Below are 72,089 nucleotides of genomic sequence, written 5' to 3'. Positions count from 1 at the left end.
CTTCCGTTTCTAGGAACGGGCGATTGGATGTGCTTTATAGATCTCAAGGATGCGTATTATCATATCAAAATGGCCAGACCATCCAGAGATCACCTGTGTTTCCATCTGGGAGCCACTCATTATCAGTTCTGAGCACTGCTCTTTGGTCTCACAACAGCCCCCAGAGTGTTTACCAAGTGCATGGCAGTGGCTGCAGCTCACTTGAGGCATCTAGGATTCCGTGTGTTTCTGTACCTGGACGACTGGCTCCTCACCGCCACCTCCAGGCATCAACTAGTTCAATCCAGGGATCACACTCTAAAACTGTGCTCTCAGTTAGGAATTACTATAATTGTTGACAAGTCTGCGTTGTCACCATTGCAGCGTATTTCCTTTATCGGAGCAGATTTAGACACCACCACTGCCATGGTAAAACTACCACTGGAAAGAATAGTCACACACTGGCAACAGGCATCAGACATTCTGACACACAAAGTACCAGCCTCTCAAGTTTTGAAACTACTAGGTACTATGGTAGCAACTCTCATAGCAGTTCCTCTAGGGCACATGCACATGAGAATACTTAAGTGGTTACTCTTCACCCACTGGTCTTACCAACAACTTCAATGTCATTCTTGATAATCATGACAGATTCATGCAAAAGGATCTTCAATGGTGGTTGACCAGCTACCATGTAACAGTAGGTCGTCCATTTGTTCTTTCCCCGCCATCAGCCACAGTGACCACGGACGCTTCTCTGATAGGGGGGGGGGGCTTTTTCAGAGAAGAACAACCAATGGCACCTGGTCAGAGACAGAGTCACAATTGCACATCAATGTTCTGGAGATGAGAGCAGTACTCTTGGCGCTGCAGTACTTCCAAGACACTCTTCCTCTGGGAACAATTGCAATTCAGACCGACAACATGTCAGTAGTCTGGTATATCAACAAAAAAGGGGGAACAAAATCTTATCTCCTGTGTCGGGATGCCTTAAGAGTCCGGCAGTGGGCTGTATCCACGGGGCACTTTCTGATAGTGCCGCACATCCCGGTGAAATCCAACATGATCGCAGACAAACTAAGCAGAACCATCCTGCTGCCGCATGAGTGGTCCCTCAAAGACAACTTGGCAGAGATGATTTTCAGCAGATGGGGCCAGCCTTGCTGTGACCTGTTTGCATCTCCCCATGAATGCCAAATGCAGAAGCTACTTTGCCCTGAATCCCCCACCAGGGGAAAACCCAAGGGATTCTCTCGTACATGTTTAGCCCCTGGGACTCCTATATGCATTTCCACCCATTCCCCTGATTTCAAAATTTCTGCAGAAAGCTAAAGCCTGGGGGATGGCTGTAATTCTGATAGCCCCGTATTGGCCTTGACAGATTTTGTTCCCCTTTCTTCGACTCTGCCAACTAGAGGAACCTTGGATTCTGGGCCCAGTTCCAGATCTGCTGACACATTCGTCAGGGGCTCCTCATCCTTCACTTCACTCCCTCAGATTGACAGCTTGGCTGCTTCGATTTCCAACATAGCCACGTCCCACAATCTTTCCTCAGAGGTGCAGCATATCCTTGTATCCTCACATAAAGCTTCAACCAGAAAGTTATATGCCAGCAAGTGGAAGCTTTTTGTTTTCTGGGCTTCTCAAAATGATATTGACCCATACGTCATCCCAATTGCTAGCATATTAGAGTTCTTGACTAAACTTTTTTAATGAAGGTGCTGCGGCAGCTACCATATGTGTTCAATTAGCTGCAATTTCAAATTTTCACCTCAGATTGGAAGGTTCTAATCTTATGTCTCACAGGTTATGTAGAGCCTTCTTAAAAGGAACCATACATCTCAGACCACCAGTTAGAACACGTTTCACTCCCTGGAACCTAAATTTTGTTCTAGCTAGGATTATTCTTCCTCTATATGAGCCTGCATCTTCCTGCCAACTAAAATTCCTGTCTTGGAAAACCATTTTCTTGGTGGCCATTACATCAGCACATCGGGTGTCCGACCTTCAGGCCTTATCTGTTAAACCCCCATATATGATTTTTCACCCTGACACAGTGTTGCTCCAGACTAACCCTTCCTTCCAAAGGTATGTTTGGATGCTAATCTAAATCGAACTATTGAGCTCCCAACTTTTTTCAGTAACCATTCCAACAAGTTGGAGTATATGTTGCATAAACTTGATATTCACAGACAACTCGGATTTTATTTGGATAGAACAAAAGAATTTAGAAAATCAGAACAACTTTTTCATCTCTCATTCTGATACCAAGAAAAGGCTACCGGTGTCAAAAGTCACTCTTTCCAAATGGTTGACTGATTGTATAAAATTCACATATTCTTCCGTGAATCAACTGTTAGAACGTAACATGGAGGCGCATTCCACAAGAGCTGTTTCTACTTCTTCAGCTTATATGGCTAGACTGCCATTAGACACGATGTGTGCAGCTGCCGCTTGGTCAAAGCCACATACCTTCATTATGCATTACAAAGTAGATGAGGGCTCCAGGGACAGGGCTTCCCTTTGGTTCCACTGTCCTCAGGAATATACTCCCGTGAGCCACCCAGGATGAATGGTGCTTGGGATGCTACCCATTTGTAAGAATGAACAGCGAGATTGAGCAACTTCACATAAAGAAGTTATGTACTTACAATAACAGTCCATGTGAGTTGTTCATCTCACATTCATTCTTACATTCCCTCCACGCCTACCCCCTCCAGGCTTCTCGAAGACCGAGTAAGAGATTTACAGTCTGGTGGGTCTTTGTGTAGGATTTCTTACTCCGCCTGGAATAATGTTCATGTTTTTCTTATATTGTATATGTTGGGATCAGAGGTGAGGCAGAGAGCATTATGGGATAGGGATTTGGCCTCGAGCTACTCAAAAACCTCGAGCTTGTGAAACACAGAGACTCACTACATGAAGGAAAATAATTAATGATGGGGATGCAAGACCAGATCCAGATAATTTCCGATGAGACAGAAGATTTTTAACAACTTTAATTATAGTTACCTGAGTATTAACAGATCCTTTCATAAATTATTTTAAAAAGTTAAATATTTATACCCAGTGGATGGGCAGATTTGGACAGTCTTAGATTTGAAAGTTTTGCTAGAAATTTAAATTTGAACATATTACATCAGAACAAGGTTACAGGTGGCATCTGTAATAACGCTAAGAGTTTGTTTACCCCCCCCCCATCCCTCTATGAGTTTATTTGAACATTTACCTGAGTGGGAGATTAGAAAGGTAGTGTAGGACAAGCCTCCTCATACAGTTTGAAAAAAAAAAATTTCTATAACTTGTCCCGAGAAGAGAAAGTTTTACTGATGGAAGTGATGGGAAACAAAAATGGTTTATGAAACCTGACTGGGTGGGGGAGCATTATCATGGATTCTGTGGACTGTGTTAGAAGAATGATAAATGTCAATGTCACTTTACAGATTTGATGCTCTGTTTCTTGGATTGAGATGTTTGTGATGTACAGGAAAATTTACTTGTTTCTAGAGAATTGTTTGTCGAAACCACATTATTTCAGTATTGTAAGGTAGAATTTCCATTTATACCATATTTTTTTTGGAGTACCTAAATTTCATTCCAACATTACAGATCCTTCATTGTAACCAATGGCCTTGACCAGGGGAATCAAAAACTGAACCATTGACATTGATAGTTTGGTTAAGAACATTTATGGAAGGGCTCAACATATTAAAAAAAGAATCATGGGACTTAGTATTAGACGAAAATTTCAAGTACAGATTTAGTGCCACTTGACTTGAAAAGCTGTATACAGCTATCCCATGAAATGGGCTTGGAATGATTTGAGGAAGTTACAAGAGATTTTGAGAACTTAGCTGTTGAATATAGAATAGTTCTTGGTTTTATGTGTATTGTTTTGTATGGTAATTTTTTTTTTTAATGGGAGTATTTTAAACAACTATGGAATAGCCATAAGTCCTGCGTTATGTCCCTATATACGCTGTGTTGTATAGTGGTGGGCGAAACATCGCGCATTTTAACTGTTTTTAGTTTTGCAAAATTTATTGTAGATTTTTGGATGATATTTTTATGATTTGGTCTGGATCTAAGGACCAATTTGATGAATTTATGGTGTTCTTGGAAAACACTACTAATTTTTTTTTTGAGATTTACTTACACCATTCATCAACAGTCCCTATGTTATGTTGTTATAAAAGCAGATACATTGAGAGTAAATTTCTCACTTGCTTATTTAGGAAATCAATGCACAGTAATACTTTTTAACAGTTTTCCAGTTGTCATCCCCCCCATCAAAAGAAGAGGATAACAAAGAGCCAGTTTATACGTCCGTCTAGAATTACTTCTGATAATGAATATCTGGCACAAGTTCAAAATCAAAATGTAATGGTTATGGAAAGGGGATATGGTGGAATGAAGTCATTAGCTGAAACAGTGTTTTAAGAGTGCTTTGACTTTAAAAAAATTAGATTGCTACTTACATGATGGTATAAATAAGCCGTATAGCTTCTTGTAGTAAAGTTTAGGATTAATTGTATTAGGAACATTTCTATTTATGTAAATGAAGTAATTTTTAGTTAAGTATTAGAGCTGACATTGCCTTTTCTGTCCAGTTTAACCTGTGGGTTATTAGATCCAACTCTGATTCAAGACCAGCCATTTCCAAAAGACTTCAGCTTCCCTAGCTCCTCCTCCTCCTCTCCCCACCCCACAATGCTTAGCACAGACAGACCATCAGATCTTGTTTGCTGCCTTCCAGGATAGCAGCTTGAATCTTGAGCTCCATTGGGGTTGTATCTTTTCCCTTGCTATTTAGAGTGTATTTTCATCTTGATGTTCATCGTGTTACCCTGCTGCAGTCATCACACTTGGGTTATCCTGTCGTCAGGCGGTCCCGCAGTCGGCCTGAATTCCAAAGTCTTGGTCCGGCATCGGTTGCTGTTGCTTCTTCCCCTGACGTCAGTGCGCCAGGGGTACATAAGAGGCATCCAACGCCATTTTCCCCAGTCTTTCTTGCCACATGGTGCCCAAAGCAGAAGCAGTTCGCAAGTGCCGGTCAGCCGACACCTGAGATTTTCGAATCTAATTTCAGTCCGAAGTCTTCAATGCTAAGTACGTTGTTGGGGAACCTTTTCTTGCCTCAGTCCGATGTCAGAAAAAGTTAACAATTGCATTTCTTGTGGGAAGCAAATACCTCATAAGGACTTTCATTCTTATTGTATACTTTGCCTAGGCCCAGACCATGATGTCACTGGTTGTTGGTTTTGTGCTAGGTTCAATAAGCAAACTATAAAGCGACGCTTTAATTTCACATGACACTACTTCGGTAGGAAATTTAATTACACTATGCCGTCGGAGCAACCGACTACCGGCGTGCATAAAAAACGCAAAGATAAAGACAGGCAGCCTAGATCCAAGCCAGACTCCGAGGCCTCGGCTGGGCTGGTCGCCGGTTTTCAGTGAGGCGCCTACACAGCCCCTGACGACTGCAGAATTGGAACCCCAGACCGCTTCGGATTCTCAAGCAGAGAGTTCTAGGCCGACGCAGCCATTATCTTTAGGCCCTACCGACAACATTGCAGAAGGAGAAGCTGGCGCTGCGGAAACACCTTCGGTTACAGAAGGTGTCTTCAGACCGACTACTCTCACCATAAAATCTTATGCTAAGCTTAAGACTCCTCTAAAACCAAAAAAGACTGTACATCAGTCTCCAGTTCAAGGCCCCCATGCCTAAGAAACAGATGCTTAAAATGGCTGAAGATTTGATTTCTTTAATCAGGGGTTCCCAAGCCCCCCTAGACAAAAGGCCTAGACAAGAGGAGGATTATGCCTTCTCTGATCAAGTGTCTATTTCCTCAGGCTCCTCTGAGGAACAGGATTACTCCTTTCCCCCTTATGAAGATTCTGATGCTGAAGATTCCATTCCCTCAGCTTCTCCCCCTGAAGACTATTCCTTTGGAGAAACCTTACATACCATGAGGGAACATTTCCACTGGGAAGGTCAGGACTACTCTGACTCAAAGAAAAGGCTCTGAGAGTTTCTTTTACTCCCCCAGCACAGACCACTTGCTATCCCTCCAGTTTTAGACATTGTGGATGATGTTTACTTATAATCTAGTCTAAATCCAGATACTCTGCCTCCTGCTCCAGCCAAACCAGATAGATATTATAGAGTGCCTGACTCAAACAAATTCCTTTACAAAAGCCCTGTTGCTGACCCAGAGACTATCTCCCAGGGTCCCAAAGGGGCTAAGGTTTCTATGGCTAAAAATCCTGTACCCTCTGAAAGGGACTCCAGAGCACTAGATAGGTGGGGGAAGAAGGTTTACACCTCAGCTACTCTAGCTATGAGAGCACTAAATTGTCAATTTCACATGCTGAAATACCAGCAATTTCCTAATGTCTCAAATAAAACAAAAGATGAGCACGCACCCTCAACAGTCTGAATTCAAAGAAATGCAATATCTGAGACGTACCTCCCTAGACTACATGAAAAGAGACATAGAGGAGCTCTCTGACCATGTAGCCCAGGCTGGTATGACCCTGACCTTGAGTAGCATCCTGCCCTCACCAAGAATGATGCCACAGTAAAAAGACAAAATGATCAGTTTCAACAATTGGCTAAAGTATTGGTGTCATTCAAAGGGGATCCAGTGTCTGTCAGCCTGGGATGACATGCTAGACAAGCCACGTTGCTTTGCTAGGGACGGCTTGCACCTGTCACCCTTAGGCTTTCGTATACTGGCCAAGGCTCTTGCCACCCCCATAATGCCTTTTTTAGGCAAAGCTCAAAGGACAAACCCACCTCCATAGACAACCCAAAGATAAAAAAAACTAAAGGTAATGCTACTCAATGCCAGAAGTCTAAACCTCAAGATGCACGCACTCAAGACTCTCAGTATGGATAAAATCGATGTCTGTGCAGTAACAGAAACCTGGTTTCAAGGCTCCTGAGAGCACCGCAGCACTACCAGGTTATAACTCATACCATGCGTTTCGGCTCCAAAACTCGGACCGAAGCACAAAAGGAGGGGGAGTATCTATATTTATCAAAGATACCTACACCTCCAGGTTAGTGGCACTGCACGAAGCATCTGAAACCATCCATGTGCAACTAACAGCAGGCAAAACTGCCTTTCAGTTTGTAGCCTGCTACAGAACACCTTCCCTATTACAGGAACCCCACTTGGCATTCCTGAGAACACTGGAGAATATGAAGGTCTCTCCAAACACTATGTTATTGGGTGACTTCAACTACCCAAACATTGACTGGGAAAACTACTCAAGCCCAAACACCCTCACCCAACGGTTCCTTGAATTTATAAACTCTAACGCAATGGAACAACTGGTCACCACTCCCACAAGAGGGAACAACATATTGGACCTGGTCATCACCAACATGGGGACTCTATGTTCCACACCAGAGGTAAACCTCTCATTGGCAAGATCAGACCATAAACAAATTTCCCTGGACATCCATATCCCGTCCCCACCCCCAGCCAAGGAAATCACTGTAAAGAATTTCTCAAAAGCCAACTTTGCACTTCTCAAGACTGAGGTGGAATCCTTCAAAGCCCCTGGGCCAGAGGATAATACAGCCCAATCCGCAGAATCCTTTACAAATGCATTCTATGAGCACCTGCAGGAATGCATGGATCGTGCTATCCCAAATAAAACAAAGACTCTCTCCTCCAAAAACAGGAGACCGGTCTGGTGGACCCCGGCCATAAATATGCTATACAACAGAAGGAGGGAGCTACTACATGACAGAGCAAAATCCCAAAAAGGGAAGGCATCTCTGATCAGTATTAGCAAGAAACTTCGATCCCTCATAAAATCATCAAAGGCCAGTTTTGAAAGAAAAATTGCCCTAGACACTAAAGATAATCACAAGGGCTTCTTTAGTTATGTCAGGAACATGGGCGGAAACTCCCAGATATGCTCTGAATTGTTGCATAACGGTACAAAATATACCGAACCTACAGACATAGCCAACATCCTGGCAGACAGATTCAGCACAAACTTCTCCCCCCCTTCCCCCCCAAAGGAGCAAATGCCTATCCCAACTGAATGTAACCTCCCTGACATCACAGATGCACAGGTGAAAGCTGCCCTCTGCAAAGCAAAAAACACAGCATCGATGAGACCGGACGGTGTCCCAGGCTGTGTCTTACACGAGCTCCAAGAAGAACTGAACCCTCACATTGTCACTGTTCAATCTTAGCCTTACTACAGGATATGTACCCAAAGAATGGCGTACAGCTACATTGGTCCCACTCCACAAAGGTGGTGCCACAACGGACCCCAGAAACTATTGCCCCATAAGCCTGACTAGTCTGGTCTGTAAAGCTATGGAGCGTATTATCATGGAACTCATAAACAAAGACATTGGGAGCCTCTAGACACTGGACCCTACCCAATTCGGCTTTGTTAAGGGCAGATCTTGCCTCTTAAACCTAGTTGATTTCTTTGAAACAGTTACCAAAGCCATAGATTAGGGCAAGGTAGTCCACACAGCCTACCTGGACCTCGCAAAAGCCTTCGACACAGTACCCCACTCGGGCATCATAAATAAGCTTACCAGCTTAAATATCAACCCCTATATCACAAGATGGGTTGCAAACTGGCTCAGAGATAGAACCCACATGGTCAGAATCGCAGGTGCCATGTCCGAATCCAAACCAGTTACAAGTGGCATCCCACAGGGCACAGTTCTGGGACCTCTCTTGTTCGGTATATACTTCTGTGAGGTTCAGGCTAACACGGGGGGATTATGGCTAACAATGTTCGCAGATGACTGCAAACTGGGGGCCATAATCGAATCTCCAGCTGACACAAGCATCCTCCAAAAGGGTCTCACAGAGACGGATGCTTGGTGCCAGAGCCACAGCCTGAAGCTAAATGCTAAAAAGTGCATAGTCATCCCCTTTGGGAAAAACAAGGTGCCCACAGATTACCACATAGGTGGTAATCCATTAAGTACGGAAGAAGTAATTAGAGATTTGGGGACCAACGTAGATAGTAATCTCTTCTATGATAATCACGTTGCCAAAGTGGTTAGAAAGACCTTCTATATAGCCCACCTTATCATGAAAGGGTTCGCATCTAGATCAAGAGAGGTCATTGTGCCCCTCTACTCGTCACTCATCAGGCCCATAACTGAATACAATGCCCCTTTTGGGATGTACCATACCCGACACCTGCAGCAACTGGAGAGACCCCAAAAGTACCTCACCAAGAGGATCATGGGCTACAAACAGATGTCCTATGCAGCTCGACTAAAGAAACTCCAGCTCTACTCAGTTGCTTACCGCCTACTCAGAGGCGATCTATGCCTGACGTACAAAGCCATGTCAAACCCAGAATTAATGGACATGCTCCACCTCAAAAAATCCAAGTCCCTTAGTGCTACACGCTCCAGGGACCTAAACCTCAGCACAAAAATAAATAGGACATGCTGGAGGGACAGATTCAATTTCCCAAAGGCTCCCCTCTCTCTGGAATATAATCCCAATTCATGTTAGACATAGCCCCTCGCTGACCCTCTTCAAGCAAAATTTGGACGCGTGGATGGGAAATCGCAAATTTACCCCTGGGATCTCTTCTGTGTCCCTGCTAGACAGTGGCACAGTAAACTAATCTTAAAAGGGTACCTTCTGTGACCTACTTTACAGAGGCACAGTAGGCTAATCTAATAGGGAGGCGGAAGCCAAATACACTCTGGCTAGGCTTATAAATGCCCTAGGGCAGATAGCCTAGTATCTACCTATGAACCTAAGAATCTAAATGGCAATGCTCAGATCTGCTCTGAGCTACAACAGAATGTCATTAAATATACTGATCCCAAGGATATTGCCAATATCCTGGCAGATCAATTCAGTGCCAACTTCACCCCCCTCTCACCCCCTAAACGGCCCACCTCAATACTGGAAGATTGCCAAATTCTGGTAATAACGACCACACAGGTAAAAAACACACTTTCCACAGCTAAGAATACAGCATCCATGGGACAGGATGACATCCCGGGCTGTGTATTACATGAACTACAAAATGAAGTGGCACCTCACCTAAGTGTCATGTCTAATCATAGCCTCACCTCAGGCTTCGTGCCCACTGAGTGGCGCAAAACTACAGTTATCCCACTCGACAAGGAGGGATCCACCTTGGATCCCGGGAACTACCGCCCCATCAGTCTGACGAGCCTGATCTGCAAGGCCATGGAACGTATTATCATGGAACTTATAAACAAAGACACTGGACCCCACCCAGTTTGAGTTCGTGAAGGGCTGATCTTGTCTTTTGAACCTGATTGACTTCTTCAAATAAGTCTCCAGATACGTGGACGAGGGTAAGGCAGTCCACACAGCCTATCTGGACCTTGCCAAGGCCTTCAGCACCATCCCCCACTCTGAAATCATAGATAGACTTACTAAGCTGGGCATTAATCCCTATGTCACTCGATGGGTTGCCAACTGGCTTACTGACAGAACCCACACTGTAAAAGCAGCCGACTCCAAATCCAGCTCCAGACAAGTGGAGTACCTCAGGGTTCAGTCCTGGGACCGCTCTTGTTTGGCATCTACTTCTCTGAAGTACAGGCCAACACTAAGGGACTCTGGTTAACAAAGTTCGCAGATGACTGCAAACTGGGAGCCATTACTGAATCCCCAAATTATGTGGATACTCTACAAAAGGGCCTTACAGAAACAGATACTTGGTGCCAGAGCCATGGGCTCAAGCTCAATGCCAAGAAAAAAGAAGTTATGTCCTTACCATAACGTTCCCTGTGGAGTGTTCATCTCGCCTTTGTTCTTACACACGGGTTCGGAGCTGATCCTCGGCTCCGAGTCGGCCGCATCGCAAAGCTCTGCATCTCAGAGAAGCTCGAGACCAGACTATATCCCACAATCCTCCCTGCCATTACTCAGATCTAGTTTGCAAACAAACCAGACCGATAACCTAATACCTCAGGTGCAAGAACTACACACTCTCTCAGGCATCCAGAGACACTCTCTCACCATAGCAAATAACTAAGGGTAATAGCATATACCCCATGAGACACAGGACCATATACCCCGGAAGGGGTTAAGACATTTCAATCAGAGTCTAGTCCTACCCGTTCTTCCAAAACACGTGGGGGGGGGGGATGTAAGAACAAAGGCGAGACGAATACTCCACATGGAACGTTATGGTAAGGACATAACTTCTTTATGTGAGAGTGTTCAATCTCGCCGTTTGTTCTTACACACGGGTAGTGTCCCTAGCTCCGTCACCCGGAGTGACTCATGGAAGAACGTTCCTAAGCACAGTGGAACCAAAAGATGTCCTGTCTTTGGAGGCTTTGTCAACTCTATAATGAGTGATGAAAGTATGTGGCTTAGGCCACGTGGCTGCTGCACAAATCGTGTCCAAAGGCAAGCGAGCTGCATGAGCCAAGGAGGTGGAAATGGATCTGGTAGAATGGGCCTTAGGTTTGGTAGGTAAGGACTGATTTGACTTAGAGTATACAAAGGCTATACAATCAGCAAGCCATTTAGATAATGTACATTTTGTAATTGCCATGCCCTTTTTATTGTCTGCAAACGCGACAAAGAGCTGATCTGTCTTCCTGTAACTTTTAGTCCTATCCAAATAAAATCTTAACTACCTGTGAACATCCAACTTGTGCAGCATATACTCCAACTTGTTAGTATGGTTCTTGAAGAAGGTAGGGAGTTCTATGGATTGGTTAATATTTGTGACGGAACATACCTTTGGAAGGAAAGATGGATTTGTACGTAAAGAGACTCTATCTGAATGGAAAATCAAGTAAGGTGGTCTGACCGATAATGCTTGCAGCTCTGAAACTCTTCGAGCTGAAGTAACAGCTACGAGGAAAAGCGTCTTCCATAAGAACTTTAGAAGGCAGGACGAAGCAGGTTCGAAGGGTGGCAACATGAGTTGTGACAGTAACAAATTTAAGCTCCATGGAAAGAAAGGCTTCCTGACGGGCGGCCAAAGATGGAAAGTTGCTTTCATAAAAGCCTTACAAAGTCTGTGCGACATAATGGGAGAACCGTCCTCACCAATATGGAAGTTCGATATGGCCGTCAACTGTACTCTTAGTGTGGAAGTAGAGGCTCCTTCGTGAAAGAGGATAGATAAAAATTCCAATACTTTATGTAGAGGAGCTACCAGGGGGTCTAAGTGTTGGCTAGACGCCCAGTATACAAAGCGTTTCCATTTACTCCTGTAGAGTTTTGTAGTGGAAGCTTTATGAGAAGCAACCAGAATGTGTTGAACTGCCGGAGAAAGTAGAACAGACCTGGCTAGGCAGGGAAGCGGAGCAGCCAAGCTGCTAGTTTGAGGGACTGAAGAGACGGGTGAGGAACTCCCGACGAATGGGTCAGTACATCTGGTACTGGGTCCAGAATCCACGGTTCCTCTGTTTGATGGGCTAGAAGAAAGGGGAACCATATCTGCCGAGGCCAGAATGGGGCTATGAGTATTATTGTCCTTTCCAGGTTCCTGGCTTTCTGTAGAAATCTGGGAATCAAGGGAGTAGGTGGGAATGCATATAGGAGACCCAGGAGCCAATCGTGTATCAGTGCGTCCCTAGGGACATCCCCCGGAGGGGGTAGAAGGGTAAAGTAGCTTCTGCATTTTTCATTCAACGGGGAAGCAAATAGATCGCAGCAAGGCTGGCCCCATCTGCGGCAGATCTTTTCCGCCATCTGTGGATTGAGGGACCACTTGTGAGGTAACAGGATGGCTCTGCTCAACCTGTCCGCAATGACGTTGGATGACCCCGGGATGTGCGTTGCTATCAGAAAACGACCCGTGGACTCTGGCCATTGCCAAATTCTCATGGCCTCTCTGCATAACGGGTAAGACCTGGTTCCCCCTTGCTTGTTTATGTACCAGACCACAGACATTTTGTCCGTCTGACCTGCCACTGTTCCTAGAGGTAAGAGGGCTTGGAAGTGTTGCAACGCCAGGAACACCGCCCTCAGCTCCAGAACATTTATGTGCAGGCTGTACTCCATGTTGGACCATTCCCCTTGGACTGTTCTTCCCTGAAATAGACCCCCCACCCTATCAGAGAAGTGTCCGTGGTTATTGTGGCCGTCGGACTGGGTAGAACAAACGGACGACCCATAGTGAGATCCTGACTGTACACCCACGAGAGGTCTCGTCTGCAAGAGTCTGTTATCAGAATCTCGTGCGCTAGGGGTAAGTGCTGGAATGATCACTGCGCGAAAAGCAGCCATTGGAGGATCCTCATGTGTAATCTTCCCATAGGAACTGCGATCAGGGACGCTGCCATTAGTCCCAAAACTTTCAACACCAGTTTGGCCAGGGATTTCTTGCTCTGTAGTAGAAGAACCACCTGTTGTTTGAGGGTTGACACCCTTACTGGAGGGAGCTTTAGCAGTGTTAATCATGTATCTAGGTCTGCTCCGATGAATGAAATATGCTGCGAGGGCGATAAGCAAGACTTTTCGAAGTTTATCGAAATCCCTAGGTGGGAACAAAGGTCAACTGTGTAGTCTCAGACTTGTATGAGGCGACGCTCGGTGGTAGCAGTGAGGCGCCAGTCGTCCAGATAGGGAAACACCTGGAATTCTTGTCGTCTCAAGTGAGACGCAACTACTGCCATGCATTTGGTGAATACCCTGGGGGCTGAGATGAGTCCAAAGGGCAGAGCTCGAAACTGAAAGTGACTGGCTCCCAGCCGGAAGCGCAGGTGATCTCTGGATGGTCTGGCCATCTTGATGTGGTAGTACGCGTCTTTGAGATCTATCGAGCACATCCAATTGTCCTTCTGTAAAAATTGAAGGATCGATTGAAGCATGACCATCCGGAACTTTTCCTTCTTCACGAAGGTGTTGAGATTGCTGAGAACTAAAATCGGTCTCCAGTCCCCTGTCTTTTTTTGGAACTAAAAAGAACCTTGAGGAAGTTCCGGATCCTCTTTGGTCCACCGGGACTGGTTGGATGACTCTGTTTTTGAGCAGCTTTGAAATTTCTATTGCTGCTGGGCTTCGCAGATGGGGTGGCACATCTGGAAACCTTCTTTGTTGAGGTGGAGTTGATATGAAGGGGATTTTGTATCCTCTGGTTATAATGCTTTTTACCCAGGAATCCGAAGTAATATTTAGCCAGGCCTGTGGGTATAAAGCCAAGCGACCCCCGACTGCCTCCAGAGCAGAACAGCCGGGCCTCCGTTCAGGAGTGCTGGAAAGGCTTCTCAGGGACGGTATCCCTGTCGCCTTGGTTATGCGGACCCCCTCTACCACCGGGGTGGCGTCTTCCATTTCTACCCCCCCCTCTGCCTCTGGAGGGGGCATCACTCTGTGTGGCTTGGAAAGATCCCGGAGTCTTACGGAACCACATTTTCCCGCCTCGTTGCCCTTTGGGGTACGGTCTAGTTGGAGCGGAAAAACAGACCCCGACAGCAGACAGGGTCTTTCCCTCTTGCTCACACCGAGTCAGAGTCTCCTACACCTTGGGCCCGAAGAGTGTGGCACCATCAAAGGGGGCTTTGGCAAAGGAAGACTTCTGCAAAGGAGCACAGCCGCATCCAGGATTGTCTTCGAAGAGCAATCGCTGAAGCTGCAGCTCTACTCGATCCTTCGGCCGCATACCAGATGAGCCTCAAGGATGAGTTTACTATGGAGGTAAGGGTATTAAGTTGTGCTGTTACCTTATCTGAGACAGCAGCATCTGTGTTACCCTGGAGGGTATCTGTCAGCTCCTTGATGAGATCCCTCTGCAGATGTGTGAAATGTGTCAAATAGTTTAGCGAACGCATGGTAAAAGTCGCTGAACTAAAAACGCGCTTCCCGTATCTGTCCATAGTCTTAGAATCCTTATTAGGAGGATGAACAGATGAGGAAGACTCAGACATCTCCTTTTTCGTGGCTGCCGCCACCACCATAGCGTCGACCGGAACTCCCTTGGTGAGATAAGTCTTGTCCTGGGGGGCGGTGATAAATTTGTTTGGTTTTCGAGGAACTGGTTCCACTGTGTCAGGTGTCTCCCATGCCCTTCGAGCAATCAATTCCATTAATTCATCGAAGGGCGGAGTCACCCAGGAGGTAGAAGGTTGAGCCCCAAAAGCCTTCAGCAGCACCGACTCGTCCTCAGTGGGGGCTAGGGACTGCCAATTACCCCTCTGTTTCAAGATCTCCAGGATGTCCGCAAATGACACATCCTCAGAGGGGGATTTTGGGGACCCCTCTGCCTCATCCAAGTCTGTGTCAGACGTTAGAGATTCCTGCGGGGAATCTATGTGCCTCCTCTTGCACAACCTTTTCCTCGGGACCTCATCAGAGGGGGCTTCCGGTGAGGCCTCCAAGGAACAGGGGGAACCCTCTGGGGGTGGCTGAGGCAATGGGGCTCTACGCTTTGGATGGGTCGTGGGGGCAGAAACAGAAAGCGGCCCTTTAGGGGAAGGAGAAGACGCCTCTGATGAAGTGGTTGTCTGTGCAGACAATACCTTCCTCATAAGGTCAAAAGCCCCTGAACCCCGGGCCGAGAATTCCTCCGGTTCCAAAGAACCTGGGAGCATCTCAGACACGGGGGCCGTGGGCTCCGATCCCGAGGATGGAGCTGAGCCAATCTGCGCCGAGGCCCCGAGAGGGAGAGTCGGCACCGAAAGGTCGGTACGACTCTCGGTTCCGGAACCGAGGAGAGACCGTCGGCTCCGCGACTCACCTACCGGTTCCGAAGGAGTCAAAGTCAATGGTGTCGATCGTGCAATGGACGGTTTCGGCACCGAGGGCTCCACTATCATCAGCTCATCCTCTCCCGGCTCCGAGAACTGGATGGGTCTCGAAGGAGGACCTGTTGGAGACATGGGGAGGCCTTCTAGTTTCGACACCAATTGGGAGGAAACTGCAATCAACTTGGACAGGGCCGTGTTTTCCATGAGTTTCTGCATGACACGATCCACATCTGTCTCAGATAACGGTCTGGAAGAACGGGTCGAAGGGGCCGAAGATGGCACCGACCGAAGAATGGGCGGTAGCAGCAGCTCTGACACCGGTTCCAAGATCTGGGGCTCAGTGAAAGATAAACGTTCGACGCTCGGCCCCGAGGTCTGTGGAACCGGCGAACGAACATTCGAAGATGAACTCGGAGCCGATGACATGGGCTCCGACATCTTCGACCCCTTCGAGGACTTAGAAGCCTGATCCGATTTGTCTAAAGCCTCTTGAAAGGCAGGCTTAAGCAACCCTCTATCTATAAGCTTCCTGCGTCTATCTGTCATGACCCTCCCGCTAAAGGAATGACATACACAGCAATCCTCTTGCAGGTGGAGAGGGCCAAGACAGTAAATGCAGGACGCGTGGTTGTCAGTGATAGACATTTTCTGCCCACACTGACATCTTTTAAAGCCGGATTTTGCTTTCTCCGACATGACTGTAGAAGTAATGACACTTTACTAAGTTTAATGACAAGAACAAAACTACCAATAACTAATTAACTAACTTATATATATATATATATATATATATATAAAGTGAATATCTATATGTGTAAAAGAACACTCAAAAAAGAAGCCACACCAAGAGAAAAAGGGTAGGCCACAAAAGGTGCCTTAAGAATAATATTGAGCAATATTATAATAATAATAACACACGCACACTTCTATACTACACTAACTATTAGAAACTTATTTTTACAAAAAAAGAAGTAGCTTATCTGAAAAAAGCAAAAAGTTAGCAAATTCTCCTCTGGTCCGAGCTCTCCTTGATCCAATCTGTTGCAGCGGCAAACTAGATCTGAGTAATGGCAGGGAGGATTGTGGGATATAGTCTGGTCTCAAGCTTCTCTGAGATGCAGAGCTTTGCGATGCGGCCGACTCGGAGCCGAGGATCAGCTCCGAACCCATGTGTAAGAATAAACGGCAAGATTGAACACTCTCACATTGTATAGTTATCCCCTTTGGGAAAAAACATGTACTTGTGAATTACCACATAGGTGGCAGTACACTAAACACCAAAAGTGTCATAAGGGACACAGGTGGACAGTGGTCTCACCTTCGATAACCACATCGCCACAACAGTCAGGCAATCCTTCTATGTGGCACACCTCATCACTAAGGGCTTTTCATCAAGGAAAAAGGAGGTCATTGTCCCACTGTACTCATCCCTCATTAGACCCATTATAGAATACAACGCCCCATTTGGTATGTATGTCTCAAGACATTTGCAGCAACTGGAAAGGCCGCAGAAATACCTCACTAAAAGAATCACAAGCCTAAAGCAGATGCTCTACACTGACCGCCTTAAAAAACTCCAGCTGTACTCTGTCGCATATAGTCTACTCAGAGGCAATCTCTGCTTAACATACAAGGCCATGTCAAACCCAGAGCAGTTGGACATGCTACACTTAAAGAAATCCCAATCCCTCAGAGCCACACACTCCAGGGATCTAAACCTTGTCATCACAATAAACAAAACATGCTGAAGGGACAGGTTCTTCACCCAGAGACTCCCAAAACTCTGGAATAGACTGCCCATACATGTCAAGCAGAGTGCCTCTTTGGCCTTCTTCAAATGATGATTGGATGGGAGAAAGGAAATTCACCCCGGGGATCACGTCAGTCGCCCTGCTAGACAGGGGTCTAGGGAAGTAAATAGTGTGAAAAGAAATAGCTAGGGAATTGTTATGGCTAAGCTTGTATAGGTCCTAGGGCCGGTAGCCTAGTACCAATCTATGAAAGGCAACAGATGTAAACTATGTACACACACAAATTAGTTCAGCAATACCCATATTTACTGGGACATGACAAAATGAAGTACTTAGGAGTATGGGTTATTATGGTAGCTAAGGATATGTGGAAAGCAACTAAACAAGATAATACAAAAACTGAGAAAATGGAAGTTCTGTGATATGGATAGCAAGACACAAGCAGTGAAAACTTTCTAGTCCCTTTAGTTTTACACACAGGTCAGACATTTTTATCAAGCAGAGGAGAAGTTGTACATAGCAATTAATAAAGAGTTGAAGGATTTTATATGGGAGGTGAAGAGTGGAAGAGTCAAGTGAGTTAAGCTGATCCTTTCACTAGAACAAGGTAGTTTACGATTAACCAATTTGAGGGGGTAATTCAGAGCTACACAGTAACAGCTCCTATACATAGCACAAACAGAAAGCTATAATTCAAAGTGTAAAAGGATGATGAAACGGGAATCTCAAGAAATGAGAGACTGGGATTCTGGATGCAGATCCTTAAGGAGAATAACAGTAGCCATACAGAAAGTACAGTTGTGCACACTTACCATAAATGTAGACATTAGTGTGTATTCACTGTTGCGGTCATCACACTTGGGTTATCTGCCTGCAGGTAGCCCTCAGTCGGCCAGAATATCAGACACTTGGTATTTCTGCGTCGGATGCTGTTGCTTCTTCCATGATGTCAGCGGTATAAAAACAGGCAGCCGACACCATTACATCAGTTTTTCTTGCCCCAAATGTCAGGGGCCCCCAAATAGGGAGCTAGGAAATGGTATGGAAAACATCACCAGTAAAAAGTAAACACCCATACCAGTAGGAATAGCTATAGAGAGGAGACAAGAGACAGAGAAAACCAGGGGGCTGGAGGGAGGGAAACCAGGACTGCAACAGTGAATACACTTGAACAACTACATTTATGGTAAGTGTACACAACTGTACTAAGTTCTTCGTGTTTCACTGCTGCAGTCATCACACTTGGGTTGATTCCCAAAGCTGAGGAAGAGTGGAGGCAGACAAGAAGAGTTAGGGTTCGCTAGTAGGCCTTGCAAGACTGCTGTAGCAAATACTACCCTGGATTTGGAAAAGATAGGCAGATGGTAATGCTTGGTGAAGGTGTGTACAGAACTCCAGGTAGCAGCTTCCAGTATGTCCCTGTCTGTTTTCCATGGTGCTAGTAACAGAAATGGATGTTAGTGTGCTATCCATTTGGAAATGGTTTGTTTTGAAATGGCCTTGCCCTCTACCCCTGTTGCAAAGCTGACTAGCAGCTGGTCAGATTTTATAAAAGGCTTAGTCCTATCAAGGCAGAACATGAGCTGTCTGTGCACGTCCAAAGAGTGCAGGATCCTTTCCCCTTTATTCTGAGGATTAGGGAAGAAGGTAGGCAAATATATGGATTGGTTGAGAGCCACACTGGACAGCACTTTCGGCATAAAGGAAGGGTTAGTCCTGAGTGAAACCCTGTCAGCATGGAAAATAATGAAGGGTTCCACAGCCATCAGCGCTTGTAACTCATAGGTTCATAGGTAGATACTAGGCTATCTGCCCTAGGGCATTTATAAGCCTAGCCAGAGTGTATTTGGCTTCCGCCTCCCTATTAGATTAGCCTACTGTGCCTCTGTAAAGTTGGTCACAGAAGGTACCCTTTTAAGATTAGTTTACTGTGCCTCTGTCTAGCAGGGACACAGAAGAGATCCCAGGGGTAAATTTGCGATTTCCCATCCACGCGTCCAGATTTCGCTTGAAGAGGGTCAGCGAGGAGCTATGTCTAACATGAATTGGGATTCTATTCCAGAGTGACGGGAGCCTCTGGGAAATTAATCTGTCTCTCCAGCATGTCCTATTTATTTTTGTGCTGAGGTTTAGGTCCCTGGAGCGTGTAGCTCTAAGGGACTTGGATTTTTTGAGGTGGAGCATGTCCTATAATTCTGGGTTTGACATGGCTTTGTACGTCAGGCATAGATCGCCTCTGAGTAGGCGGTAAGCAACTGAGTAGAGCTGGAGTTTCTTTAGTCGAGCTGCATAGGACATCTGTTTGTAGCCCACGATCCTCTTGGTGAGGTACTTTTGGGGTCTCTCCAGTTGCTGCAGGTGTTGGGTAAGGTGCATCCCAAAAGGGGCATCGTATTCAATTAAGGGCCTAATGAGTGACGAGTAGAGGGGCACATTGACCTCTCGATCTAGATGCGAACCCTTTCGTGATAAGGTGGGCTATATAGAAGGTCTTTCTAACCACTTTGGCAACGTGATTATCAAAGGAGAGATTACTATCTACGTTGGTCCCCAAATCTCTAATTACTTCTTCTGTACTTAATGGATTACCACCTATGTGGTAATTTGTGGGCACCTTGTTTTTCCCAAGGGGGATGACTATGCACTTTTTAGCATTTAGCTTGAGGCCGTGGCTCTGGCACCAAGCATCCATCTCTGTGAGACCCTTTTGGAGGAAGCTTGTGTCAGCTGGAGATTCGATTATGGCCCCCAGTTTGCAGTCATCTGCGAACTTCGTCAGCCATAATCCCCCCGTGTTAGCCTGAACCTCAGAGAAGTATATACCGAACAAGAGAGGTCCCAGAACTGAGCCCTGTGGGATGCCACTTGTAACTGGGTTGGATTCGGACATTGCACCTGCGATTCTGGCCATGTGGGTTCTATCTCTGAGCCAGTTTGCAACCCATCTTGTGATATAGGGGTTGATATTTAAGCTGGTAAGCTTATTTATGATGCCCGAGTGGGGTATTGTGTCGAAGGCTTTTGCGAGGTCCAGGTAGGCTGTGTGGACTAACTTGCCCTCATCTATGGCTTTGGTAACTGTTTCAAAGAAATCAACTAGGTTTAAGAGGCAAGATCTGCCCTTAACAAAGCCGAATTGGGTAGGGTCCAGTGTCTGGAGGCTCCCAATGTCTTTGTTTATGAATTCCATGATAATACGCTCCATAGCTTTACAGACCAGACTAGTCAGGCTTATGGGGCGATAGTTTCTGGGGTCCGTTGTGGCACCACCTTTGTGGAGTGGGACCACTGTAGCTGTATGCCATTCTTTGGGTACATATCCTGTAGTAAGGCTAAGTTTGAACAGTGACTTAATGTGAGGGTTCAGTTCTTCTTGGAGCTCATGTAAGACACAGCCTGGGACACCGTCCGGTCCCATAGATGCTGTGTTTTTTGCTTTGGAGAGGGCAGCTTTCACCTGTGCATCTGTGATGTCAGGGAGGTTACATTCAGTTGGGATAGGCATTTGCTCCTTTGGGGGGGAGAAGTTTGCGCTGAATCTGTCTGCCAGGATGTTGGCTATGTCTGTAGGTTCGGTATATTTTGTACCATTATGCAACAATTCAGAGCAGATCTGGGAGTTTCCGCCCATGTTCCTGACATAACTAAAGAAGGCCTTGTGATTATCTTTAGTGTCTAGGGCAATTTTTCTTTCGAAACTGGCCTTTGATGATTTTATGAGGGATCGAAGTTTCTTGCCAATACTGATCAGAGATGCCTTCCCTTTTTGGGATTTTGCTCTGTCATGTAGTAGCTTTCTCCTTCTGTTGTATAGTTTATTTATGCCTGGGGTCCACCAGACTGGTCTCCTGTTTTGGAGGAGTGAGTCTTGGTTTTATTTGGGATAGCACGATCCATGCATTCCTGCAGGTGCTCATAGAATGCATTTGTAAAGGATTCTGCGGATTGGGCTGTATTATCCTCTGGCCCAGGGGCTTTGAAGGATTCCACCTCAGTCTTGAGAAGTGCAAAGTTGGCTTTTGAGAAATTCTTTACAGTGATTTCCTTGGCTGGGGGTGGGGACGGGATTATGTATGTCCAGGGAAATTTGTTTATGGTCTGATCTTACCAATGAGGGGTTTACCTCTGGTGTGGAATATAGAGTCCCCATGTTGGTGATGACCAGGTCCAATATGTTGTTCCCTCTTGTGGGAGCGGTGACTAGTTGTTCCATTGCGTTAGAGTTTATAAATTCATGGAACCATTGGGCAAGGGAGTTTGGGCTTGAGTAGTTTTCCCAGTCAATGTTTGGGTAGTATAAGTCACCCAATAACATAGTGTTTGGAGAGACCTTCATTTTCTCCAGTGTTTTCAGGAATGCCAAGTGGGGTTCCTGTAATAGGGAGGGTGTTCTGTAGCAGGCTACAAACTGAAAGGCAGTTTTGCCCGCTGTTAGTTGCACATGGATGGTTTCTGATGCTTCGTGCAGTGCCACTAACCTGGAGGTATAGGTGTCTTTGATGAATATAGATACTCCCCTTCCTTTGTGCTTCGGTCCGAGTTTTGGGGCTGAAACGCATGGTATGAGTTATAACCTGGTAGTGCTGGGGTGCTCTCAGGAGCCTTGAACCAGGTTTCTGTTACTGCACAGACATCGATTTTCTCCATACTGAGGAGAGCCTCGAGTGCTTGCATCTTGAGGTTTAGACTTCTGGCATTAAGTAGCATTACCTTTAGTTTTTTTTATCCTTGGGTCGTCTATGGAGGTGGGTTTGTCCTTTGAGCCTTGCCTAAAAAAGGCACTATGGGGGTGGGTGGCAAGAGCCTTGGCCAGTATACAAAAGCCTAAGGGTGACAGGTGCAAGCCGTCCCTAGCGAAGCAACGTGGCTTGTCCAGCATGTCATCCCAAGCTGACAGACACTGGATCCCCTTTGAATGACACCAATACTTTAGCCAATTGTTGAAACTGATCATTTTGTCTTTATAATGTGGCATCATTCTTGGTGAGGGCAAGATGCTACTCAAGGTCAGGGTCATACCAGCCTGAGCTACATGGTCAGAGAGCTCCTCTATGTCTCTTTTCATGTAGTCCGGGGAGGTAGTCTCAGGTCTTTCACACCAGCATGGACAATGACGGAGTCGTACTTGCTTTGGAGTGACCTGAGTGCTTGCGTTATGTGGCGGATCCTGGCACCCGACAGGTAGCTTACAGTGACCTTCTCCTTGTTCAGTCTGGTGAGCGGGACATCAGTGTGCCAGACAATAGAGTCCCCTATAACAAGTGTATTTGGTGTGTTGTTTGGCCTTAAAGGCTGTGACTGTGAGGCACACTGATTTTGTGAGATATGTGATTCGTGGGTATTGTTGAGGGGTGGCTGTTGCTTGGATATCTGCTTAGGAGGTCTTTGCTGTTTAGGCAAATTTTTATTTAGAGCCTCCGCGTATTTTTTTTGTGTTTATGTGTTGGTTATGCAGATGCAATAGGTCTGTGTGAGACTGGATTTGTGGTGTGGGTGGTTACCTTTTCCTCCTGACTGACTGTGCCAGTCTTGGGTTGAGAGAGCTCTGCCTCCAGTTTGGCTGTGTAACTGCATCTCTCACATGTATTGGAGTTTGTTGGAAGGAGGAGAGGGTTGTCTGTGTACATAAGGCAATTGTAACATTGCCTCAAAATTCCCAGATTCACCAGCTGGACTAGAGAGTAACCTTGAAACTGACCCTTGGACATACCAGATTAGTATAGTGAACTGTTTTTTTACTGATCAGATTAGGGAAGGGAACTGATTTTTCACTTGATTAGGAAGGACCAATCGGGAGCCTAATACTTATGAGAATTCAAGGAGGGTGTAGTGCTTTAGTTAGTTAGCGTTTCCTTATAAGAGCTGAGCAAGTGCAGGGCTTTAGAAAGAGAATAGAGTGATTACTTTGAGAGTTTGAACAGGCATTGAGTAGCATTACCTTTAGTTTTTTTATCCTTGGGTTGTCTATGGAGGTGGGTTTGTCCTTTGAGGCTTGCCTAAAAAAGGCACCATGGGGGTGGCAAGAGCCTTGACCAGTATACGAAAGCCTAAGGGTGACAGGTGCAAGCAGTCCCTAGCGAAGCAACGTGGCTTGTCGAGCATGTCATCCCAGGCTGACAGACACTGGATCCCCTTTGAATGACACCAATACTTAACCAATTGTTGAAACTGATCATTTTGTCTTTATACTGTGGTATTATTCTTGGTGAGGGCAAGATGCTACTCAAGGTCAGGGTGTAGTGAAGAGCAGACTTTGTGGAGCCTGAAATAGTTTAAACCTGTTTAGACGGCGCTGCCCGACACTGCTCAGTGCATAAAAAGAGAGTTGTAGGGTTTTAAGAGAGAGAGATCAAGGAGTTTAGAAATGACCCAAAATGGCCAATAAAAACTACAGCTTCTAGGTAGTAACCACTCCTCCAGGGACAGGCAGGCTGTTCAGTGTTAACCACTCCCACTGGTGAACACAGAGACTTCCCTTTAGCCCAAGCAAGCACTGGCCTTCTAGAAACTTCCAAACAGTTCAGAATAGCAAATCTGTAACTGAACTTTCTTAACTTTCAGAAAGTGGGAAAAAAGCTAAATTTTTTTTTTTTTTTTTTTTTTGTAGTTTAAAGGTAGCAGAGATACACAAGCAGCAAAATAATCACAACAGTGCAATAAATGACCCCACACTTGAGTGCTAGGCCAAAATCAGGTAAAATGCAGTTTTTAGAGAAAAAAACAATTTTAAATTAAGTGCAACACAGGAAATGCAGTAAACAGGCTCTAGATGTGTTCCAAGTACTGTTACTGTTACAGATATAAACTTTAGCAAGCCGGAAAATGCCAAAAAGTAGGCGGCAAAGCAGTAAAACTTAACAAAAAATCAGAAGAAAATACTTAAAATCACAAAAGTGGCTACTTTTCTTCTCTCAGAGTTTTCTCCCCTTGGTAGGTGCTTCAGCAACAACTAGCAAGCCTGAAAAGACTCAGACACTCTTTTAGCTGAAGTGATGGCTAGAAACAATGCTGTTTTCCAAGAGAGGAATTTTAACTCTGCTGAAGCAGCAGGTTCAAAAGGGGGGAGCGTGAGCTTATCCAGTACAAAGTAAAGGTCCCAAGCAGGAGTGGGTGCTCTCCTTAGTGGCCTTAAGTTGTTTGCCCCTCTCAGGAACTGTTTGATGAGAGGGTGAGAGAAAAGAGGTGGCTCAGCATTGTAATGAGCCGAGATGGCAGAGGCATGGATCATAATGGAGGAGAAGGATAGGCCTCTGTGGAGTAGATGTGCTAGGTAATCCAGGATTAGAGCTAAGGAGGGCAGTGCTGTGTCCTTTCCTTTAGACTGAATCCAAGAACAATATCTTTTCCACTTTTCAGCATAGGATTTCCTAGTACAGGGCCTTCTAGCTTCAAGGATGACATCCAGCACCTGTTTGCTTTGGGTTGCTGGTGGAGTATCTAAGGAATAGCCAGGCTGCAAGATTTAGGGTTTGCAATTGTGGATGCAAAAATCTGTCCCTCCTGCTGGAAAAGCAGGGTTGTGGTCTGGTGTAGGTGCCAGGGTGGCACCGCTGTCAGGCTGCACTGGAGTGGGTACCAGTGCTGGCGTGGCCAGTCTGGGACAATCAGAATTGTCCTTGGCCTTTCTTGTCTTATCTTGAGTAAAACTCTTGAGAGAAGGGGCAGAAGGGGAAAGGCATAGATTGAGATGTTTTCCCATTGAAATTATAGTGCATCCACCTTCCAGGCCCTGCTGTGAAGGTTCCTGTTGCAGAATTTGCTTAACTGGTGGTTGCTGGGGGAGGCAGAGATCCACCTCTGGGGTTCCCCATTTCTGGATCAGAAGGTTGAAGGTGCAGGCCTCCAATTTCCACTCGTGTGGTTCTAAGAGATTTCTGCTTAAGTCGTCTGCCAGTGAGTTTTGTTTGCCTGGCAGAAATTGAGCTTGTAGATGGATTTGGTTGTCCAAGGCCGTGTTCCACAGAGCCATGGCTAACCGGCAGAGTGGGTAAGAATGGGTTCCCCCCTGCTTGTTTATGTATCACATAACTGTGGTGTTGTCTGTTTTTATCAGTAGTTGTCCTGGAAACAGTAGGTGTCTGAAAGCTGTCAGGGCATTCTGTACAGCTAGCATCTCTTTTTGGTTTATGTGCAGGAGAATTTGACTTGGGCTCCAGTGGCCCTGAATACATTTGCCAGCCATGTGGGCCCCCCATGCATAGTCTGATGCATCTGTGGTCAGGGTCAGGGCGCTGTGGGGTAGTGTAAAAGGCAGTCCCTTGTTGTGGTTGAGTGCTTCTGCCCAGCAAAGGAACTCTGTCCTTAGACAAGGTATGACAGGAATGACTGTTTCCAGGTCCTGAGAATGTTGGTACCAAAGACTTTTTAAGTACCATTGAAGTTTCCTCATATGCTGTCTTGCATATGGAATTACAGAATACATGAGGCCATGAACCCTAGGGCTTACAGTATTTTTCTTGCAGATAGCTGAGTTTTGGTGGCCATTTGTTTGAAGTAATCTGTCAAGACAGGCCTGTTTTTCTGAAGTGAGGAATGCCATCTGGGAAGTTGTGTCCAAGCTTGCTCCCAGGAATACAGTCTTTTGACTGGGTACCAGTTGTGATTTCTTTTCGCTGATGGTGTACTCCAATGAAGAGAGAAGGCTATTTATAAATGCCAGGTGCTGAAGCAGCAATTCCTGACTGTCCGCCTGAATCAGGCAGTCGTCCAAGTAGGGGTAAATTTGGATTTTTCTCTGCCTGCAGTATGCAATGGCTGGAGCTAGGCATTTTGTGAATAACCTGGGCGCAGTAGATAAGCCGAAGGGAAGTGCAGAGAACTGATAATGCATAGACCCTGCTCTGAAGCGTAGATACTTCCTGCATGAATCCCTTATGGAAATGTGCTGATAGGCTTCTTTTAAGTCTAGGGTGACTAACCAGGCATCCTTGGCTAACATAGGGAGAAGCTGTTGCAGGGTAAGCATCTTGAATTTTGGTACCACCAGGAAGGTGTTGAGAATTGAAAGACCCAGGATTGGGCGCCAAGAGCCCTCTTTCCTGGGTACCAGGAAAAGTCTGGAGTAGATATCAGCCTATGAACCTATATGCAGAGGCACAGTCAACTAATCTAAAAGGGTGGCGAAAACCAAACACACTCTGGCTAGGCTTATAAATGCCCTAGGGCAGATAGCCTAATATCAACTTATGAACCTAGAATCCTTGGCCCCTCTGTTCTACTGGAACAGGCTGAATAGCTCTGATATTGAGCAGGGAAAGTACTTGGTTTTGAGCCTCTACCCACTGGTTTGGAGGAAGGTCTGGAAACCCGCTTGGGGTTGGCAGTGAATGGAAATAAAATTTGTACCCTGGGATACAATGTTGAGGACCCATCGGTCCTGAGTAATGGACATCCATTTTTTTGCATGAAGGGCAATTTTTCCCCCTAGGGGCACAAGCAATTGGGCAGGGCTGGGAAGTAGAGTTGAAAAGTCATTGTGAGCTTTTTCCATAAGGAGGTGGCTTACCACTCCCTGCTATAGGGGTGGGGGCACTCCATTGCTTAGATCTCTGCATACCCTGAGACTGTAGTCTGGGTGGTCTGTTTCCCCTGGGTCTAGTTTAGGAAGGGCTGGAAAGGACCAGTGTTTTGAAGGGTAATGCCTACTGAATCTAGGTAGTTACACTTCTAGAAATTTTTTAACAGTTTGTATAGATTTAGCGTTTTCTTCCATCTTTTTAAGAACAACTTCTGCTTTGTTGCCAAACAAACAGTCCTTATTCAAAGGAGCATCTAGTAATTTAGACTTGACATGATCTGGCAAGGTCTTCTCTTTCAGCCAAGCAGGTCTTCTCAGTACAGAGCCAGTAACTGCTGCCCTGCAAGATACTTCTAGGGCATCAAAGCCACACTGCAAAGTATGCTTATTAACTTGGTTTGCAGAGTGCACAAGCTCCTGCAATTCTTTATTTTCTGCACAATCTGGAAAGGTTACCACTTTTTGTTTAATAAGTTCCATAATATGATGCTGGTATTTCAGCATGCGAAACTGGCAAATCAATGCCCTGATAGCAAGAGTTGCAGAGGTATATACCTTCTTACCCCATCTGTCCAAATTTCTGGAATTCTTGTCCGAAGGGGTAGGATTTTTGGCTGTAGTAGCCTCAATACCTTTAGGTCCCTGGGAAATTATCTCTGGATCAGCAGTAGGATTCTTGAAAGGAAACTTGTGAGGATCAGGTACTCTGTAGTACCTGTCCGGTTTCCTAGGGGCCAGAGGTAAAGCGTCTGGAGTAAGAATGGATTCCATGAAAACATCATCCACAACATCCAGGACAGGGGGTATAGCTAAGGGCCTGTGAAGAGGCAACTCTAAAAATTCTGAGTCGCTTTTTGGACTGAGGATAATCTTGGCATTCCCAATGGAAATGCTCCCTAAAGGTATGCAAGGTTTCACCAAAAGAAAAATCCTCTGGAGGGGAAGCAGAGGGAATGGATTCCACTGCATCTTAATCCTCATAGGCAGAAAAGGGCATGTCTTCATAATCAGAAAGAACAGCGTCATCGGACTCCTAGTCTGTAGAACCTGTAGGGGACTGGGTTCTTGCTCTCTTGGCAGGGGAAGGCTGGCTTCCCGTAATCAGAGTAATAAGGTCTTTAGCCATTCTAAGCATTTGTTTTTGAGGCATGGGTGCCTGAGCATGCGCTTTGGTCATCTTTTTTCTAGGCGTAGTACGTACTCTGGGCCTAAGAAACTCAGTAGTTTTAGATAAAAGTCGTCTGTTTGATTTGAATATTGGTAGGACGAAAAAAGTACAGTTGTGTACACTTACCATAAATGTAGATGTTCGAGTGTATTCACTGTTGCAGTCATCACATTTGGGTTATCTGCCTGCAGGTAGCCCTCAGCCGGCCTGAATACCAGAGTCTTGGGATTTCTGCGTTGGATGCTGTCGCTTCTTCCATGACGTCAGGTCGTCAGGGGTATAAAACATGCAGCTGACGCTATTACATCAGTTTTTCTTGCCCCAAATGTCAGGTGGCCCCAAAATAAGAAGCAATTACATGGTATGAAACACCCCCAGCAAAAAGCAAATACACATGATATAAGATATGCCAAACAAAAAGGACAGGTAGAAGAAAAGAGAAGTCAGGGGCTGGAGGGAGGGTAACCAGGACTGCAACAGTGAATACACTCGAACATCTACATTTATGGTAAGTGTACACAACTGTACTATGTTCTTCGTGTTTCCCTGTTGCAGTCATCACATTTGGGTTGATTCCCAATGCTAAGGAAGGGTGGTGGTAGTTAAGAAGCATTAGGACTGGAAATCAGGCCCTGTAAGTCTGCTGTGGCAAATCCATCTCTGGAATTGGAAAAGATAGGCAAGTGATAATGCTTGGTGAAAGTGTGTACAGAGCTCCAGGTTGCAGCTTCCAGGATGTCCCTGGTAGGGACTCCCCTGAGGAATGCTGTAGAGGTAGATGTAGCCTTATTTGAATGTGTTCTGATCCCCTGTGGGGTAGGTTTCCCATGGTGTTTGTAGTAGAAATGGATGCAGTGTGCTATCCATTAAGAAATGGTTTGCTCTGAAATGGTCTTGCCCTCTGCCCCTGCAGCAATACTGATTAGCAGCTGGTCAGATTTTCTGAGAGGTTTAGTCCTGTCCAGATAGAACCTAAGCTGCCTGTGCACGTCCAGAGAGTGCAGGAACCTTCCCCCTTTACTCTGAGGATTAGGGAAAAAGTTGGCAAATGAATGGACTGGTTTAAAGCCACACTAGACACTACCTTGGGCATAAAAGATGGGTTAATCCTGAGGGAAACCCTGTCTGCATGGAAGATAATGAAAGGTTCCACTGCCATAAGGGCCTGCAATTCAGACACTCTTCTTGCTGAAGTGATGGCTAGAAGTAAAGCTGTTTTCCATGAGAGGAATTTTAACTCTGCTGTAGCAGCAGGTTCAAAGGGCGGAAGAGTGAGCTTTTCTAATACAAAGTTAAGGTTCCAGGCTGGAGTGGGAGCTCTCCTGGGGGGGGGGGGGGTCTTAAATTTTTGGCTCCTCTCAGGAACTGTTTTACCAGAGGATGAGAGAAGAGGGGTGGCTCAGTATTATAATGAGCTGAGATGGCAGAGGCATAAATCTTTAATTGAAGAGAAGGACAGGCCCTTGTGGAGCATTTCTGTTAAGTAGTCTAGTATATGAGGTAAGCTGAGCACAGTCGTGTCCCTTCCCTGAGACTGGCTCCAGGAACAGTAGCTTTTCCACTTTTCTGAATAGGATTTTCTAGTACTAGGCCTCCTTGCCTCAAGAATGACATCAAGCACCTGCTTACTGAGGGTTGCTGGTGATGAGTTCAGGGGATGAGCCAGGTTGTCACATTCAGGGTCTGTAACTGAGGGTGGAGAATCTGACCCGCCTTCTGGGACAGCAGGGAAGGAGTCTGAGGCAAGTGCCATGGTGGCAGTACTGTCAGACTCGCAAAAGAGGGTACCAGTGCTGGCGTGGCCAGTCTGGTGCGATCAAGATTGTCCTTGGCTTGTCCTGTTTGATCTTTAGTAAAACCTTCAAGAGAAGGGGCAGAGGGGGAAAGGCACATACTGAGAGGATTTCCCAGGTAAAGGACAGGGCATCCACTTTCCAAGCTTGGCTGTGGGGAGTTTGGGTGCAATATTTGCTCACTTGATAGTTCTGAGGGGAAGCAAAAAAGGTCCACCTCTGGTGTCCTCCACCTGTTCCTCAACAGCCCGAATATTTTGGGTTCCAGTTTGCACTTGTGTGGGTCCATGATATTTCTGCCTAAGTAGTCTGCCAGTGAATTTAGCTTGCCTTGCAGGAACTGAGCTTGCATGTGCACTTGGCTGCTCAAGGCTGTCTTCCACAGAGCCATGGCTAATCTGCGGAGTGAGTAGGAATGGGTTTCCCCCGATTGTTTAGGCATGTCATAACTGTGGTGTTGTCTGCCTTTACCAATAGTTGTCCTAGAATAATAAGGCCTTTGAAGGCTGTCAGAGCACTCTGTACAGCTAACATTTCTTTTTCATTGATATGCAGGTGCATTTGCTTTGGCTCCATTTGCCCTGAATGCACTGCACAGCCGTGTGAGCCCCCCATGCATAGTCTGATGCGTCCGTTGTTAGGGTTTGGGCGGCAGGGGGTAGAGTGAAAGGGAGTCCCTTTTTGTGGTTTCAGGCCTCTGCCCACCAAAGGAACTCAGAAAAGGAATGATATGAATCATTGTTTCCAGGTCCTGAAAATGTTGCCACCAGACACATTTTAGGTACCACTGAGGTTTCCTCATATGCAGTCTTGCATATGGAATTTGTAGAATGCAAGAGACCATGAACCCTAGGGCATGCAGTATTTTTCTTGCACATAGCCGGGTTTTGGTGGCCAGTAGATTGAAGTAGTTTGTCAAATAAATTTGTTTCTTTGGAGTCAGGAATGCCCTCTGGGAAGTTGTGCTCAAGCTTGCTCCCAGGAATACAATCTGTTGGCTGGGTACCAGGTGTGATTTCTTTTTGTTGATGGTGTACCCCAGTGAAGTTAGAAGTCTCTTTACAAAAGCCAGGTGCTGTATTAGCAATTCCTGACTGTTTGTCTGAATCAGGCAATCATCCAAGTATGGGTAAATTTGAATTCTTCTCTGCCTGCAAAATGCAATGGCTGGAGCTAGGCACTTTGTGAACATGCTGGGCGCAGCAGATAAGCCAAAGGGAAGTGCAGAGAACTGATGGTGCATACAGCCTGCTCTGAAGTGTAGGCATTTCCTGCAAGATTCCCTTATGGGAATGTGCAGATAAGCTTCTTTTAAGTCTAGGGTTGCTAGCCAGGAGTCCTTGGCTAGCATAGGAAGCAGCTGTTGGAGAGTTAGCATTTTGAAGTTTGGAACCACCAGAAAGGTGTTGAGAATAGACAGATCCAGGATAGGATGCCAGGAGTTTTCTTTTCTGGGTACCAGAAATAGTCTGGAATAAAAGCCTTGTCCCTTTTGTTCTGCTGGGACAGGTTGAACAGCCTTGATACTGAGAAGAGAAAGTACTTGCTTTTGGGCCTCTGCCCACTGGTTTGGGGGGAGGTCTGGCCATCTGCGTAGAGTTGGGAGAGAGTGGAAGTGGAATCTGTATCCCTGGGAGACAATACTTAAGACCCATCTATCCTGGGCAATGTACTCCCAGTTTTTGGCATGCCGGGCAAGTTTCCCTCCTAAAGGTGCAAGTACTTGGGCAAGGGTTGGAAGAGTTAAGGATAAGTCATTGTGGAATTTTACCATAGGATGGCAGCTTACTACTCCCTGTTTTGGATGTTGGAGCACTCCATTGCTTAGATCTGAGCATAACCTGAGACTGAAGTCTTGGTGGTCTGCTGCCCCTGAGTTTGGACTGAGAAGGCCTGGAGGGGACTGGAAAAGACCAGTTTTTAGAAGGCCCATGCCTACCGAGTCTAGGTGGCTGTACTTGAAAGAAATCTTTAACAGTTTGCATAGATTTGGCTTTCTCCTCCATCCTTTTGAGGACTCCTTCTGCTTTACTGCCAAATAGACGCTCTTGGTTTAATGGTGCATCTAGTAATTTTGCTTTGACATGATCTGGCAGGTTTTGTTCCTTAAGCCAAACATGCTTCTAAGAACAGACCCAATGACAGCAGCCCTGCAGGATGCGTCTAAGGCATCACATCCACATTGCAAAATATGTTTACCAACTTGGTTAGCAGAATGCATTAACTCTTGTAAATCTTTGTGTTCTGCACAATCAGGAATCAACATTTTCTGTTTGATTAGCTCCATAATATGCTGCTGATACTTTAACATATGAAACTGGCAATTTAAAGCCCTAATGGCAAGAGTAGCAGAGGTGTATACCTTCTTACCCCATCTGTCTAAAGCCCTAGAATCCCTGTCCGAAGGGGTAGGATTTTTGGCAGTTGTAGCCTTAATGCCTTTAGGTCCCTGGGAAATGGTCTCTGGATCTGCAGTAGGATTCTTAAAGAGGAATTTGTGGGAGTCAGGTACTCTATAGTACCTGCCAGGTTTCCTGGGAGCTGGAGGCAAAGTATCAGAGGTAAGGCTGGATTCCAAAAAGACATCTACAATTTCCAGAACAGGTGGGATTGCTAGAGGCCTGTGCCGAGGTAAGTTTAAAAATTCCCTGAGTCTCTTTTTGGATTGACAGTAGTCCTGGGTCTCCCAGCGGAAATGCTGTCTAAGGGTATGCAGGGTTTCACCAAAAGAAAAATCTTCTTAACGGGAAGCAGACGGGATGGAATCCTCTGCATCAGAATCCTCATAGGTAGACAAGGGTATGTCCTGGTAATCAGAAGGATTAGCGTTATCAGATTCTTGATCTGAAGAATCAGAAAGAAAATCAGTTCTTGGCCTTTTTGAGGGGGAAGGCTGACTTTCCCTGATTAAAGTAATGAGGTCTTCAGCCATTCTAAGCATTTGTTTTTGTGGCATGTGGGCCTGAGAATGCACTTTGGTCGTCAGTTTCCTAGGTGTAGTGCGAATATTAGGCCTGGGAAATTCAGTATTTTTGGGTTAAAACAAAGTCGTCAGTTTAATATGAAAATCGGAAGGCCTAAATGCACCCTTAGAAGCTGGTGCCTGCGCAGCAGCTCCGGACCCATCCAAGGTAGAGGCATCTGCAGGTTCCATACTCGAAGAAGCATCTCGCGGCATACCAGACTTTGAATGGGTCTCAGTAGAGGCCTGCGAATCTGCAGAAGCGGGTATCAGGGGCTGCGAAAGCACCTCACTGAGTACCGGCGAACTGGCGACTAGCTTAATGGTAGCTTTGTCAGCAGTTTTGGATCTATGCGGTCTGTCTCTGTCTTTATCCTTACATTTTTTCGGAAGATCGGTAGTCGAATGGCTTATCGAAGCCATTTTGGAGTACAGAGATTGAGAGCGAAAGAATTTGACTACAAAAATAGCCCGACAGCGAATAGGTCGGGTGTTGAACAAGGCCTAAAACCGACAGCGAAGGACGTCGTGGTCTCTGCCTAAACAGATGACGTAGTAAGAATGAAAATCTCTGTGAGGTATTTGCTTTCCACAGGCAAGACAATTGTTAATTTTTTCTGACATCGGTTAGGGCAAGAAAAAAGGATCCCCAACTGGGTACTTATCTTTTAGAAGACTTCAGGTCTGAAACTTGAAAAACGGAAATTTCAGGAGGCGGCTGACTGGTACTTACAAACTGCTTCTGCTTCGGGCACCACACAGCAAGAAAGACTAATTTAATGGCATAAGCTGCATGTTTTATACCCCTGACGACCTGACGTCATGGAAGAAGCAACCGCATCCGACACAGAAATACCAAGACTCTAGTATTCAGACCGGCTATGGGCTACCTGCAGGCAGATAACCCAAATGTAATGACTGCAACAGTGAAACAAGAAGAACGTTTCCCTCAGAAGCCGGTGCCTGCACAGCAGCTCCGGACTCATCTAAGGTAGAGACATCTGCTTGATTCCATAGTTGAAGAAGCATCTCGCAGCATACCAGACTCCAAATGGGTCTCAGCAGAGGCCTGTGAATCCACACAAGTGGGCATCAGGGGCTGCAAAGGCGCCTCACTGAGTACCGGCGGACTGGCGACTAGCTTAACGGAAGCGTCATCGGCAGTTTTGGACCTATGCAGTCTGTGTGTCTTTATCTTTACGTTTTTTCAGAATATTGGTAGTCAGATGGCTTACCGAAGTCATTTCGGAATACGGTGATCGAGAGCGAAAGAATTTAGCAACAAAGATAGCCTGATGACGAATGGTTCGGGTGTTAAACAAGGCACAAAACCGGCAGCGAGGGACGTCGTGGTCTGGGCCTAAACAGGTGACGCAGTAAGAATGAAAATCTCTGTGAGGTATTTTCTTTCCACAGGCAAGACAATTGTTAACTTTTTCTGACATCGGTTTACAGCAAGAAAAAAGGATCTCCAATGGGGTACTTAGCTTTAGAAGACCTCAGGATTATTCAACTCGAAAATGAAAAATTCAGGTAGCGGCCGACCGGCACTTGCCAACTGCTTCTGCTTCGGGCTCCTCCTTGGCAAGAAAGACTGATGTAATGGCATCGGATGAGATTCTTGACATAGCTGTAGAATGCTTTGTGGTTGTCTTTAGAGTCAGTGGCGATTTTGTTTTCATAACTAGCTTTGGAGGATTTTATGAGGGATCTCAGCTTCTTACTGAGGCTGACCAGGGAGTTTCTCCAATCATGGGATTTTACTATTTTTTGCAACAGTTTCTTTCTTCTGTTGTAGAGTTTGTTTATGGCAGGGGACCACCAGATTGGGTTCCTTTTTTTGGAGGATAGCATCTTGGTTCTGTTAGGGATTGCACGATCCATGCACTCATGTAAGTGCTTATAAAGTGCATTTGTGTAGGATTCAGCAGTCATACCTCTATTGTCCATCAGCATGGGTGGCATGAAGTTTGCCACTTCTGTCTTAAGAAGCGTGAAGTTGGCTTTGGAGAAATTTTTTACTGTGGTTTCCCTAATGGGGGTAGGGGAGGGATGTGGATGTCTAGGGTGATTAGCTTGTGGTCGGATCTGACCAACGAGGAAATGACCTCTGGTGTGGAGCACCGGTTGCCCATGTTGTTAATAACCAGGTCTAGGATATTGCTGCCCCTGGTCCGGGTGTGGATAAGTTGATCCATGGCATTGGAATTTATGAATTCCAGAAAACGTTGAGCACAAGAGTTGGTACACGAGTAGTTTTCCCAGTTAATGGTAGGGTAGTTGAAATCAACCATTATTAGGGTGTTAGGTTGTACCCTAATATTTTCCAGTGTATTAAGAAATGAGGAGTAGGAATCCTGGGGCATGGTGGGGGATCTGTAGCAAGCTACAATTTGGATTGCGGTCTTGCCCAGAGTTACTTGCACTTGGATAATCTCGGATGCATTATGCTGAGCAACTAGCCTGGAGGTGTGGATATCCTTAATGAATATTGACACGCCTCCGCCTTTAGTGTTTCGGTCCAGGTTAGGTGGCATTTTTCTTTAAGATTATGTCTTTTAAAACAAAAACTGGGTTCATCCTCTAGTCTAAACACTTTTAAGCTCGGGGTCAACATGTGATCTATTCTAATTATTTCTGTTGAGTTGCTTGATAAAATTTGGAACTGAAAGTCACACTAATAGCATGCTGTGCTCATTGCCTAAAGTGGATCCATCTCTAACCTGGGAACCATTTAGTTCAATTCCTTCCTTCATAGGTAAACCAGTCAGTGTCCATCATAAATTACATAGCTTTTGAGCTGTCATACAGACTCAGAGTTGGATAGACATACAAGGATTTGCTGAGTTTGATTCTGGTGGCTACCAAAAAAATTACTAGAAATCAAAGTCTAAACAGTAGAGAATACAGCTAGAAGAACTGGAAGTGGGATATTCAGAAAAAGGTAGGAGCAAATTACATAGAGAAAAATGGGAATAATGCATGTAGAATAATGTTTTTGAGGAGGAATGAGGTTTAAGAGAAGGTAGAAATTGAATGAGCTATGTAATGTTTGGCTAACAATGACTGTATAGAAGATTACATGTGAAGTATATTGTTTGCAACTGAAAATGTGAATATGGTTTGTTTTCATTTATATAAATTTATGATTCAATAAAGACGCTTCTTGTTTAAAAACAAATTAGTTATACTGCCTTCAGTACAAAAGTACAGTTTTGTACCTACCATAAATGTAGATGTTCGAAGATCCACATTGCTGCAGTCCTTACACTTGGGTAGTCCGCTGTCCTCGGTCGGCCCGAATATCAAAGTATTAGGCTGACGTCGGTCAAGGCGCTTAAGACTGACATCAGAACGTCGGGGTACAAATGCGCATGACCGACGTCATATCCTCAGTCTTTTCTTGCCCCAGATGTCAGAAGACTCTAAAAAGAAAGGTCAAAACCAAAAGACAACAAAAAACAACCAACCACCCTTGCACTAATCATATGTACAATATATACAATATCCACAATATTCACAACCCAAACCACACAACCGCCTCTAACTACAGAGGGGAAGGAGGGAGGGTAAATTGGACTGCAGCAATGTGGATCTTCGAACATCTACATTTATGGTAGGTACAAAACTGTACTATGTTCTTCATCTCACATTGCTGCAGTCCTTACACTTGGGTAGAATCCCAAAGCAGAGGTAAGGGAGGATGGCAAAACTATAAAGCAGTAGGAGCTGCCAAAATGCCCTGTAAAATTGCAGTGGCAAAACCAGCCCTAGATTTAGAGTAAAGTGGAAGGTGGTAATGCTTAGAGAAAGTATGCACTGAACTCCAAGTAGCTGCCTCCAAAATATCTTTAGTTGCCACCCCCTTAAGAAGCTGTAGAAGTGGCAGTAGCCCTAGTGGAATGAGGCCTAATCCCAGCTGGAATCTCCTTACCATGATGGGAATAACAGAAAGCAATACAAAACCCAATCCACTTAGAAATAGTTTGTTTTGACACAGGCTTGCCCTGAGAACCCAAAGCAAATGAAACAAATAACTGCTGAGACTGCCTGAACCCTTTAGTTCTGCTCAAATAATATCGCAACTGCCTGTGTATATCCAAAGTGTGCAAAATCTTTTCCCCTTTATTTTGGGCGTTTGCATAAAAAGTAGGCAAATGAATAGTTTGGTTTAAAGCCACACTAGAAACCACTTTAGGCATAAAGGAAGGATTAGTACGCAAAGATACCCTATCCTTATGGAAAATTAAGAAAGGCTCAACCGCCATAAGGGCCTGTAATTCAGAAACCCTTCTTGCAGAGGTAATGGCCAACAGGAAAGCAGTCTTCCATGATAAATATTTCAACTCGGCAGTAGCTGCAGGCTGAAAAGGTTGTAGAGTGAGTTTCTCCAACACAAAATTGAGATCCCAAGCAGGAGTAGGAGCTCTCATTGGGGGTCTTATATTCTTTGCCCCTCTAAGGAATTGCTTAAACAAAGGATGAGAAAACAATGGTGGGTCACAGTCATAGTGAGCAGAAATTGCTGCAGCATGAACCTTAATAGAAGAGAAGGACAAACCTTTGTCCAGTAACTCAGTAAGATATTGAAGAGCCACACTTAAATTAGGCTTAGAAACATCAAATTCCTTTGCTGTACTCCAAAATAAAAATCTCTTCCATTTATCTCGTACACTTTCCTTGTACTAGGCCTTCTGGCCTCCAAAATAACATTCAAAACTTGCTGTGGAAGCTGAGACCCTCCAGGGTTTAAAACAGAATATGCCAGGCTGTTAGGTGAAGAGAGTGAAGTTTGACATTGAGTAAATGACTGTTCTCCTGAGACAGCAGGTGTGGAATCGAAGGTAAAGGCCATGGAGGCTCCCGTACCAGACTTCTCAGTAATGGGTACCAGTGCTGTCGAGGCCAATCTGGAGCTATTAAAATCATCTTTGGCTTGTCCTGTCTGACCTTCAGGAGTACCTTTGGGAGGAGAGGCAGAGGTGGAAAGGCATACACATGAAGATTGCTCCAATTGAATGAAAGAGCATCCAGTTTCCAAGCTGTGGGATGAAACCTTTTAGTGCAAAACTTTGGCAGCTGGTAGTTTAGTGGAGAAGCGAACAGATCTATGTCTGGAGTTCCCCATAACACTGTCAATTTCTGAAATACATGAGGATCCAATTTCCACTCGTGGGGATCCATAATTTGTCTGCTCAACACATCTGCTAAGGAGTTCTGTGCTCGGCAGAAACCTTGCCTGAAGATTTAGCTGTAAACTGAGAGCAGTCTCCCACAAAATCATTGCTTGTCTGCATAGAGGATAAGAATGTGTTCCCCCTTGCTTGTTGATGTACCACATGACAGTTGTGTTGTCTGTTAGAACCAACACCTGCCCTGGAAGAAGTAAATCCTTGAAAGCTATTAATGCAAATTGGACTGCTAACATCTCCTTCAAGTTGATATGTAGATGTTGAAGTCTGGCAGGCCACGTGTCTTGTACCCACTTTCCATTTAGATGAGCTCCCCAAGCTTTGTCAGAGGCATATGTCGTTAGAATCTGACTCGCCTCTGGCCGGGTCACAGAGAGTCCCTTGTTTAGGTGACATTCCTGAGCCCACCACAAAAATTCCTTTTGAATGCAAGGTATTATCTGAATGACAGTGTCCATTTCTTGGCAGTGCTGTGTCCATACATTTTTGAGATACCATTGTAGCTTCCTCATATGCAGTTTGGCATTGGGAAGCACCAGAATACAAGATGCCATGAACCCCAAGGCTTGAAGGACTGTCCTTGCAGTCAGCCTGGACTGATGAGACAATTGATGGAAGTAAAGAGAAAGATTCTTTTGTTTGTCCGGGGTCAAAAAGGCCATCTGGGATGCTGTATTCAGTCTCACACCCAGAAAGCACATGTCCTGAGAGGGTACTAGACTGGACTTTATTTCGTTCACAGAATACCCCAGGCATCTTAGCACTGCTATCACATATTGTAAATGATGAAGATGTTCGTCCTTTCCTTGGGCCAGAATCAGGCAATCGTCCAAATAAGGATAGATCTGTATTCCTCTTAGCCTGAAGAAAGCTATCACTGGAGCCAGAACCATCGTGAACACTCTGGGCGCAGTAGATAAGCCAAAGGGCAATGCAGAGAACTGATAATGAGAAGTCCCAGCCTGAAAACGCAGATACTTCCTGCAACTTAGCCTGATAGGAACATGAAGGTAAGCCTCCTTGAGATCCAGAGTCACCATCCAGTGATCTTTGCCCAGCAGAGGTAAAAGCTGTTGTAACGTCAACATTTTGAACTTGGGAATGTCCAGATAAGTGTTGAGGATAGATAAGTCCAAAATTGGTCTCCACGTGTTCCCCTTCTTTGGTACTAGGAACAGGCGAGAATAAAATCCTAGGCCCACTTCTGGCAGAGGGACCGGTTGTATGGCCCCTATTTGAAGCAACAGAGAAATTTGTTTGTGAGCCTCTAGTCTTTGCTGAGGAGGAACGTCCGGCATGCCTTTGAAAGGAGGCAAGGTATGGAAATAAAACTTGTAACCTTGGTGTATGATATCCAATACCCATCTGTCTTGGGTAATCAAACTCCAATTTTCCTTGAAGAGTGCCAACCTTCCTCCCAAAGGTGCTGCCAGGCAAGAAGGATCTGGCAGCTGAAAAGGTAGGTCATTGGGCCTGTTTACGAAAGGACTGGCCCCTGCCCTCACCCGAAGATTGTGCAGGTGAACTCCCTGTTCTAGGTCTGAAGGAGCTCTGAGCTCTGCCCCTACCACGTCTAGATCTACCCCTAGACTGTGAATCAAAAGAAGGGTACGTCCACCCCTTAGCAGGCCAGTTCCTACTAAACTTCGGAGGCTGAACTTGCAAAAAATCTTTAACAGCCTGCATAGACTTAGCCTTGTCTTCCATTTTCTTCAAGACTGACTCCACAGGTGAACCAAACAACACATCAGACTGTAAGGGAGCATCCAAAATCCTTGTCTTAACATGGTCAGATAAATTTTGATCCCTCAGCCAGGCGTGCCTGCGAAGAACTGACCCAGTGGCAGCCACCCTAGACGAGGTCTGTACAGCATCAAAACCACATTGTAAAGAATGCTTACCCACCTGTTCAGAGACATGTACCAAATCTTGTAATTCTTTACACTCAATGCCTTCCGCCAGAGCATCTACCTTAGACTTCAATTGAGAAAGAAGATAGTTTTGATATTTCAACATGTGAAACTGGCAATTCAAAGCCCTCATAGCTAAGGTGGAAGAAGTATAGACTTTCTTTCCCCATCTATCCAAAGCTCTGGCCTCTTTATCTGGAGGAACCGGATTTTTACAACAGAGGCCTTGACACCCTTAGGTCCCTGACTAACAGTTTCTGGGTCCGCCCTAGGACTCTTATAAAGATATTTATGAGCCTCAGGCACCCTGTAATACCTATCCGGTTTAACAGGAGCAGGAGGCAAAGAATCAGGATTAAGTGAAGCCTCTGCAAACACATCTTCCACAACATCCAGAACAGGTGGTATAGCCAAAGGCCTATGCTGGGGTAAAAGCAAAATTCCTAAGCCTTTTCCTGGAATCAGAGAAGTCCTGACCTTCCCACTTAAAATGTTCCCTCATGGAATGAAGAGTCTCTGAAAAAGAAAAATCCTCTGGAGGAGAAGCAGAAGGAGTTGAATCATCTGCATCAGAATCAGAATAAGGAGAGTACTCCTGCAAGTCTTCAGCCGAAGACTCTGAAACATCCGAAGCCTGCTCAAAACTCCCAACTCTGGTTCCACCCTAGGCCTCTTATCAGGAGGGGGCAAAGAACCTCTAATCAAAGTAATTAAATCTTCTGCCATTTTAAGCATGTGCTTCTTGGGCACAGATCCTGATGAACTAGGAGTGACACCAACAGAAGCTAAACCTGGCCTGCCTCTGGGAGAAGCCTTGGAAACAGAAGGAGAGGGCCTAACCACCCTAGGAAGGGAGGGGAGTACAGTAACCTGAGAAGCCCCTTCAGCCTGACCTGCCTCCTGAGAGGCCACATCCTGCAATATCAAAGTTTCCCCCTGGGACTCCAGAGAAGCCTCCGGCGGAACCACCGGTTCCACTGAAGCCTCTAAAGAACCGGCGTCCGGTACGGACGACTCTTCTTGCCTGGGTTTAGCTGCTTTGTCTTTGCGCGTCTTCGAAGAAGCGGGCATCGGAGCATCCGACGGCATATTATAATTGCACCGCTTCCCGAAGACCAACCTGGCACAATCTAACCTTCGCTTAATAGTGCGCTTATTGAACCCAGCACAAAAGCGACACCCAACAACGTCGTGCTCAGGCCCCAAACAAGGAATACACAAAGTATGATAATCCCTATGTGGTATCTGCTTCCCACAAGAAATACAGTTATTCACTTTTTCTGACATCCGGTAAACCACTGAGGCAAGAAAAAACTAAAATATTCCCCAACGGGGTACTTAGCCAACTTTGACTCGGTCTGAAACTCCGAATTCGAAAAATTTCAGAACGCCGAACGGCACTTGCAACGCTGCTTCTGCATCGGACCATGCGGCAAAAAAGACTGGGGATATGACGTCGGTCATGCGCATTTGTACCCTGACGTTCTGATGTCAGTCTTAAGCGCCTTGACCGACGTCAGCCTAATACTTTGATATTCGGGCCGACCGAGGACAGCGGACTACCCAAGTGTAAGGACTGCAGCAATGTGAGATGAAGAACATCCAGTTTTAAACCAGTTATAAGCCTGCAAGATAGCTCTGTAAAAATGCATCATTTGCCCTTTTTTTCTTCCTCCCCACAGCTGACCATCAGCTGCCACAGCTCATTTTTTATTCACCGGGTCTACCAGACCCATATTAGCCTCTCTTGGGCTCCACCAGCCCCCAAGTCCAAGGCCGGTGAAGAGATGGAGAACACTGGTGCAGCAGTGTACTGCTGCTAGGGGACTGTTACCCAAGTCTTGTCCCCTCTTGGAAGCCTTGCCAGCTCCATGATCACTGCCCTCAGGAAGTACTGTGTGCATCTGCACATCAGCAACCTTCCTACTAAGCATCTCATGAATTATGCAGCATGGAGCTCACCAGACAAGTGCATTACTTACTGCAGACAGCCTAGTGGTCTCTCTCCTCCAAGGATGGGTAAAATGATATCAGCTGCTCACTTCCATCTATCCCTGTGGCCTCTCCAGTGCCTGTGTTGCTAAATGAACATGGGTTGGTCTGCTGTGCTGTAAGGACTTTACCACTCAGTGCCATTGGGCTACATGCCATATCCTTGTTTTATTCTGCAGTATTTACACAATAATGTGGCACTAAGAATTTACTAAAATAAAAATTGTGTGTGTGTACTAGGGTAGCAGAAGGTCTAGCAGATGAACTGCTGCCCCCCCCCCCCACCATTTGCTGATAACACAAAATGCTTTAAAAAGTTCAAATTCTGAGGAGTGGGGATGAGCACAGCTGTTTGCATGCTGTAGTGAACCTTTGGAAGGAGGAGTGGGGCATACGAATGGGCGTGTACTACACTAAACTGCTGATTATCAGTAATGCTCATGCACAAGTGCACTGGCATGTGCTTTTGCATAAGGGGGAGGAATAATTCCCCCTGCAGTGATGTGGATCATATGCCCCTCCCCCAAATGGGAGTGCTTAGGCTAATACAAAAACAACATACCTGGGATGCCAGATAGGGTGCACACACAACCCCCATGGCTGCCTCTGACAATGTTGGCTAATCCAGATGGCTGTCACTTTTTTTTAATTTCTCCAAATCTTTTGAGTTTCTAATACCATGACGGGAATGGACCCCATTCCTAAGTCAAAGTATAATTAAAGTTCATGAAATTAGTATTGTTTGAATCTTTCATGTCAGCCATAAGTGCTCTTCGTAGCACCCATAATGTGCCCAGTAATGGCTCCTCCTGCAGTTCGTATGGAGTTACATGAATTAATAACATATAAAAAAGAATCTGCAGTCATATTTAGATAAGACCCCATCGCTCCTAATACTATTGGAACTATCTCGGTATATTTCTTCTACATGGTTTGTTTCTGTCTGCAAATCCTGATATTTTATGACTTTTGTCTCTCTCTGTATACAGGATACTGTAGTCACTGGGTGTGGTGATTTCAATAATCAATGCCACTTTTTTTCTTCATTTCATGGAACACTATCTGATTTTCTAGCATCTATCTTTTGAACTGTTGGTAATGGATGATCCCATGTGATGTAGACTTCATTTTCTATGATGCTTTGTGGCTCATGTTTCCAGTGTTTTTCAGCCACTTCAAAACCATAATGTTTGCACAATGTCCAGTGCAACAGTCTCACCACATTACTATGTCTTTCAGTATATAGTCCTTCTGCCATTAGTATGTCGCAACCAGCAATGAGGTGTGCAAATGTTTACAATTCTGTTTTGACAAAACCAACATTTGTCTGTTTCTCCCAAATGTTCAATGGTCTTTGTAACCAAATTGTACATCGCCCATTATCCTGTGCCACCAATATTAACCTTTCATCTCTTGATTTTAATTTGCCTCTCTAACCTTTTCTACGTTCATTCCTGATCAACATGAGGCTCTTCCAGAAGTTTTCTACACTTGCAAATATATTTATGCACTTTCCACATTTCTTGCCTTCTCATCTGGTCCTTCACCTTATATTCTTTCTTTTGTTTTTTGGCACATTCAGCTGCTGCCTAAATTTTGGCTACTTGTGGTTTGATTTCCATTCCTGCTAGATGCCAATATGCTTCTGCTAGCCTAAGCAGGGAAGTCATCTTAGATTTATTCTCCTCATGTTTCAAAAAACTTTCACTACATTTGGGTCTTGTGTGGTCAGCAGATGTGTGGAGTCCCACAAGTGATGATTTATACATGTAATCAGTTTCAAGGAGGCCCATCCCTCCTTCAGAATGGGGAATATATAATCTTGGTATGCATTGATTTTTACAAACCATGTGGTGAGCATGAAGCATTCTTCTTGTTTTCCAATCTAATCTATCCAACATGTTTGGGGCCAGTCAATCACTCCAAAACTAAGTTAGGACAGGAAGAACAAATTGGTTTGTAGCTTGGATTTTGTTCCTAGATGACTGCTGTTTTCAGGATTAATTTAAGTCTTTTATAAAGTATTCCTTACAAAGTTTTATTCACATTTGTTCATTTTTTTGTTGATCTTTCAATCCCCAAATATTTATACTCTCTCTCTTGCTCAAGTTATTTTACATCACGTTCTTGTCCCAAAATGATGTTCTATTGGTGCTGCTGGTTTCCTGCCTTAAAGGTTGCTTTTGCACATTTATCAAGTCCAAATGACATTCTTATATCATCTGAAAAAGTTTTGACAACTTGCAATTTGCTTCCAGTTCCTCATCTGAAGAGCTATACAGTTTTAAATCGACAAAGAGAAGATGAGAAGTCTTTACACTTTCTTGTTTTCTAGGAGCCAAATTATAGCTATGACCTAAACTGTTAATTAGACAGCTTAATGGGTTAAGGGCAAGGCAGAATAGCAGCGGTGACAAGAGAGTCACCTGGAATATCCCCCTTTGAATTTTTATCCCTGGAATAGTAATCTGTCCTTTATCATGGCTCCTCAACTGCAAAGTGGTCTGCCATGGCTTCATGATCACTAATGTCAATCAGTGTAGGATGCATGTTATACATTTTTAAGGACTCTTATCCATGAATGTGGGACACAAAGAAGTTATGTACTCATCATAACGTTCCATCTGAGTAGTTCCAATTCATTTGTCTTCAACCTGTGGGATACCGGACCCGTATAGGATCAGAGCCTGCAATCTCACTAGCATCTGCTCTGTGCTCCAAGCTCCTCCCCTTACCCATAATATACCTCCATTACCTTCCAACCCCCAGATCGAATTTGCTGACCCTTATACTAATAACCTGACCTGAAAAATACTTTATGACCTACAAGTGCAGCACGCAGGCTGTTCACATGACAAGGCAGGAAGGAGGGAGGGATGGTTGAAGACAAATGAAGTAGAACTACTCAGATGGAATATTATGGTGAGTTCATGGGTCTATATTAGAAGATAGACGTTTGAAAACATCGAACATATGGTCGACACCATATGGTCGATGTCTTCAAACATTGACCTTATAAAAACACAAAAAAAAGAAAAGAAAAGAAAAAAGTACCCCGACGGGTTTAAGCATAAAGGGCCTGCAATGCCAAAAGGACCGTCCTCATCTCTATAACGTTTATTTGCAAGCTGGTCTCTACAGGGGACCACAGGCTTTGGACCATCCTGCCTGAACAATGCCCCCCCCCCCACCTGAGTTGGGAGGCATCTGTGATCACTGTGGCTTGGGCAGAGGCTGAAACAAAGGGTCGTCCCTCCAAGATCTCCAGAGAGCGCATCCACCACAGAAGGGATGACCGACAGACTCAACTGAATTGTACTGGATATGATAATGGAAGATCCAACAGAGACCATTACACAGCTAGTGTCCACTGTAGAATTCTCATATGTAACCGGGCACACGGAAGAAGCGTTACGGTTGCTGCCATTAAACCAAAGGCCCTAAACACTGATTCTGCCAATGGAAGATGAGAATGGTAGATCAGAGAGACATGCATCCTCAGGTTTTGTACTCTCTTCGAGGTCAGGAAGATTTTGCATTGTAAGGTGTCTATTCTTGCCCCAATGTAGATCACCTAGACAGGATTTAGAAGTGATTTGGATGTGTTGATTGTGATCCCAAAATGCAGGGAGAGCTTTAAAAAATAATCCCTGGTTTGAGAAAGTAGATGCCTGGTGGGAGCAGAGAGGAGCCAATCGTCCAAGAATGGGTAGACCTGAATCCCCTGAAGCCTCAGGTGAGCCGCTACTACTGCCATCACTTTGGTGAACACCCTGGGGATGTGGTGAGACCAAAGGGTAGGGCTCAAAATTGGCAATGATTGACTCCTAGCCAGAAGCAGAGGAACATCCTGAGCTTCTGGAGATCTAACAAGCACATCCAGGCGCTCTCTTGCAGGTATGGCATGATGGACTGTAGTGTGACCATCCAGAATTTTTCTTTGGCAACTGACAGGGTCAGGGTAGATGGGTCCAAAATGGGCCTTAAATCCCCTGTTTTCTTTGGCACCAAAAAGAACCTGGAGTAGAAGCCCGATCTGGATTGATCTGGGGGATGGGTTCGATGGCTCGTTTTCCTAGCAGCTTGGAAATTTCCTGTCCTGCTGCCTCCCTTTGCGTGGGTGGTATGTCCGGGAGGTGTTTGGGAGATTTGAGAGGAACTACAAAAGGGATAGAGTATCCTCTGGATATGATCTGAAGCACCCAGTGGTCTGATGTAACGGACTCCCATGCCACTAGGTGCAATGACAATCATCCCTCGACTGCCTCCAGAGTAGAGCAGTCGGGCAACCCCTCAAGGTTGCTGTCCAGGCCTGTACGAGAAAGGTTCTCGAGACTCAGAATTCCTCGGACACCTTCTGCCTCTGGGCCAGCATCCATTCTGTCCCCCTCTGCCTCTGGGGGAAGAAGAGCTTTCAGTGTCCTGGAAATACTGTGACTTCCGGAACCACATCTTCTTTTGCCCTCTCTGATTCTGGGAAAAGGATCTTTGAGGGTACGAGAAGCGGATTCCGATGGCAGATAGTGTCTTCCTGTCCTTCTCACTCTGGACTAAAGTCTCTTTGACGGTCTTACCAAAGAGAGTTGAGCGGTCAAAAAGCATTGGCAAAGGACGCCTTGAAAGGTTCCGAAAACTGACAGTCTGAGCCTGAGCCAGGTGTTGTGCCTCATGGACACACTGGACCCAGCTTCCCCAGCCGCTCCTTCAGTAGCATGCGAGAGGAGTTGCATGGACATGTTGGAGACTGCTTTCAAAGTGGCCATCCTCACTGAGAACGAGTCCCTGTCTTCCTGTGACATGGACTTGGGGGGAGACTCAGCCAGCTCCTTGACCAGGTCGTGCTGGAGTCTCGTGACGAGGGCCAGGTAGTTCAGCGCCCTAATAGAAAAGGTTGCTGACACAAAAACCCGCTTCCCTAAGCAGTCCAATATCCGCGACTCTCGATCAGGTGGATGAACAGAGGAACTCTCTTGGGCTAGTTCCTTCTTTGTGGCTGCTACCACCATAGTGTCTATGGGAAGCCCTTGTTCCACGCTGGCCTATCTGAAGGTGGACCCAAAATCTTATCAGGCCATTTAGGGATTGGTTACACGGTGTCTGGCTCCTTCCAGGCCTGCGAGGTGACCAGGTCCACCACGGGATCTGCGGGAGGGGACACCCAGGAAGTAGATGGACCCATGCCGAAAGCCTCCAAGAACATGGACTCGTCAGAAGAAGGTTTGGGGGTGGACCAACCTCCCCGTTGGCGAAGGATTTCCATGATGTCTCCAAAGGAGACATCCTCGGGAGGTGTCCCCATCAACCAAATCTGTGTCCTCGGTGAACTGAATGCCAAGGGAGAACGAACCTCTTAGGGAACCAATAAGGAAGCCAGTCTCCCCGGATCTAAAGAGAGAATCGGAGCCGGGCCCAAAGTGGATGGAGCTCTGAGGGAGGGAACGTGGCCCGACAAAGCTGGAGCAGATGAAAAATGTTCCACTCCCTGGGATCTGACACCCAAGCTCCGGCTCCGAGAGCGGCTCGGATCCGAAAGTACATTTGTGTACACTTACCATAAATGTAGATGTTCGAGTGTATTCACTGTTGCACTCATCACACTTGGGTTATCTGCCTGCAGATAGCCCTCAGTCGGCCCGAATACTAGAGTCTTGGGGTTTCTGCATCGGATGCTATCACCTCTTCCATGACGTCAGGGGTATAAAACATGCAGCCGACGCCATTACATCAGTTTTTCTTGCCTCAGATGTCAGAAGCCCCCAAAGCAGGAAGCAATCTCATGGTGTGGAACACCTCCAGTAGAAAGTAAATACCATTGCCATAAGATATGGCCAAAAATGAGGATAGGTAGAAAGTATGGAAAAGACAGGGGGCTGGAGGGAGGGTAACCAGGACTGCAACAGTGAATACACTCTAACATCTACATTTATGGTAAGTGTACACAACTGTACTATGTTCTTCATATTTCACTGTTGCAGTCATCACACTTGGGTTGATTCCTAAAGCTGAGGAAGGGTGGAGGCAATCAAGAAGTATTAGGGCTGGCTAGCAGGCCTTGTAAGACTGCTGTGGCGAATCCAGCTCTGGATTTAAAAAAGATAGGTAAGTGGTAATGCTTGGTTGAAGGTGTGTACAGAACTCCAGGCTGCAGCTTCCAGAAATGCTGTAGAGGTTGAGGTAGCCCTAGTGGAATGAGGTCAGATCCCCTGTGGGGTAGGTTTTTCCATGGTATTTGTAGCAGAAATGGATGCAGTGTGCTATCCACTTAGAAATGGTTTGCTTGGAAATGGCCTTGTCCTCTGTCCTTGTAGCAAAGCTGGTCAGATTTTCTGAAAGGTTTAGTCCTGTCAAGGTAGAACCTGAACTGTCTCTGCACATCCAAGGAGTGCAGGATCCTTTCCCATTTGTTCTGAGGATTAGGAAAAAAGGTTGGTAAATGGATGGACTGGTTTAAAGCCACACTGGATACCCCCTTGGGCATAAATGATGGGTTAGTCCTGAGTGACACCCTGTCCGCATGGAAGATAATGAAGGGTTCCACAGCCATAAGGGCCTGTAACGCAGACACAATTCTTGCTGACGTGATGGCTAGAAGTAAGGCTGTTTTCCAAGAGAGGAATTTTAACTCTGCTGCAGCAGCAGGCTCAAAAGGGGGGGGGGGGGGCGTGAGCTCCTCTAGTACAAAGTTAAGGTCCCAGACAGGAGTAGGAGCTCTCCTTGGGGATCTTAAATTGTTAGCTCATCTCAGGAACGGTTTGATCTGAGGGTGAGAGAAGAGGGGTAGCTCAGTATTGTAATGAGCTGAGATGGCAGAGGCATGAATCTTAATTGATGAGAAGGATAGGCCTTTGTGGAGCAGCTCTGCTAGATAATCTAGGATTTGAGGTAAGGTGGGCACAGCTGTGTCCTTTTTTTGAGACTGGCTCGAAGAATAGTATCTTTTCCACTTTTCTGAATAGTATTTCTTAGTACTAGGCCTCCTGGCCTCAAGGATAACATCCAGCACCTGTTTGCTGAGGGTTGCTGATGATGTATTCAGGGAATAAGCCAGGCTGACAGGTTCAGGGTTTCCAGTTGAGGATGCAAAATCTGTCCCTCCTGCTGGGACAGCAGAGAAGGGGTCTGATGTAGGTGCCAGGGTGGCACTGCTGACAGACTGAGTACAAGTGGGTACCATTGCTGGTGTGGCCATTCTGGTGCAATAAGGATTGTCCTTGGACTGTCCTGTTTGATCTTGAGTAGTACTTCTGAAAGGAGGGGCAGAGGGGGAAAGGCATAGATTGAGAGGTTTTCCCATGTAAACGATAGGGCATCCACCTTCCATGCTTGGAGGTGGGGAATTCTGGTGCAAAATTTGCTCAGTTGATGGTTTTGGGAGGAAGCAAAGAGGTCCACTTCTGGTGTCCCCCACCTGTGTATTACAAGTTTGAATGAGTTGGGTTCCAGTTTCCACTCGAGTGGGTCCATTAGATTTCTGCTCAAGTCGTCTGCCAGTGAATTTTGTTTGCCTGGCAGGAATTGAGCTTGCAGTTGCACTTGATAGCTCGAGGCTGTGTTACACAGAGCCTTGGCTAACCTGCAGAGTGGGTAGGAATGGGTCGCCCCCCCTGCTTGTTTATGTATCACATAACTGTGGTGTTGTCTGTCTTTATCAAGAGATGTCCTGGCAGGATAAGGTATTTGAAGACTGTCAGTGCATTCTGTACAGCCAACATTTCTTTTTGATTGATATGCAGGTGAATTTGTCCTGGGCTCCATTTGCCTGCCATGTGAGCCCCCCCCCCCCATGCATAGTCTGATGCATCTGTTGTCAGGGTTTAAGGGAGTCCCTTGTTGTGGTTGCAAGCCTCTTCCCACCAAAGGAACTCTGCCCTTAGGCAAGGAATGATAGGAATCACTGTTTCCAAGTCCTGAGAATGTTGACACCAGAGACTTTTTAAGTACCATTGAAGTTTCCTCATATGCAGTCTTGCATATGGAATTAGTAGACTGCATGAGGCCATGAGCCCTACGGCTTGCAGTATTTTTCTTGCAGATAGCTGGGTTTCCGTGGCCAGTAGTTTGAAGTAATTTATCAAATAAACCTGCTTTTCTGGAGTGAGGAATGCCATCTGGGAAGTTGTTTTAAAGCTTGCTCCCAGGAATACAATCTTTTGGCTGGGCACCAGATGTGATTTCTTTTCATTGATGGTATACCCCAGAGAAGGTAGGCATCTCTTTACAAATGTCAGGTGCTGAAGTAGCAATTCCTGACTGTCCGCCTGAATCAGGCAATTGTCTAAGTATGGGTAAATTTAAATATTTCTCTGCCTGCAGTATGCAATGGCTGGAGCCAGGCACTTTGTAAAAACCCTGGGCACAGTAGATAAGCCAAAGGGAAGTGCAGAGAACTGATAGTGCATAGAGCCTGCCCTGAAATGTAGATATTCTCTGCAAGATTCCCTTATAGGGATGTGCAGATAAGCTTCTAAGTCTAGGGTGACTAGCCAGAAGTCCTTGGCTAGCATCAGCAGCAGCTGCTGGAGTGTAAGCATATTGAATGTTGGTACCACCAGGAAGGAGTTGAGAGTTGACATATCCAGAACAGGGCGCCAAGAGTTCTCTTTTCTGGGCACCAGGAACAGTCTGGAGTAGAAAAGTACAGTTGTGTACACTTACCATAAATGTAGATGTTCGAGTGTATTCACTGCTGAGGTCATCACATTTGGGTTATCTGCCTGCAGGTAGCCCTCAGCCGGCCTGAGTGCCAGAGTCTTCGGATTTGTACATCAGGTGCTGTCGCTTCTTCCATGACGTCAGGTCATCAGGGGTATAAAACATGCAGCCGACGCCATTACATCAGTTTTTCTTGCCCCAGATGTCAGGTGCCCCCACAATAGGAAGCTATTATATGGTATGGAACACCCCCACCAAAAAGCAAATACACATGAGATAATATATGCTAAACAAGGAGGAAGAGTAAAAGTCAAGAGAAGTCGGGGGTAGAAGGAGGGTAACCAGGACTGCAACAGTGAATACACTTGAACATCTACATTTATGGTAAGTGTACACAACTGTACTATGTTCTTCATGTTTCACTGTTGCAGTCATCACATTTGGGTTGATTCCCAAAGCTAAGGAAGGGTGGAGGTAGTTAAAGAGCATTAGGGCTAGCAATAAGGCCCTGTAAAACTGCTATGGCAAATCCAGCTCTGGATTTAGAAAAGATAGGCAGGTGGTAATGCTTGGTGAAACTATGTACAGAGCTCCAGGTTGCAGCTTCCAGGATGTCCCTGGTAGGGACTCCTCTGAGAAATGCAGTAGAGGTAGATGCAGCCCTAGTGGAATGTGTTCTTATCCCCTGTGGGGTAGGTTTTCCATGGTGTTTGTAGCAGAAATTGATGTAATGTGCTATCCATTTGGAAATGGTTTGCTTTCAAATGGCCTTCCCCTCTGCCCATGCAGCAAAGCTAACTAGCAGCTGGTCAGATTTCTGAGAGGCTTAGCCCTACCAAAATAGAATCTAAGCTGTCTGTGTATGTCCAGAGAATGCAGTATCCTTTCCCCTTTATTCTGAGGATTAGGGAAAAAAGTAGGCAAATGAATGGATTGGTTTAAAGCCACACTGGACACCACCTTGGGCATGAAGGATGGATTAGTCCTGAGGGAAATCCTGCCCGCATGGAAGATAATGAAGGGTGCCACTGCCATGAGGGCCTGCAGTTCAGACACTCTTCTTGCTGAAGTGATGGCTAAAAGTAAAGCTGTTTTCCAAGATAGGAACTTCAACTCTGCTGTAGCAGCTCATTCAAAGTGGGGAAGAGTGAGTTTTTCCAATACAAAGTTAAGGTCGCAGGCTGGAGTGGGAGCCCTTCTAGGGGGTCTTAAATTTTTGGCCCCTCTATGGGATTGTTTCAGCAGGGAATGAGAGAAGAAGGGTGGGTCCGTATTATAATGTGCTGATATGGCAGAGGCATGGATCTTAATTGAAGAGAAAGATAGGCCCTTGTGGAACATTTCTGTTAAATAATCTAGAATATGAGGTAAGCTGGGCACATTTGTGCCCATCCCCTGAGCCTGGCTCCAGGAACAGTATATTTTCCACTTTTCTGAATAGGTCTTTCTAGTACTAGGCCTACTTGCCTCAAAGATGACATCAAACACCTGGTTACTGAGGGTTGCTGGAGGTGTGGTCAGGGAATCAGCCACGCTGCAAGTTTCAGGGTTTGAAGCTTAGGGTGCAGAATCTGGCCCGCTTGCTGGGACAGCAGGGAAGGAGTCTGAGGCAGGTGCCAAGGTTTTAGCACTGTCAGACTGCACAAAAGGGGGTACCAGTGCTGGCGTGGCCAATCTGGTGCAATCAGTATTGTCCTTGGCTTGTCCTGTTTGATCTTTAGTAGAACCTTTGAGAGGAGAGGCAGAGGGGGAAAGGCATAAACTGAGAGGTTTTCCCAGGTAAAGGACAGGGCATCCACTTTCCAAGCTTGACTGTGGGGAGCTCTGGTGCAGAATTTGTTCAATTGGTAGTTCTGAGGGGAGGCTAACAGGTCTACCTCTGGAGTCCCCCATTTGTTCAAGAACTTGAATATTTTGGGTTCCAGTTTCCATTCGTGTGGGTCCCTGACATTTTTGCTTAGGTCGTCTGCCAGTGAATTTAGTTTGCCTGGCAGGAATTGAGCTTGTAGGTTCACTTGGTAGCTCAATGCTGTGTTCCACAGTGCCATGGCTAGTCTGCAGAGTGGGTAGAAATGCGTTTCCTCCTGCTTGTTTATGTACCACATAACTGTGGTGATGTCCTGGAAGAATAAGGTCTCTGAAGGCTGTCAGAGCATTCTGTACAGCTAACATTTCTTTTTTATTGATATGCAGGTGCATCTGTTTTGGGTTCCATTTGCCCTGAATACACTGCCCTGCCATGTGAGCCCCTCATGCGTAGTCTAATGCGTCTGTTGTTAGGGTTTGGCCGGCAGGGGCTAGAGTGAAAAAGAGTCTCTTGTTGTGGCAGCAGGCCTCTGCCCACCAAAGGAACTCTACCCTTAGACAAGGGATAATAGGAATCATTGTTTCCACGTCCTGAGAATGTTGACACCATAGACTTTTTAGGTACCACTGAAGTTTCCTCATATGCAGTCTTGCATATGGAATTAGTAGAATGCATGAGGCCAACAACCCTACGGCTTGCAGTATTTTTCTGGCAGAAAGCTGGGTTTGGGTGGCCAGTAGTCTGATGTAGGTTGTCAAATGAACTTGTTTCTCTGGAGTGAGGAATGCCATCTGGGAAAATGTGTTCAAGCTTGCTCCCAGGAATACAATCTGTTGGCAGGGTAATAGGTGTGATTTCTTCTCGTTCATGGTGTACCCCAGTTAAGTTAGAAGTCTCTTTACAAATTCCAGGTGCTGTAATAGCAAGTCCTGACTCTCTGCCTGAATCAGACAATCATCCAAATATGGGTAAATCTGAATATTTCTCTGCCTGAAAAATGCAATGGCAAGAGCAAGACACTTTATTAAACCCTGGGCGCAGCAGATAAGCCAAAGGGCAGAGTAGAGAAAGTACAGTTGTGTACACTTACCATAAATGTAGATGTTCGAGTGTATTCAGTGTTGCAGTCATCATATTTGAGTTATCTGTTTGCAGTAGCCCTCATTCAGCCTGATTAACAAAGTCTTGGGTCCTGTGTCGATTGCTGTCCCTTCCTTCTGTGACGTCAGGGGTACAAAACATGCAGCAGACGCCATTACAACAGTTATTTTGCCCCAGATGTCAGGTGACCCCTAATGGGAAGCAATTAAATCTATAAATAAAGATATACCGCCAACAAAAAAGCAAATACACCAAAAAGCTTTTTGAGCATAGTAAAGGAGAGTAGAGGTATAGCCAAAAGAAGTAAGGGGGCTGGAGGGAGGGTAACCAGAATTGCAACAGTGAATACACTCTAACATCTACATTTATGGTAAGTGTACACAACTGTACTATGTTCTTTGTGTTTCACTGTTGCATTCATCACATTTGGGTAGATACACAACGCTAAGGATGGGAGGAGGAATTTAGATAGCATTAGGGACCAACTATAAGGCCCTGCAAGACTGCAGTGGCAAAGCCAGCTCTGGATGTAGAGAAAATTGTCAGATGGTAATGCTTGGTGAATGTATGTACAGAACTCCAGGTAGCAGCTTTTAGGATGTCCCTGGTAGGGACGCCTCTGAGAAAGGCTGTAGAGGTAGATGCAGCCCTGGTTGAGTGGGGTCTGATCCCCTGTGGGATAGGTTTTCCATGGTGCTTGTAGCAGAAATGAATGCAATGGCCTATCCATTTGGAAATGGTTTGCTTTGAAATAGCCTTCCCCTCTGCCCCTGCAGCAAATGCCACCAGCAGTTGTTCAGATTTCTTTTGAGGTTTAGTCCTGTCCAAGTAGAATCTAAGTTGCCTGTGCACATTTACGGAGTGCAGTATCCATTCCCCTTTGTTCTGTGGATTAGGAAAGAATGTTGGCAAATGAATGGACTGATTAAGGTCCACACTGGTTCCCACCTTGGTCATGAAGGAGGGATTGGTCCCGAGGGAAACCCTGTCCGCATGAAAGATGATGCAAGGCTCCACTGCCATAAGGGCCTGAAATTCAGATACCCTTCTTGCTGAAGTGATTGCTAAAAGAAAAGCTGTTTTCCAAGAAAGGAATTTTAAGTCTGCAGTAGCAGCTGGCTCGAAATGAGGAAAAGTGAGTTTCTCCAATACAAAGTTAAGGTCCCAGGCTGGGGTTAGAGCTCTCCTGGGTGGTCATAAATTTTTGGCCCCTCTGAGGAACTGCTTGAGCAGTGGATGAGAGAAGATGGGAGGTTCTGTGTTATAAGCTGAAATAGCTGAGGCGTGGATTTTGATGGAGGAGAAAGACAGGCCCTTGTGAAGCATCTCAGTTAAGTATTGTAAAATCTGAGGTAAATTGGGCACTGCTGTGCTCCTCCCTTGAGATTGGTTCCAGGCACAGAATCTTTTCCATTTTTCAGCATAAGATTTTCTAGTACTAAGCCTCCTTGCCTCTAAAATAATATCCATCACTGGTTTACTGAGGGATGGTAAAGGAGAGATTAGGTTAATTAGCCAGGCTGCTAGGTTCAGTGTGTGAAGCTGAGTGTGCAGAATCTGGTTCTCCTGCTGAGACAATAGGGTAGAAGTCTGAGGCAGGTGCCATGGGACCAACAGTGACGCACTGCACAAGAGGGGGTACCAGTGTTGGCGTGGCCAGTCTGGTGCAATCAAAATTGTCCTTGGTTTGTCTTGTTTGATCTTTAGTAGTACTTTGGAGAGCAGAAGCAGAGGAGGAAAGGCATAAACTGATAGGTTTTTCCAGCTGAAGGACAGATCATCCACTTTCCAAGCTTGTTTGTGGGGAGTCCTTGTGCAAAATTTGTCCAATTGATAGTTCTGGGGGGAGGCAAACAGGTCTATATCTGGGCTCCCCCATTCGCTTGTCAACATGTTGAAAATCCTTAGTTCCAGTTTCCACTCGTGTGGGTCCATGAGGTTTCTGCTTAGTTCGTCAGCCAGTGTGTTTAGTTTTCCTGGCAGGAACTGAGCTTGTAGATGCACTTGGTAGCTCAGGGCTGTATTCCACAATGCCATGGCTAGTCTGCAGAGGGGTAAGAATGTGTACCCCCCTGCTTATTTATGTACCACATAACAGTGGTGTTGTCCGTCTTTACCATTAATTGTCCTGGAAGAATGTGGTCCTTGAAGGCCATCAGAGCATTCTGTACAGCTAACATTTCTTTTTGATTGATATGCAGGTGCATTTGACTTGAGTTCCATTTGCCCTGAATGCACTTCCCTGCCAGGTGAGCCCCCCATGCATAGTCTGATGAGTCTGTTGTTAGGGTTTGGGTGGCAGGGGGTAGTGTGAATGGTAGTCCCTTGTTTTGGTGGCAGGCCTCTGCCCACCAAAGGAACTCTAGGCGTAGGCAAGGTATGATAGGAATCATTGCTTCTAGATCCTGAGAATGTTGACACCATAGGCTTTTTAGATACCATTGTAGTTTCCTCATATGCAGTCTTGCACATTGAATTAGAAGAATGCAGGAGGCCATGAACACTAATGCTTGTAGTATTTGCCTTGCAGATAACAGGGTTTTTGTGGCCACTTGTTTGATGTAGGTTGTCAAATGAATTTGTTTCACTGGCGTAAGGAAAGCCATCTGGGAAGTTGTATTCAAACTCGCTCCCAGGAATATAATTTGTTGACATGGTACCAGGTGTGATTTCTTTTCGTTTATGGTGTACCCCAGACAAGTTAGCACCCTTTGTACAAAAGCCAGATGATTCAAAAGTATGTCTTGGCTTTCTGCCTGAATTAGACAATCGTCCAGGTATGGGTATATTTGAATATTTCTTTGCATGCAAAATGCAATGACTGGAGCTAGGCACTTTGTGAATACCCTGAGTGCAGTAGATAAGCCAAAGGGCAGTGCAGAGAACCGATAGTGCATGTAGCCTGCTTTGAAGTGTAGGTATCTTCTGCAAGATTCCCTGATTGGGATGTGCAGGTATGCTTCCTTTACATCTAGTGTTGCTAACCAGGCGTCTTTGCCTAGCATACGGAGCAACTGGTGAAGAGTCAGCATCTTGAATTTTGGAATCACCAAAAAGGTGTTTAGAGTAGACACGTCCAGGATAGGATGCCATGAATTGTCCCTTCTGGGTACCAGGAAAAGTCTTGCGTAGAAACCTTGTCCCTTTTCCTCTTTTGGCACCAAGTGAATAGCCCCCATGCTTCAGAGGGCAAGTAATTGCTTTTGGGCCTCTGCTCACTGATGTGGGGGTAGATATGGCCACCTGCTTTGTGTTGGTAACATGTGGAAGTGAAATCTGTATCCCTAGGACACTATATTTAAAACCCATTTGTCCTGGGTAATGAGTTCCCAGTTCTTTGCATGAAGAGCAATCGTTCCCCCCAAAGGAGCAGTCAGCTGAGAAGTGCTTGGAAGTTTTTAAAAAGAAGTCACTGAGACAGTTTACCATAGGGGGGAGTTTTATTACTCCCAGATTTGGAAGTGGAGGTCCCCCACTGCTTAGTCCTGTGCGTACCCTGGGACTGAAGCCTGGGAGCTCTGCTCGATCTGGGTTTGGACTGAAGGTCTGAAGAGGCAGGAAAGGACAAATTCTTGGAAGACCAATGCCTACTAAACCTTGGAGGTTGTACCTGTACAAACTCTAACAGTTTGCATAGATTTAGCTTTTTCCTCCACCTTTTTAAGAACTTCTTCTGCCTTGTTGCCAAACAGGCGGTCCTGGATTAAGGGAGCATCCAGTAATTTCACTTTAACATGATCTGGCAAGGATTGCTCCTTAGGCCAAACATGCCATCTAAGTACAGACCCAGTTACTGCAGCCCTGCAAGATGCCTCTAGGGAATCAAAACCATACTGCAAAGTATGCTTTCCAACTTCTTCAGCTGAATGCAGTAAAAAAGTACAGTTTTGCACCTACCATAAATGTAGATGTTCGAGTGCTAATACAGCTGCAGTCATAACAGATGGGTTCTCCTGCCGTCAGGCGGGTCCTCGGTCGGCCGAATTCCAAAGTCTAGGTCCGGCGTCGGTTGTCATCACTTCTTCCCTGACGTCAGTGCGACAGGGGTATAAAAGAACCAGCCAACGCCATTTTCTTCAGTTTTTCTTGCCCCAGATGTCAGGTGCCCCCAGAAGGAAGGCAATACATAAATTTATATAATAATGCAGTGCAATATAATCAAAATACAGTAGTTGCAAGCAAATACACCATAAATGAATACCCCAATCAGGTTGTATGAGGTGGTGTTAGCCAATAGGCCTGTCCCAAGAGGGGAAGGAGGGAGGGAAACCTGGACTGCAGCTGTATTAGCACTCGAACATCTACATTTATGGTAGGTACAAAACTGTACTATGTTCATCGTGCATACAGCTGCAGTCATAACAGATAGGTAGAATCCCAAAGCTAAAAAAGGGGTGGAAGGCACTAGGTGGAACTAGGAGGAGCCAGGATGCCCTGCAAGACTGCAGTGGCAAAGCCTGCTCTAGTTTTGGAGTATAATGGTAGGTGGTAGTGCTTGGAGAAGGTATGCACAGAACTCCAAGTGGCTGCTTCCAAAATATCTTTGGTAGGAACTCCTCTGAGGAAAGCTGCAGAGGTAGCTGTGGGCTTCCCTTGAGCTCCTATAGCATAGGACACAAAAAGTTGTTCTGATTTTCTGAAAGGCTTTGTTCTGTCCAAATAATAGTGCAGCTGTCTCTGGATGTCCAAGGAATGTAGTAGTCTCTCCCCTTTGTTTTGAGGATTAGGGTAAAAGGTAGGTAAGTGGATAGCCTGATTCAAAGCTACCCTGGATACCACCTTTGGCATAAAGGACGGGTTGGTTCATAAGGAAACTCTGTCCTGATGGAAAATGATGAAAGGCTGCACAGCCATGAGGGCTTGTAGTTCCGATACCCTGCGAGCTGAGGTGATAGCCAGGAGGAAGGCTGTTTTCCAGGACAAATATTGCAAATCTGTTGAGGCAGCTGGCTCAAAAGGAGGCAAGGTCAGCTTTTCTAGATTGAAATTGAGGTCCCAAGCAGGTATTGGTTGTTTCCTTGGGGGTTTTATATTCTTAGCCCCTCTGAGGAACTGTCTTAAGAGGGGGTGAGAGAATAAAGGTGGATCAGTGTTGTATTCTGCAGAAATGGCTGAGGCATGGATTTTGAGGAGAATTAAAGTCCACTGCTTAGCAGCTCAACTAGATACTGTAATACCTGAGGTAAATTCAGTGTTCCAGGATTCTGGCCCTTTTTCTCATTCCAGGCACAAAACCGTTTTCATTTTGCGGAGTAAGCTTTTCTAGTAGACGGCCTTCTGGCTTCCAAAATGACATCCTGCACCTCCTTGGAGAGTAGGGTTTGTTGTGAAGTTAAGGAATCTTCCATGCGGCCAGATTGAGTGTTTTCAGCTGATTGTGAAGAGTTCTGAAGCTGTGCTGAGTCAGAAGAAGAGGCATTAGAGGTAGGGTCCATGGTGGGGAATGCGTCAGGCTCCTCAGGAGTGGGTACCAGTGCTGTCTTGGCCAGTCTGGAGCAATGAGAATCATCTTTGGTCTGTCTGCTCTGGTTTTTAATAGAACTTTGGGCAGCAGAGGAAGAGGTGGAAAGGCATAAACTGTCATTGTTGTCCAACTGAAAGAGAGCGTCCACTCTCCAGGCCTGTGGATGAAAAGTCCTTGAGCAGAATTTTGTCAATTGGTGATTTTTGTGGGAGGCAAAGAGATCTATGTCTGGCCTTCCCCATGCTTGAATTATCTCTGTAAAAACTTGAGCATGCAGAGGTTGTCTGCAGCGTGTTTTCTTTGCCTGGCAAGTACTGTGCTTGAAGTTCGATTTGTAATTCCAGAGCCATGTTCCAAAGTGACATGGCCAGCCTGCATAGGGGGGTATGAATGGGTTCCTCCCTGTTTGTTTATGTACCACATTACTGTGGTGTTTGTTGTCTGTCCTTATCAATAGTTGACCTGGATGCAGAAGGTCTTTGAAAGCTATAATAGCATTTATTACTGCTAGCATTTCCTTTTGATTGATGTGAAGGTGCTTTTCTTTTTGGGACCATTTGCCCTGAATTCTGTCATGTGCGCCCCCCAGGCGTAGTCCGAGGCGTCTATTGTGATGACTTGATTTGCTTGAGGCTTGCAGAATGGGAGACCTGTGTTTGTTTGGCATGCTTGAGCCCACCACAGAAATTCCTTTTGAAGGCATGGAATTAGTGGTATTATTGTTTCCAAACTGTGGCTGTGTTGAGACCATAGGTTTTTCAGGTACCATTGAAGTTTCCTCATAAGCAGCTTTGCACATGGGATTAGTAGTATGCAAGATGCCATGAATCCCAGAGCCTGCAGGATTTTCCTTGCAGTCAGCCTGGTGAAATTTGCTAGTTTTCTGAAGTATTGAGTTAGTTGCCCCTGTTTCTCTGGCGTGAGGTAGGCCATCTGGGTGTTTGTGTCCAAGTTGGCACCCAGGAAAATTATTTTCTGAGAGGGTATTAGCCTTGATTTCTTTTTGTTGACTGTGTATCCCAGAGAATTCAACAACATTATTACAAAAGCCAGATGTTTCAGAAGTATGTGCTTGCTGTCCTCTTGGATCAGGCAATCGTCCAAATATGGGTATATTTGTATCCCTTGAAGTCTGCAGTAGGCAATTACTGATGCCAGGCATTTCGTGAATACTCTGGGCGCAGTACATAAGCCAAAGGGCAATGCAGAGAATTGATAATGGGTTGAACCTGCAAGAAATCGGAGGTATCTTCTGCAATTTTGTCTGATTGGGACATGCAGGTATGCCTCCTTGAGGTCCAATGTTACCAGCCAAGACTCCTTGCCCAGCATGGGAAGAAGCTGCTGTAATGTGAGCATCTTGAATTTTGGCACGAGTAAAAATGTGTTTGGGATGGATAGGTCCAAAATAGGTCTCCAATCTTTTCCCTTCCTTGGTACCAGGAATAGTCTGGAATAAAAACCTTGACCTTGTTCTTGAGTAGGTACCTCTTGAATAGCTTTCATGTCCATGAGATCTGAAATTTGTCTTTGTGCCTCTGCCCTTTGATTGTGTGGCAGGTTTGGCATGCCTCTCATGTTTGGAAGGGTGTGAAAATGGAATCTGTAGCCTCTGTTTATAATGTCCTGGATCCATTTGTCTTTTGTGACAATATGCCAATTTTTCGAAAATAATGCCAGTTTTCCGCCTAAGGGTGCTGCCATTTGAGCCTTGCTTGGCATGCAAAAGGGAAAGTCATTGGGTTTGCTTTCTGAATGGCTGCGAACTATCCTCACCACCTCTTTGAGTAGGAGCTTGCCATTGTCTGCTTCTAAACGATCCTTGAGATTGCCCTCTGCCCCTTGGGCGCCTGTATCTACCTCTTTGGGGTCTGTCCGTGGCTGGAAAGGACCAATTTTTGGAAGGCCAATTTCTACTGAAACGTGGAGGTTGTACCTGTAGAAAATCTTTCACTGTTTGCATTGATTTAGCCTTTTCCTCCATTTTCTTTAATACCTCCTCAGCTTTAACACCAAATAATACATCCTTTTGTAGAGGGGCATCTAGTAATTTAGCTTAGACATGATCTGGTAAGGTTTGCTCCTTGAGCCAGGCATGTCTATGTATGACTGATCCTGTAACAGCAGCTCTACATGAGGCCTCTAGAGCATCAAAACCACATTGCAAGGTATGTTTACCCACTTGTTCTGCACTATGCATCAAATCCTGCAACTCCTTCAAGTCTGGTTGTTCAGGTTGTGACATTTTGCTTCCCAACTGTGATAACAGAAACTGTTGGTACTTTAACATATGGAACTGGCCGTTTAATGCTCTCATGGTTAAGGTGGCCGAGGTGTATACCTTTTTTCCCCACCTTTCTAAAGATCTGGAATCTCTCTCGGAAGGTAATGGATTTTTAGCAGTGGAGGCCTTAATCCCCTTGGGGCCCTGTGATATAGTTTCTGGGTCAGCCGCATGGCTTTTGTATAAAAATTGGTGTGAGTCAGGAACCCGGTAGTATCTGTCAGGCTTGACTGGGGCTGGAGGTAAAGAGTCTGGGTTAAGGCAGGCCTCCAAATACACATCATCTAGTATGTCTAAGACAGGAGGTATAGCCAGAGGCCTGTGCTGAGGTAGCAAGAGAAAATCCCTAAGCCTTTTCTTGGAGTCTGAGTACTCTTGGCCTTCCCAGTGGAAGTGTTCCCTCAAGGTATGCAAGGTTTCCCCAAATGAGTAATCCTCTCGCGGGCAGACAGAGGGAATGGGCTCCTCTGCATCAGAATCTTCAAAAGGGGGAGTAAGAATGTTCCTGTTCATCAGAGTGCTCTGAAATAATGGAGGCCTGGTCAGAGGAGGGATTCTTCCTCCACTCTGGGCCTTTGTCCGGGGGTTTTGAGAACCCCTGATAAGAGTAATTAAATCCTCAGCCATTTTAAGCATCTGTTTTTTAGGCATGGGGCCTGGAGAAGGGCCCTGTGTAGCTGGTCTCTTAGAATGCATGGCTGCTTTAGATTTAGTGAAAGCCTTGATGGAAAAAGAAGAGGAAGGTCTGAAGACACCTTGAGAGGAGGCAGACCTGTCTACATTTTGAGTTTCACCACCAAGAGTGGCTTCGGTATCTGTAGTCGGGGTGTGGGCCGAGGAGCCTGCGACCTCCGGCACAGTAGACACCGCCAATGAAGTGTCGTCGGTAGGCAGGGGCTGCGTAGGCGCCTCACTGAGAACCGGACCACCTGTAGTCGGCTTTGGCGTGGTGTCGGTAGAGGCCGCGGACCTCGTGTGTCGGTCCTTGTCTTTGCGTTTTTTTAGACAAAACTGGAGTCGGAGTATCCGATGACATAATGTAGTTAATTGTTTTGCCAAAATAGTGCTGGGCGAACTCCGCCCGACGCTTAATAGTGCGTTTGTTGAAAGTAGCACAAAAACGACAGACCGAGACGTCGTGGTCTGGGCCTAAGCAAGGAATGCAGAGGGAATGAAAATCCTTATGCGGTATTTGCTTCCCACATGAAATACAATTATTAACTTTGTCTGACATCGGTCTGAGGCAAGAAAAGTTTCCCCAACGGGGTACTTAGCTTTCAAGAAGACTTCGGTTGCAAAATTTTCGTAATTTCAGGAGCTGGCCGACCGGCACTTGCAAACTGCTTCTGCTTCGGGCACCGCACGGCAAGAAAGACTGAAGAAAATGGCGTTGGCTGGTTCTTTTATACCCCTGTCGCACTGATGTCAGGGAAGAAGCGACGACAACCGACGCCGGACCTAGACTTTGGAATTCAGCCGACCAAGGACCCGCCTGACGGCAGGAGAACCCATCTGTTATGACTGCAGCTGTATGCACGATGAACATCTGTAAATCCTTATTTTCAGCACAATCGGGAATCAACATAATTTTCTGTTTAAGCAATCCAATAATATGCTGCTGATATTTTAACATATGAAACTGGCAGTTTAAAGCCCTAATGGCCAAAGTTGAAGAAGTGTATACCTTCTTACCCCATCTATCCAGCGCCCTGGAGTCTCTATCAGAGGGGGTAGGATTTTTGGCAGTAGTAGCTTTAATGCCCTTGGGTCCCTGTGAAATGGTCTCAGGATCCGCAGTAGGATTTTTAAAAAGGAACTTGTGAGAGTCAGGGACCCTGTAATATCTATCAGGTTTTCTGGGAGCAGGAGGTAAAGAGTCAGGGACCAAGCTAGATTCCGAAAAGGCATCATCAATGTCTAGTACAGGAGGTATGGCTAAAGGCCTGTGCTGGGGCAAGAGTATGAAATCCCTAAGCCTCTTTTTAGAATCAGAGAAATCCTGACTTTCCCAATGAAAATGCTCCCTGAGAGTATGCAAGATTTCACCAAAAGAGAAATCCTCTGGGGGGGAAGCAGAGGGAATAGAGTCCTCAGCATCAGAATCCTCATAGGTAGATAAGAGTAAATCCTGGTCATCAGTGGAAAAATAAAATTCAGAATCCTGGTCAGAAGTATCATAAGCAAACTCAGTCCTGGGTCTCTTAGAGGGGGAAGGCTGGCTTCCCTTGATTAATGTAATAAGGTCTTCAGCTATTCTTATCATTTGTTTTTTAGGCATAGAGGCCTGACCATGTGGTCTGGGCATCAGTTTTCTAGGCATGGTTCGAGTTTTAGGCCTTGAAGAAGAAGATAGTCAGTAGGCCTGAATACACCCTCAGAAGCCAGTGCCTGCACAGCGGCTCCGGATCCATTCAGGGTAGAGACATCTGCAGGTTCCACAGTTGAAGCATCTCGCGGCATACCGGACTCCAAATGGGTCTCAGTAGAGGCATACGAATCTGAAGTAGCGGGTATCAGGGGCTGCGAAAGCACCTCACTGAGTACCGGCGAACTGGCGACTGGCTAAGAAGCGTCAGCAGCTTTGGACCTAGGCAGCCTGTCTCTGTCTTTTTCTTTGCATTTTTTCGTAATGTCGGTAGTCAGATGGCTTACCGAAGACATATCAGGATAACTGAACCGAGCACCAAAATATTTAAAAGCGAAAATATACAGACGACAGATAGTTCGTAGTTTAAATAAGGCACAAAACCAACAGCGAGGTACATCGTGGTCAGGGCCTAGGCAAGGAATACAGTACGAATGAAAATCTTTATGAGGCATTTGCTTTCCACAAGTAATGCAATTATTTACTTTTACTGACATCAGTTTAGAGCAAGAAAAAGTTTCCCCAATGGGGTACTTAGCTTTTAGTTGAAGACTTCAGTTCTGAAACTCGAAAACGAAAATTTCAGGAGTCGGACGACCGGCACTTGTGAACTGCTTCTGCTTCGGGCACCGCACGGCAAGAAAGACTGTTGTAATGGCGTCGGCTGCATGTTTTATACCCCTGACAACCTGACGTCAAGGAAGAAGTGACAGCATCCGAAGACTCTAGTATTCAGGCCGGCTGAGGGCTACCTGCAGGCAGATAACCCAAATGTGATGACTGCAAAAGTGAAACACGAAGAACATCCCTGTCCCCTTTGCTCTGCTGGAACAGGTTGAATAGCCTGATACTGAGAAGAGAAAGTACTTGCTTTTGTGCCTCTGCCCACTGGTTTGGAGGAAGGTCCGGCAATCTGCTTGGGGTTGGCAGTGAGAAGAAGTAGAATCTGTATCCCTGGGATACACTGTTTAAGACCCATCAGTCCTGGGTAATATAATCCCAGTTTTTTGCATGCAGGGCGAGTTTTCCTCATAGGGATGCAAGTACGTGGGCATGGCTGGGAAGGATGAAGTCATTGTGAACGTTTTCCATAAGGGGGTGGATTAGCACTCCCTGTTTTTGAGGAGGGAGCACTCCATTGTTTAGATCTGTGTATACCCTGAGACTATAGTCTTTGTGGTCTATTCCCCCTGGGTTTGGACTGAAGGTCTGGGAGGGACTAGAAAGGACCAGTTTTTTGAAGGCCAATGCATACTGAATCTAGGTGGCTGTACCTGTAAGAAATCTAACAGTTTGCATAGATTTAGCTTTTTCCTCCATCTTTTTAAGAACTACTTCTGCTTTTGAGCCAAACATTCTTGGTTTAATGGAGCATCTAGTAATTTTGCTTTGATATGGTCTGGCAAGATTTGTTCCTTCAGCCAAGCATGCCTTCTCAGAACAGACCCAGTGACAGCAGCCCTGCAAGATGTTTCTAAGGCATCAAAACCACACTGCAAAGTATGTTTACCAACTTGGTTTGCCGAATGCATTAACTCTTGTAAGTCTTTATTTTCTGCACAGTCAGGAATCAACAAAATTTTTTGTTTAATTAGTTCCATAATATGCTGCTGGTACTTCAACATGTGAAACTGGCAATTTAAAGCCCTGATGGCAAGAGTTGCAGAGGTATATACCTTCTTACCCTATCTGTCTAAAGCCCTAGAATCCCTGTGCGAAGGGGTAGGGTTTTTTTGGCTGTAGTAGCCTTAATACTTTTAGGCCCCTGGGAAATGGTCTCTGGATCCGCAGTGGGATTTTTAGAGAGAAATTTGTGAGAGTCAGGTACTCTGTAGTACCTCAACTCCAAATCAGGAGCAAAGTTTTATTGGTTTAGCGCTTTCTTCATATGATAGAGACTTCCTCAGAATAAACACACAAAGTTAACCCAGCCCTTAAATACCCATTAATCAAGTACTTAATTGCATAATAAATCACATGACAATATTACAGAAGTAAACATACAAAATATACAAATTCAAGTATAAACGTTAAAAGATTTATATAAAATATGTAAAAATAACACATTAGGCCACAAACCATTTGGAAACTTAAAAAACTAAAGGACTTAACCAGTGAGATGTTTTAAAGTGAGATGTTTTAATTTTAAAATGCAAGCTATATTAATAGCCTCATTAATACCTGGGTACTGTGTAGCGTCTAATCTAAGTTGCCATTTTAATTCACAGATATCCAGAGTCAGTAATTTTGCCCTGTGGAACTCTGGCAACATAATCTACTACCAGAAACTTAAAACAACGGTTGCTGTGTTCCTTAATATGTCTGAACAAAGCATTGGTAATTTTTCCTTTTCTAATGTCATACATATGTTCATTAACCCGAGTTTTTAAGGATCTGGAAGTCTTTCCAATATAAAAAAACAGGGCAAGATTGGCACTTTGCCAGATATACAAGATTTACATTGTTATAAGTAAAATGGCCTATAATAACAATATTTTTCCTGTTTAACTTAAATTTGTCCCTAGGTTCTAGTATATGGGTTCAAATGTTGCACCTACCACATTTAAAGTTCCCAATAGGTCTGTTAGAACAATTACCAAATGTGTCTCTACCTAACTCAAAAAGATTTTGATTATGTTGACAGAGATCCACACAGGGAAAAATTATTAACTTGCACCTGGATATCTGTGTATTAAAATGGCAACTTAGATTAGACGTTACACAATACCCAGGTATTAGTGAGGCTATTAATATAGCTTGTATTTTAAGATTAAAACATCTCACTGGTTAAGTCCTTTAGTTTTTTAGTTTCCAAATGGCTTGTGGCCATGTCTCTCAACCATACCGAATTTCTCGGTAAATAAAGCTTTTGAGGGCAAAATATTGGGGTGCCACGAATTCCCGCATGGCCCCTTTAATTTCTGATTTCTTTCTTCCCTGGCTCCTCCCTCCTCCAGGTAAAAAATGTAAACTCTTCTTTAATGGCTGCAGGGCAGGCATTAGTGTACTATGTTGTTGCATTTGTGTGTGATCAACTGTGATTGCATTTTAAGGAAACAGCAGGCACTTTTATTTATCTGCTGTGGGCCTGCACTTTTGAAACGTCAGGAGAAACTGTGTGCACTGTACAGTTTTCAAATGGCAGCATCCATGCTTTTCCTATTTAACCACTTTATGCTGTGATCCCATCCCACTTCAGTCGTCTAATTCTAGTTCTTCCAAAGTGACTGACATATGCAAAGCACATAAACACTGAGTGGTCGGTCGGATATGCTATTTTGCTGCTCTAACAGAAATATATTTAGTTAAAACAAGGATATAAGCTGCTATTTTGTGTAAGTACTAATTATACCTATTAGAAAACCCAAGTGTGCTTGTGAAGAAAATCACAAACCATTACTCTTGCTAACAATTCCTTAAACTCAAGTCCAGTCCATTACAGAAATATTTTCTATCTTTAAAAAACATGTATTATACTAAACATACTGAAAGACAGACCAATCCGCTCTGGAATGCTGACAGACGACAGGGAGGGTGGCGGGTGCTCTCTCTTTACATGAAGTGTATTACATACGTATGCAAATGCAGTCAATCGACAGTACTTTCAGAGTTTCGCTCTCCGTTTGAAATCGACGTGCTAGAAAAGGGTTAGTTGAGAAATTAAAGGTGAAAAAAACGCACTTTAAAGTGGATTAATCTGCACTTATTTACGGTATTATGCTGCTTTAAATTGTACTGAAGGAAATGAGTAGTCAGTTTCATCTACGTCGCATTTCTTATTTACATGTTGGTGACTTTTACAGAGGTGAGGTAACAGTTAAAATCAGTTGCACTGGAAATTTTCTAACATGCTCATGTTTACATAGTAAATTGAGTTATTTTGTCAACCACTCTGACTGCTGCATTCATCTGAAAAGCGCAGGTGACTAACGGTTATAATTGTGATGTGATTGTTTTATCGTATTATGTTCGACTTAAACACAATAGTTTTATGTGTAGGAATGTCTAGTAATAATAATAGAATTCCAGTGTGCACACCTTTGAAAGTAGTGCGGTGGGCAGCTAGTTTTTTGAGTTCCAAAATATAATCCCTTATGGCCCTGTTACTCTTCTGGCAGTACCAGTTACTTTAAACACTTTTACTTTCAATGGAAAGTTGTTGAAAGAATGAATTAAACATGCACACACCTTTAAAATGTAAGCATTTTGATAACTGGAAGGGATAGCTGAAACAAAAGCTGCAAATTGTCAGTTTGCTGCTTTTTTACCTTTTTTTTACTGCAGAAAATTGAGATGAACAAACTGTAGATGATTTTTGTAGCCTTTAAAATGTCATTGTTTTGATGACATTCAGCTGTTAATCCAGCTAGCATTTGTGATTTTGTTCCTGAAAACTGGTATTGGCAAGAGAAACTGTATGTGCTTAGTGTGCTTAACTTATAATGCATGTGTGAGAGGCACTTTTACTTAACAGCTGCAGCCTGCATTTTTGAAACGGCAAGAGAAACTGTGTGCTTAACTTATTGTGTGCGATTACTTTTAACTGTGCTTCAGGAGAAACTGTGCTTAACTTAATATGTGTGATTACTTTTTAACCGTGCTTGACTGTGCTTAACTTTTTGGCTCTGCAGGCATTACACAACAGCAGGAGAAACTGTGTGTGTGTGTCTGGAATATTTGGCTCATACTTTTGGCCTGTTCCTCTTAAAATTTGTGGTTTTCTGGCAAACCAGTGAGAACTGAATTCACTAAATAATGAAATAAGGATAACCATTTAGGTTTCAGTCTTCCTGTCGTTCAGAAAATGCATGGTAAGTTTGGTAACACAAACATTTTATTCTAGCAACTTTTCTAAGATTATAGAAGCGATATTTAAAATGTGTCCTAGTGAACATCATTGCTACACATTAAAAAAAATGGTTACCATTTACTACAGGGTTTGGGGTGGGGGGGTGCGGGGGCATATTTTCGTTGTCTGTTCTTCAGTTTGCATTTAAAAGTTGGCATCCCACGATTCCACTCAAGTGGGCGGGGGGGTTACATAATTATGTATGCAATTTTTATGTTAATCAGCGTACAGATTTGTACCTATTTTTCATGGGCCTTGTCCAGATTTTTGATGTTTCCAGATTGAGAGGTATGCTTGTGGCCTAATATGTTATTTTTAATATTTTTATATATTTTATATAAATCTTTTAACGTTTATACTCGAATTTGTATATTTTGTATATTTACTTCTTTAATATTGTCATGTAATTTATTATGTAAATAAAACTTGATTAATGGGTATTTAAGGGCTGGGTTAACTTTGTGTGTTTGTTCTGGGGAAGTCTCTATCACGAGAAGAAAGTGCTAAACCAATAAAATTTTGCACCTGATTTGGAGTTGTGGTCTGCTGCTGTTGGTGTACAATTTTACTCTGTAGTACCTGTCAGGTTTTCTAGGAGCTGGTGGTAAAGTATCAGGGGTAAGACTGGATTCCATGAAGACATCATCTACAATATCCAGGACAGGAGGTATAGCTAGAGGCCTATGCTGAGGCAAGTCTAAAAATTCCGAGTCTCGTTTTGGACTGTGGGTTGTCCTGGCATTCCCAGCAGAAATGCTCTCTTAGGGTATGCAAGGTTTCACCGAAAGAAAAGTCCTCTGGGGGGGAGGCAGGGGGAATGGAATCCTCTGCATCTGAGTCCTCATAGGTAGATAAGGGTATGCCCTGGAAATAACGGGTCAGAGTCATCGGACTCATGGTCTGTAGAATCAGAAGGAAAATCAATTCTTTGTCTTTTAGAGGGGGAAGGCTGGCTTCCCCTAATTAAAGTAATAAGGTATTCAGCCATTCTAAGCATTTGTTTCTGTGGCACGGGAGCTTGAGAATGCACTTTGGTCGTCTGTTTCCTAGGTGTAGTGCAAACTCTGGGCCTGAGAAATTCAGTAGTTTTAGTCATTAACGAAGAAGTCTGTTTAATACGAACACCGGAAGGTCTGAATACACCCTCAGAAGCCAGTGCCTGCACAGCGGCTCCAGACCCATCCAAGGTAGAGACATATGCAGGTTCTGTAGTCGAAGAAACATCTCGCGACATACTGGACTCCAAATGGGTCTCGGTAGAGGCCTGCAAATCTGTAGAAGTGGGTAACAGGGGCTGCGAAAGCACCTCACTGAGTACCGGCGGACTGGCGACTAGCTTAGCGGAAGCATTGTCGGCAGTTTTGGACCTATGCGGTCTCTATCTTTATCCTTGCGTTTTTTTTCAGAAGATTGGTAGTCAGATGGCTTATCGAAGCCATTTCGGAATACGGTGAATGAGAGCAAAAGAATTTAGTGACAAAAATAGCCCGACAACGAATAGTTTGGGTGTTGAACAAGGCACAAACAGACACCGAGGGACGTCGTGGTCTGGGCCTAAACAGGTGACGCAGTAAGAATGAAAATCTATGTGAGGTATTTGCTTTTCACAGGAAAGACAACTGTTAACTTTTTCTGACATCGGTTAGAGCAAGAAAAAAGGATCCCAACTGGGATCTTAGCTTTAGAAGACTACAGGTTTGAAACTCGAAAAACGAAAATTTCAGGAATCGGCCAACCGGCACTTGCGAACTGCTTCTGCTTCGGGCTCCCGCAAGGCAAGAAAAGCTGATGTAATGGCGTCGGCTGCATGTATTATACCCCTGACGACCTGACGTCATAGAAGAGGCAACAGCATCCGATGCAGAAATCCCAAGACTCTGGTATTCATGCCGACTGAGGGCTACCTGCAGGCAGATAACCAGAGTGTGATGATTGCAACAGTGAAACACGAAGAACATCTGGTTGGATCAGACACGCTCCAGGCAGCTGTCAGTGTCGAGGAAGCAGGTACAGTCGGTGCCGACCCCCTAAGGCCATCCTCGGATCAGAGTACTCCGAACCCGGTGGACAGATCGGAGAAGGAGAAATCAGTATTAAAAAAGGAAGCAGGCTCCCCCCCTCCAGAGGGAGAGGGGGCTGGCAAGACCTCCATCTGGATCTGGGTACAGATGAACCTCCTCATCATTTTATCCATGTCAAATTCCGATAAGCTACGCATAGAACTCGACGAGGCCACAGACTCTGACCTGGCAGGTCGGGGAACCGAGGCCCTAGATGGAGAACGTGTCTCCTCTGGCTCCGAGGAAAATCTCAGAGATCTGAGCCAAGGGAATGTCACGGATCCTAGGCTGACTTTTGGTAGGAGAAGGGAGGTCCGGGGACCTCTTATGTTTGTCAGGTCTGTGGGATTTTGGCTCTCTCCTTCTCTCTGCCCCTTTTCCGCTCCACTTCCACAGGCTTTGAAATGGCAGGTTGAGTCCCAGTCTGGGAGGGATGAGAAGCAAGAGAGGAAGGAGAGGCGGTCACAGCAGCTGCTGTGACTGAAGCCGAGGATCAGGCAACCGCCTCAGAACTGGGAAGAAGGCCTTTCAGAGCCAACTTAGCCTTCCTGTCCTTGACAGCACGCAGGTTAAAACCCGCGCATACAGAGCAGTCAGTACTGAGATGGGCAATGCCCAAGCACATTACACAAAGAGTGTGGCCATCTGTTGGAGACAATTTATGGCCACACTCAGTACACCTTTTGAATACAGGCTCATCAGCCATGCTTCTATCCAGCCACTTAAACAAGAAAGGGAAAAAGGAAAGAAAAATACCACTTTTCCCACTTTAACCACTCACCACTCTCAAGTCACACAGAACACACTGAGGGGGGAGGGGAAGCAAAGCACACTAACCAACAAATGCTAAACTACAACAAAGATCAAGTTCACGACACACCAGCAAGGGAAGGAGAAGAGGGAACCTACACTAAAACCCTATACTGATTTCAGAGAAAAAAAGCTGCTTAAAAGCAGAAAAAAAACACTAACTACTCAGAGCTCAGGAGATCACGATGCTTCAGCAAGCCACGGCAAACAAGATCTGGGGGTTGGAAGAAAGTGGAGGTGTATTACGGGTAAGGGGAGGAGCTTGAAGCTCGGAGCAGATGCTAGTGAGCTTGCCGACTCGGATCCAATATGGAGCCGGTATCCCACAGGCTGAAGACCAAATGAAGTAAACTACTTCAGATTATCAAAATTTTTTTGTAGTCAATCCATGCCGTACTTCGATTCTTCCCCTTTTTACAGTTCTCCACTATGACTTTAACAAATGATCCATTGTTCCATATGAATTCCTTTTACTGCCCTCTGTTCTATTGCCATAATTGAGTTTTCATCTAAATGAGTATAAACTCTGTCAGCACCAATTCCAGTGTACAGTTTATATATCGGAAGGCAAGTTAATAGTCTATAATCTTTAGGGTAGCTTCCAGGTTCACTCAAGTATGAGCATTGTTTTTTTCCTGTTAGCCAGGTTGGTGTTTGTTCTGGGTGCACATACAAATAGTTCTTACTCATGGCTAAATCTTCGGGCAAAGATGTATTTTTTAACCAG

This window comes from Protopterus annectens, chromosome 14.part0, assembly GCF_019279795.1.
Source record: "Protopterus annectens isolate FY-2018-M chromosome 14.part0, PAN1.0, whole genome shotgun sequence".
Lineage (NCBI taxonomy): Eukaryota > Metazoa > Chordata > Ceratodontiformes > Protopteridae > Protopterus > Protopterus annectens.
The sequence above is the reverse complement of the archived record's forward strand: the minus strand, read 5'-3'. Positions refer to the sequence as shown.